Source organism: Nansenia antarctica, assembly GCF_963989245.1.
Source record: "Nansenia antarctica genome assembly, contig: SCAFFOLD_25, whole genome shotgun sequence".
NCBI lineage: Eukaryota > Metazoa > Chordata > Actinopteri > Argentiniformes > Microstomatidae > Nansenia > Nansenia antarctica.
In genome coordinates this window covers 2,956,423-3,020,778 of record NW_027662493.1, presented here as the reverse complement: position 1 = coordinate 3,020,778, position 64,356 = coordinate 2,956,423, and the positions used below count along the sequence as shown (strand labels likewise).

The 64,356-nt window shown below is 43.9% G+C and overlaps 1 protein-coding gene across 1 annotated transcript; it reads left to right on the top strand.

Annotated features, from left to right (window-relative positions):
* Window positions 1-25,117: 25,117 nt before the first annotated feature.
* Window positions 25,118-33,529, top strand: LOC308175603 (zinc finger protein 862-like; the record flags this gene model as incomplete). Its single annotated transcript, XM_080551239.1, has 12 exons — window positions 25,118-25,133; window positions 25,711-25,781; window positions 26,488-26,557; window positions 30,677-30,852; window positions 30,967-31,142; window positions 31,226-31,395; window positions 31,527-31,765; window positions 31,892-32,149; window positions 32,263-32,472; window positions 32,782-32,964; window positions 33,108-33,260; window positions 33,356-33,529. 12 exons carry the CDS (start codon window positions 25,118-25,120, stop codon window positions 33,527-33,529), a joined length of 1,896 nt encoding a protein of 631 aa, XP_080407365.1.
* Window positions 33,530-64,356: the final 30,827 nt, after the last annotated feature.

Here is a 64,356-nt window from a genome sequence, read left to right as displayed (position 1 = left end):
AACCTTGAGGGGAGACGTGTTTTCGGGGAGGAGTGGAAAGAAATGGACAACACACACTTACAGGCCTATTTTGGGATCCTCATCCTAGCAGGTGTCTATAGGTCAAGAGGGGAGTCGACTGAAAGTCTGTGGGATGTGGAGACAGGGAGAGCAATTTTTAGAGCCACAATGTCTCTGAAGAGCTTCCATATCTACTCGAGGGTCATCAGGTTTGATGACCGGGAATCAAGACCTGTTAGACGGCGTAGGGACAAGTTGGCTGCAATCCGCACGGTGTGGGACAAGTGTGTGGACCGGCTTCCACTTCTTTACAACCCTGGGCCCAATCTAACTGTGGATGAACGGCTTGTGGGGTTTAGAGGTCGTTGCCCCTTCAGGCAGTATATGCCCTCCAAACCAGCAAGGTACGGAATAAAAATCTGGGTTGCCTGTGATGCCGTTTCATCGTATGCATGGAACATGCAAATTTATACAGGGAAGCCAGAGGGAGGAGCCCCTGAGAGAAACCAGGGGACACGGGTGGTGTTGGATATGTCACAGGGCCTCAGTGGCCATAACATCACCTGTGATAATTTCTTTACATCCTACAGCCTGGGACAGGAACTTCTCAAACGAAAGGTGACAATGGTTGGAACAGTCCGAAAAAACAAGACGGAGCTCCCACCCCAGTTTCTAAATGTGAAGAACAGGCCAGTCCATTCCTCCAACTTTGTGTTTACAGCCAACACTACCCTGGTGTCTTACATACCAAAAAAGGGCAAGAATGTGATGCTCATGAGCACTCTACATAGGGATGGAAGAATCAGTGGCCGGGAGGACCGTAAGCCAGAGGTCATACTTGACTACAACGCCACCAAAGGTGGAGTAGACAACCTGGACAAGCTGCTGGCCTGCTACAGCTGCCAAAGAAGAACTCTACGGTGGCCTCTCGTGATCTTCTTCAACATCCTGGATGTTTCAGCCTACAATGCATTTTCAATCTGGATGGCAGTCAACCCAGACTGGAACCAAAGGAAGCTCCAAAGACGACGTCTTTTCCTTGAGGAGCTAGGTATGGCACTGGTGACACCGCATATCCAAAGGAGACAACATATGCCCAGGACCCCAACTTCTCTAGCCATAGTGAGGAGGATTACAGATGCTCCACCTGCACAACCCACACAACCACAATCTCCAGTGCCTGAGGTAAGTGTCCTGTTGCGGTTGTTTGTGTGTGTGTGTGTGTCTGTGTTGATTCACTTGCTTAGTCAAATGTATTGATCGCTTTGGTAAATGTAAGTCGCTTTGAAATAAGGCGTCTGCTAAATGCCAACATTTTCAATGTAAATGTAAATATGTGTGTGTGTGTGTGTGTGTGTGTGTGTGTGTGTGTGTGTGTGTGTGTGTGTCTGTGTGTGCGTGTGTGCGTGTGTGTGTGTGTGTGTGTGAGTGATTTAGAGTATTAGGAGACGTGGTGGAAAAAAAAATCCTGAACTAAGTCTTTTCATTATTCTAGACTGCAGCCGATGGCAAAAAGAGGAAGCGCTGCGAGGTGTGTGGACCCTCAAAGGACACAAAGACAGGGACCACATGCAGCAACTGCAAAAAGTACATTTGTGGTACACATACTGTCAAATGCTGTACTTCATGTGTTGTGTAGACAGACATGCCCATGCACAAACAATTGTAACCAGTGTTATTTCAGTGACTAAAACAGTGTACCTTCCACATGTTTTGTGTTTCAGCATTTGTAGCATTATTCTTGTTCATCACCTGTATTTTTTACAGCTTTGATTATAATGCTTTGAAAATCAATTGAGAATATAAGTTCAAAATAATAAACATCAATAAAAACATTGTTTCATTTACATTTTTCCTAGATAAGTATGATTTATGACAACCAAGTCTTTATTATAGTGGATTTTGTTTAGTGGAAGTTAGGAGCATCATGTGCGTAAAAACGCCTCCACTCATCATGCTGCCGTTCGGCCCCACCTATTCCCAGGGGTCTGACACTTTGAGGGTTATAATTAGGCACCCTCTGCTCCAGCCCCTCCAAAGGGCAGCCCCCTAGGTCCACCAGAACAAAATATACACTTTTGAATGTGAACACAGTACCTATTGTGCATTAATGGGTATAGTACCTGTTTGTGCCCACAGGAGGCGCTCTTTAATATTATGGGCTATTTTGGGGCTATCTTGCACCCTGAGCATACTCCCTTGTACGGGTCACCATTGGGACTAGGAGCACCGTGTCAGGAAAAGTGCTTTCAAAACCCCAATGATGTCCCGGGTCAACTTGACCCGAAGAGTACGAAAGGGTCCAAAAAGTGAACACCACACAAGGGTTAAGCAAGGCTATGGCTCCATACTTAGACGCATTTTGATTATCCTCATCCTTTTCATCTCTGGTAATGTACATCCCAATCCAGGCCCAGCTATTGTTGATCATGCCATCTCTGACCTGTCACTCAATGATTTATGTGATGGCAAGTCTATGGGCTTTCTAGACCTGCTAAAGTCCTGGGTACACACTGTTATTCCTGATGTTCTAGCTATTTCAGAATCATGGCTTAAGAACAGTGTTTCCAATCTAGACATCTCCATACCAGGTTACAACATTTTTCGTCAGGACAGAGCCACCAAAGGTGGTGGTGTAGTTTTGTTTGTTAAAGACCACCTGCAATGTTCTATCTTAATGTCCAAGTCTGTCCCAGAACAATTTGAACTGCTAGTGTTAAGGATCAAACTGTCTTCCAATTTCTCTCTCTCTGTCGCTGTCTGCTACAGACCACCCTCTGCCCCAGCTTGCACCCTAACTGCACTTGGTGTACTCCTGGCCCCACACGTGGCTGGACTCATCCCTTTCCTTCACCACCAACATAAAGCACCTGCAGACAAAAGTCAAAGCTCGCCTAAGCTTTTTATACCGGAACAAGGCCTCTTTCACCCGTGCAGCCAAACATACCCTTGTCAAGATGACCATCCTGCCCATATTCGACTATGGCGATACCATCTATAGGATGGCATCTCAGTCTGCCCTCAGGAAACTCCACACACTCCATCACTCCGCCATTAATTTTGCCACTGGTGCGCCTTTCACAACTCACCACTGTGAACTGTACACCCTTGTAGACTGGACATCTCTTCACAGCAGACGGCTCTGTCACTGGCTTCATCTTATCTACAGAACCATACTTTGCAAAACACCTCTCTACCTCTCATCCCTTCTGCACCTCTCTCACCGCCCCGTCATCATTCTAAGATCCAGTGATCTTGTCCGACTCACCATCCCCAAAGCCCGTACCGTTGTCGGTCGCAGCGATTTCCGGTTCGCTGCAGCACACGACTGGAACACCTTATAGAACACCCTCAAACTCACCGCCCTCACCTCACTCACTGCTTTCAAACAAATCCTGCATCGAACCATAGTCGATCAATGCACCTGCTGATCACCGTCTCTCACCCATCCCATAACCCATCACTGCCTCATTTTAAGTACCCCTGCTCCACTCCCCCCGCTATCCCTCACCTCCGCTCTTCCTCTCCCCTACCTCCTCCTTCTCTCTCCCCTCTCTCTGACTTAGTATTTTAATGCATCTGTATTTGCCAGTGTTTTATTGTTGTAAATTATTTAACCTTGTTTTATTCTAGCTTCCCCCCCCCCAAAGAGGCATTGCTTTTTGGTCAGGCTGCATTTGTAAATAAGAATTTGTTCTTACATGTTTGCCAGGTTAAATAAAGGTTAACAAAATAAATAAAATAAATAAATTAATAAATGGTGTCTCTCTGGTTTCTCAAATATATTGTTAAAGAAAAGGTGTAATAACATAAAATAAACATGCCTGTACGTCATATACGTGTGAGTTTGTCCCAACATAATACAAGGGTCAAAGGGTCAAATTGTATGACCAAGTGGATTGGGGGAGTAACACAATGGTTAACCCATTTAAACCAGGGGCGCTGTTGCGTTGTTCTACCTTTCAAGCCGGGAAAGCGGATACGTCATTTTGTAGTATGTGTATTTTTTCCACATTCTTCTGGTCTCTTGGCCAATGGAATGCCTCAACATATACACGTGGGAGTATCTACACACGTGCAGATTTTTTTTTCTCCACGATATCTTGGCAACAGCTGAGAAGTTTCTGAAGTTAGTTCAGAAGGGAGTGATATTGATGATGAGATGCAACGTTTGCAGGAAAAGCGCTGTTAAAGGAGCACAGTCTAATACTGTGCTACTGAGATGCTAACCCGCGGACTCTGGTTGACGCGCCGTGCGTTCTAGTTTGATGTGTTCTGTTGGTTATACACGATCCGTAGTCATTGGTTTGCTGCACAAAAAACCTTTATTGCATACGAATGTGCCACATTCCATTTGGCTTAATCACTGGTATAAAAACGATAACAACAAACTCAGCGCCATTGCGTTCAAACCTATTTGCCCTTCCGGGGTCAACACCTGACGATAACAACAATTGTACTACCTTATAAAGACCTGCCTCAGGTATTGTGACAGCGCCACCCCATGCCCACACAGTGAATTACCACACATATGACAGGACCATATTTGGCTCTTACACACCGGCCCCTAATTGTTACTGGCACCGACATAACAATTTAAACAAAATACCATGAAAGGAGCACACGTTATAACAGACCACAACCAATATAAAGTACAGACAAAACAAATTTACCCTTCATGTAACAAACAAAGTTTCGTCACTGGCCTTTCAATTGTACTTGATTTGGTCTGTAATCTCACAGAACGTACCAGCCCCTGTTTGTCTGGAAAAACCTCTATAACCTTGCCTAGTGGCCAAGAACCACGAGGAGCTGAGGAATCCATAATAACAACGATATCTCCCGCTGTCAAACTCCTTTTCTTCTGGTTCCATTTTTGCCTCTCCTGGAGCAAGGGCAAGTACTCCCGTATCCATCTCTTCCAGAAAAGATCCGAGAGGTACTGAACTTGTCGCCATCGTCTTCTCACATATTGGTCCTGAGGATCAAACACTCCAGGTGGTAAGGCGGGTTTACCCTTCAAGAGAAGAAGATGGTTGGGCGTGAGTGGTTCCAGGTCATCGGGTTCCTCCGAGAGCTTGGTAATTGGCCGATCATTCAAAATGGCCTCCACTTCACACAACACCGTATGCAGTCCATCATCATCCAACGTTTGCTGACGTAGGACAGAGCTGAGAACTCTTCTCACCAGACGGATCATTCTTTCCCACACCCCACCATGGTGTGAACCTGCTGGTGGGTTAAAACTCCAACGGATTCCAACCTGCGACAGAACTCCTTGAATTCTCTCATGACTCAATGCAGCCAGAGCCCCCTTCAGTTCTCTCTCTGCCCCAACGAAGTTGGTACCGTTGTCTGACCTTAGGTGGACCACCTGTCCTCTCCTGCTAATAAAACGCCGCAAAGCATTGATGCAAGCATCCGTTTCCAATGAAACAGCTACCTCCAGATGTATAGCCCTGCTTGCCATACAGGTAAATATAACTCCGTACCGCTTACAAATTGATCTTCCCCTCCTTACTTCGACGGGTCCAAAGTAATCCACTCCAGTGTTGGTAAACGGTGGTAGATCGGGAAGGATTCTCTCCTTAGGGAGATCTGCCATCTTTTGCTCCACTGCTCTTCCATTGTAGCGTTTACAAAATCCACAGTCAGAAATAATCTTCCTGACAGCCGAATTGGCGTTGGTGATCCAAAACCTCCTCCTCACCTTGGACAGTGTGTGAACCCGCCCTCCATGACCCAGATTTTGATGCACATGCTTGAGAATGAGCGTAGATACATATTGATCTTTGGAGAGAATGAGCGGATGTTTGGATTCCTCAGGCATTGCTCCTCTGCTCAGTCTTCCACCAACCCTCAAAAGGCCATCCTCCAAAGTAGGATCCAGCTTAAATATTGGACTCTGGCGACTCACTGTGGCTCTCTTAGATGACAAAGCAGCAATCTCCTCACTGAATCTCTGCCGCTGGCAATACTGTATGATGGCAACCTCTGCTCCTAGTAAATCCTCTAGCATCAAACCGCGACTTGCGGACATTGCCGTGACCCCTTGTCCTTGCACCTTTCTCAGGTTACTGCGTTCCAACAACATGGCTTTTAGCCTGAGAAACCAGGCAACTGATGTTTTGAGCCTCCTCCAATCAGAAAAGTAGGCAATGAGATGGTCAGTAGGACTCGACACGTCACTTATGGCATTTACTGTTGCCTCCTTTCTGATTTCCTGGTCATTAGGGTCCACCGACACTTCCCCCACCATTTTGGGCCAGTCCTTCTCATGCTTCCAAAGAAACGCGGGCCCTTCAAGCCATCTGCTATTCCTCAAAAAGTCAGAGACCTTCAACCCTCTTGACGCATCATCAGCTGGATTGTCTTTGGAACCAACATGCCTCCATTGTGATGGTTCAGATGTTTCTCTGATTGCCGAGACTCTGTTGGCCACGAATGTATGAAAGCGCCTATCCTCATTGTTCAGGTATTTCAACACTGCAGTGCTGTCAGTCCAGTACATGGAGTCCTCCAACTGGAAGTTCAACTCTGCCTTCAGTAATGAGTCCACTCTGACAGCAAGGCCAGCTGCTGTTAACTCCAGTCTGGGGATAGTCACCGCCTTCAAAGGTGTCACCCTGGCTTTACCGAGCAAAAAGGAGACCTGGATCTTGCTCTCATGATTCAACATCCGGATGTATGTTACGGTTCCGTAGCCCCTTTCACTGGCATCGGCAAAGTGATGTAGTTGAGCCTGTTTGATCTCTCCAAAGTCCACTGGCTTGATGCACCTGCCCACATTGAATGCTGCCAGCACATCTAAGTCCTCCAACCACCTTTTCCATTGCTGTAAGATGTCCTGTGGCAATGCATCATCCCAACCATATCGTCTCCGACAGAGCTCTTGCTGCATCATCTTAGCAGGCAAAGTGACTGGTGCCAGGAAACCTAAAGGGTCGTATACTGAACTGGTGATCGACAACATACCACGTCGGGTGAAAGGCTGTTGTTTTACTTCCATCTTGAATCTGAAAGAGTCGGTCTCCACACACCATTGTAGACCCAGCGCCCTCTCTACTGGGAGCTCATCTCGATCCAGATCCAATTCCTTTAGGTCCGTGGCCCTTTGCTCTTCTGTGACTGTTTGCAAGACCCTACGACTGTTACTAATCCATTTTTCCAAGATAAAGCTCCCCTTGCGACAGAGAGTGATAAGATCTTTGATCATCTGGACAGCTTCTCCTTCAGTGGCTGAGCTCTTCAAACAGTCGTCTACATAGAAATTCTGCTTGACAGACTGAAGGACCTCAGCTGAAAACCAGTTTGAGTTATCATCAGCAGTTCTTCTCAGTGCATAACTTGCACAACTGGGAGATGACACTGCACCGAACAGATGCACCGTCATACGATACTCCACAAGATCCTTGGTGACATCCCCATCTGTCCACCAGAGAAAGCGAAGAAAATCCCTGTCCTCCTCCGCAACCTTCACCTGATGGAACATGGCTTGAATATCACCCATAAACGCCACCGGTTCCTGTCTGAAACGACTAAGGACTCCAAGGAGTGAGCTGGTGAGATTAGGACCCTGCAAGAGTTCACTGTTCAATGATGCACCTTGAAATGTGGCTCCACAGTCAAAAACCACACGAAGGGATCCTTTCCTAGGATGGTGGACACCATGGTGAGGGATGTACCACACTTTCCCGTTCTCACCATGCTGTTGCTGTTGTGTCACTTGCTCCGCATAGTTCTTACTGATGAGCTTGTTCATGTACTCTGTATACTCCCGGTGCACAAGCTTGTTATTGAGAAACCTTTTCCTCAGCCCTTGAATCCTTTGCTTTGCCACTACGAAGTTATTGGGCAGATGTACATCCTTGTTCTTAAAGGGCAATTTCAAACAATACTTCCCCTCCTGAAGTACTGCTGAATTCTCCATGATTTCCAGAAACTTGAGGTCTTGTCTGGACATTTCATTTTCCTTCACAGTCTTTTCATTGAATTCATGGTTGTATTGATTGGTCAGCATTTCCTCCAGCTTGCACACTGCGATCCTGTTTACCATAGCAGAGGGAACTTCTGCCTCCCAAGCACCACTGCTTCCATTCAACGGACCATTAACGGCCCATCCCAGCACTGTCCTAATGGCGTAGGGGCCATTACCGCAGCTGTTAATGATCTCCCATGGTTCTAATACCTTGGGAGCATTGGTTCCTATCAAAAGGTCGACATTTGCCTTAATAGTCGGGATGTGTACCTTCGACAAGTATGGCCATTTAGCCAACTGTTCAGGAGTCACTATATGGTCCGGAGTGACTGGCATCCTTTTCTGTGTGAGAACTTCTGGGAGAGCATAAAAATCATTGCTGACCAAATCAGCTACCTCCAAGCCAGTCAAGGAATAGGCTAAAGCAACAGTTTCTTGCCCCATTGTGCTCAACCGGAAGGTGGTTCTTCTGCCTGTAATATTCAGTTTCTGCATTAGATCTTCTGAGCAGAATGTGGCTGAACTACCAGGATCCAGGAAGGCATATGTTTTTATTGTGCGATTTCCTTTTGTCACTTTCACCTGTACAGGGAGAATGGACAAACCACAGTGGTCCTTACCGGCCCCTGTATGTCCACACATTTTGGGAGAGGTTGGCTGGTTACTAGACGTGTTTTTTGACCGCTCCAGAGCTACTGCTTGCTTTCTGATATGCAGCACAGTGGGATGCTTTTGACCACACACTTTGCATGTTGAGCGCCTTTCGCAATCCCGGCTCATGTGACCCACACATAAGCATGCAAAGCACACTCCATTGTCTCTCAAAAAGTAAATTTTGTCTTTGTGCCGCCTTCCAGTGAACTGTTTGCACTCCTCCAATGAGTGAGTACCAGCACAGCAAAGACATCCAGCCTCGTCCTCCATCCCAGGATCTGATGTTAGCTCCTCAGCTCCCTCCTGCACGTCCATAGATGTTAATGTGGTGGCAACAATGTTTCCCTGTACTCTGTTGCCGTAATGTAGTCTAGGATTCTTTACTCCAGCAACAGCAGGCATAGGGTCCTGTATGTCACCAAAGAGAGGGTCGGACAGAATTGCAACCCGACGCTCCACAAATGCGACCAAATCAGGGAAGCGAGCCCTTTGCTGTGTGGATTCCATTGTGCCATGAGCTATGGTCCTCCATTGATCTCTCATTTTGAATGGTAATTTTGCAATGATAGCCCTCATGTGTACCGGCATATCCAGCTCCTGCATGTACTCGAGCTCTTCCATTATATTACAACAGCCACGCAAGAACAAGGAGTAGGCTTGAAGTGCTTTCACGTCCTCCGACTTTATGGTTTGCCAGGCCAGAGCCCTTTGTATGTAAGCCGTTGCAATTTTGTACTGATTTCCAAAATGTTTTTCTAGAAGGCCCTTTGCCATCACGTAGCCACGCTCAGGAGCCATGTGCTGGCAGCTACGTACCAGTTCTTGTGGCTATCCTCTAGTAAACTGTTCCAAATAGTACAAACAATCCCCTTTTCCTGCCTTTTTTTCCACTCCTTGTTCAAAGGCCTTGATAAATGAATTGTATTGGAGCGGGTCCCCTTCAAATATGGGAATATCTCGAGGTGGAAGAGACATGGACTGCTGTTGCTGCACCAGAGCAGTTGTTATTTCATTCTGCCTGTGCATGATGGTAAGGATGTCCCCAGGCAGATTCTGAGTGGTGTGATGCTCTGTTTCCTGAAGGGTTCCTGATTGGTGTCGATACTGTTGTGATATTCCCACTATACTGCTTTGCTGCTGTTGTCCTTTGCAGCTAACATGGTGTTGTCCAGTAGCTTTAACCCACTGTGCAGTATCCTTGGGTCGTGTATCCGTGAAAGGGGGTTTATGGGTTGGTAGTGCCCATTTGATCAAGTTGCTGTGTGCTGTTGGTTCCCACAAGCTGGCTTCATATTCCTTTGCCAAAGGGTTTAAAGCACTGACAGCCTCCCTTTCCCTTTTTTCCCTATCCAGATAAGAATTCATGCCATCTGAGGCAGCTTGTGAACCACTTCTCTGGCCTGTGGCCTTGAACACTGCCAGTTGAGCAGTGGATGCAGCTATTTCAGTTTCCATATCCAGCCACTCTCTTTTCCTCCTCAGTTGTTGCTCTTGCTCCTCCAAGGCATGACTCTCCTTTAGAGCTGCAGCACGAGCGATAAGTGCAGCCCTAGCTGCCTCCGCTTTTACCTGTGCAGTGGATATAGCACTTGATCTACCACTTTTACCACTCCCATGACTTGGGCGGTAGCTAACATTGGAAGCACTGTCATGTGGATGAATACCATCCCCCTCATAAACATTTTTGCCCATCTGCACAGAACCTTCTTTGCATGATAAAACCCACATTTTTGTATTTGTAATACATTCATTGTTGAACAACATTTTTGCCTTAAACCATATTTCATGTTTTTCTTTTTCATCACATGGCAACAAATCATAAACCATATTTCATGTTTTTCTTTTTCATCACATGGCAACAAATCAAGTATTTTTTCATGCATGGTTTTTGCTTCATCACACACCTTTATCAATTCAATCAGAGTATTCTGTACCTGTGTTTTATCATCAGTACACACCAACCCTTGTAAACCACCTCTAATGCTGGTAGCTTTGCTTAGTTTAGCTTTTCTGCTCAATTGCAACAAGTCCAACTTCAACGCAAACGCTTTAGCAGTAAGCTTAACCACACGTTTACCAGATAGTGTCTCATCACCATTAGTGTCCAATTCCACGTCACACATCTCCATGACGAATGATCGGTAGTCAGTCACAACAGTTTGCAGCACGCAACAGTCAACGCAACGTCTATAATTGTCCCCTACCGGTGTGCACACATTAAATGGCCATTAAACAATGTAGCGCTACTCATACCGTGCGGTGGGCGCCGTTGTAGTGGCCTCGCGGTCCGATGCTCCAAACAGCTGGCTCCAGAATCGCAGCTCCTGCGGCTGCACACGTATCCAACCCGTACGATATCCAAACGCCTCCGTTATTCCAATAATGCATTAGGTTTGACAATGTTAAAGGAGCACAGTCTAATACTGTGCTACTGAGATGCTAACCCGCGGACTCTGGTTGACGCGCCGTGCGTTCTAGTTTGATGTGTTCTGTTGGTTATACACGATCCGTAGTCATTGGTTTGCTGCACAAAAAACCTTTATTGCATACGAATGTGCCACATTCCATTTGGCTTAATCACTGGTATAAAAACGATAACAACAACAAACTCAGCGCCATTGCGTTCAAACCTATTTGCCCTTCCGGGGTCAACACCTGACGATAACAACAATTGTACTACCTTATAAAGACCTGCCTCAGGTATTGTGACAGCGCCACCCCATGCCCACACAGTGAATTACCACACATATGACAGGACCATATTTGGCTCTTACAAGCGCTATACAAATAAAAGTAATTACTATTATTATTATTATGACAATGTTATAACTGATTCGGATGATTTAGAAGGCTTTGAAACGGAATGGAAGACGGACAACTAGCACCGTAATCCTAGGAGGCGTTTCAACCGCGTCTCGTCAGCCTCGACAGCCTACAGTAAAGGGCCCTCCAAACTCATCACAGCTGGCTGAACTGCGCTCTTCAGTCGCCAGGGCAAGACAGCTTGTTAGCCAACTTGTTGAGCCACTAATGCGACGGTGCAGCCCCCCTTCTCTCCCCCCACCCTCACTCCCTGCCCCCAACTCCCCAAACCACTCAACCCCAAATAAAGGTCCTTAATGACATTCGTGTGAACACTGACTCCAGAAAAATCTGTTTTAGTACTACTAGACTGGTTTAGATCCTACCTACAGGACAGAAGCTATTGGGCCCTATTATGCACTTCATAAGTCTTAAGCAATAAGACGAGGCGGTAGATCTAAACTTAAGACGTGGAGGCGTGGTCAAGGCCACTTTGCTATTATGCGTGCGGTAGTGGGCGCCTAAAACCCGGCGCTAAGCAAAGAAATTAGTCATGGGTGTGTTTTGGGCGTCTTCTCAATCAACCTAATCAGCGTGCCAGGTGCCATTCCCTTTAAGAACCGGCTGCGTTGAGTCATTAGCGCTATGCTATTATGGAAGTCCTAAGAAGGAGGTCAGCGCGCTTCTCTGCCTCTCCCTTCTGAAATAAAGCATTTATACTGTGACCGTAATTGACGTCTTGCCGTGGAGCCACGTGCGTGTTCATGTGTGCCCACATGCATGCGCAAACCGCGGAGGCGCGCTCGTGTTTCAAAACGTGCATGAAGTCTAAACTTAAGAACTTTTCAAACCACTTCTTAGCGCTAGGAGCCAAGTCAGATCGCATAATAGCAGGGGCGCCTAGTGCACTTCATTAACATATGAACACTCCCACAATGAGTAATATATGCACGGGAGTATTACGTCTTATGTGTGGGCGCCTATCGACACCGGCATAATAGCAGTAGCGCGTATGAAGCGCATAATAAGGGTGGCGGTAGGTCTTAACCTGGCGGTGCGTCTTAATTAAGACATAAGACGGCAAGTTAAGAAGTGCATAATAGGGCCCATTATGTCTCCATTGGCAACTTTGTGTGCGACCAAATTAAAATGACATGTGGGGTTCCCCAAGGGTCAATCCCCCCTCCTATTCAATCTCTATATGCTTCCATTGGGACACATCATAAAAAAGAACAAAATTGCCCACCACAAATATGCAGATGACATACAGCCTCTCACCGAACGACTATAGCAGGGGTATTCAGCAAAAATTCAACAAGGTCCAGTTAGAGAAAATGTCCTCAAGCAAAGGTATGGAACATTATAATGTCTAGATTGCGTTATGATTCAGTGCCATATATATATATAAACTCCTCAAAAAAAGTTTGGAAACGTTATTTCAGTCGATTCTTCCTCCCCTTTAATAATACCAATGGGTATTGTATTTTATATCGTTGGAAAGCCTTATTAGTCACCTTTACAACGAGGTACAACTTGTAAGGATCATGCATTCGTGGAATGAGTAACACGTTAAACGTGTGGGTAGCAGGCCAACATTTTTTGACAAAATCCCCTGCAATATTCTTCTGTTGGTATTCACTCTCGTTTTGAGCTTCAAGTGCTGGCAGGTCACAGGTGTGTGACTGGTACACAGGTGTGTGACTGGTACCTGAATGGCACCTAATGGCACCTAATTGACAGTGGCGATTCCATATCTCCAGATTCTGGGACCTAACTCCATCCTCCAGGATGACAACGCTCGCCCCCACAGAGCCAGGATCATCACAGAGCACCTCCAGAATTTGGGAGTGGAGAGGGTGGAATGGCCTGCCGTGAGTCCAGACCTCAACCCAATTGAACACTTGTGGGATCAGCTTGGGTGTGCTGTACGTGCCAGAGTGACCAACGCAACCATGTTGGCTGACTTGCGGCAAATCCTGGTTGAGGAATGGGATGCCGTCCCACAGCAGTGTGTGACCAGGCTGGTGACCAGCATGAGGAGGAGGTGCCAAGCTGTTGTGACTGCGTATGGATCTTCCACACGCTACTGAGGTCCCTGACAGTGTAAAATGAATAAAGTGTAAAAATGGCCAACATGTGTTGTTTTTTCCTTATTACTGTGGGAGAGTGCAATCATCCAATCCACCAAGCAACTCAAAACGAGAGTGAATACCAACAGAAGAATATAGGGGATTTTGGCAAATATGTTTGGGCCGCTACCCACATGTTTAGCTGTGTTGTTCATTCCATGAATGCATGATCCCTACAAGTTGTACAGGTGACTAATCAGGCTTTCCAACGATATAAAATACAATACCAATTGGTATTATTAAAGGGGAGGATTAATCAACCAAAATTTCCGAAGTTTTTTTGAGGGGTTTATATATGTTACGGTACATGTGGGAATACGGTACATGTGGGAAAACTAGGGTTAGGGTTAGGTGCTAGGGTGCTACGGTTAGAGTTAGGATTAGGGGTAGGGTTAGGATTAGGGTTAGACATGCTAGCATGTACCAAGTCGACGTAGCACCTAACCCTAACCCTAGTTTTCCCACATGTACCGTAACATATATACATATAGTACATATACATATTAAAGTACAATTCAATAATATTTCAACAATATTGTAGATTTTCACTTTGAAGTGGAGAGATTAATAAGTACTAATAAATGTTCTTTTCTCATGTAAAATAAGGGCTGCATTTAAATGTAAAGATACATAACAGAGCTTTTGAAAAATGTGCATCTTAAAATAAAGTGCTTAATTTTTGAAAAATAAATTTAAAAACGAAATATAAAGTGTAGCTTGAGTTTCCCTCTCTCTTCTGTTTTGCTAGCATGTCCTGGGTTAATATTTCGGTTTCCCTTGTGGCTGATGATGCTGATGTAGGTATCTGTACACCTACATAGGTACATCGCTATCTGCTTGATCTTTTCACAAAACTCTTATTTTTGTTTCCCCTCAAGGAAGGGTTCAGCTACCACTCATGCACTCCTTGACCGTCAGTAAATGTGTTTTATGTTGACGCAAAACGCAAGCAACTTTAAGGGAACATTCATTAGCACGTTGTTGGGCAGTGAATGAATGTGTTTGAATTCTGGTGGATCGATCATATTGGGCTCTGTATCGTGTATTTTCTCTGTCCTCGGTTCAGATTTGAGTGTGTATGTTTCTGCTCAAAAGATGGGTTTAGTCTCGTAACGCTTTACATTGCCGCTTTTAATAATCGCCATGGTCTCCAAACATATCAGACATACAGGGTTTTAACTGAACTGCCCGTGGGAAGAATGAACATGTGAGAGTCTGTCCATTCTTCATTAAGGACAAAACAGAGATAATTGTATTCGGTAAACCTGACAAAAGATCGAAAGTCAGTGCAAAACTTGATTCTCTCTCTCTAAACTAAAAAACAGGTCAGAAATCATAGTGTAATTCTAGACTCTAAACTTCAACAGCCACATGAACTTGATAACTAATCAGCCTACTATCACCTGAAAAACATAACAAGAATGAGAGGTTTCATGTCCAAATAAGACCTTGAAAAAAAAAAACATCCATGCATTTGTTTCGAGTAGACTTGATTATTGTAATGGTCTACTAACAGGCCTATCTAAAGGGGCTGTTCGTAAGCTGCAGCTCATCCAAAACGCAACTGCTAGGGTCCTAACAAAAATGAATACGTTTGAACACATTACACCAATCCTGAGATCCCTACACTGGCTACCAGTCTCTCACAGAAAATGGTCTGGGACCAAAATACATTTCAGATCTCCTCCCTCCCTATATTCATATCAGATCTCCTCCCTCCCTATATTCATATCAGATCTCCTCCCACCCTGTATTCATATCAGATGTCCTCCCACCCTATATTCATATCAGATGTCCTCCCACCCTATATTCATATCAGATCTCCTCCCTCCCTATATTCATATCAGCTCTCCTCCCTCCCTATATTCATATCAGATCTCCTCCCACCCTATATTCATATCAGATCTCCTCCCACCCTATATTCATATCAGATCTCCTCCCACCCTATATTCCCTAAGGCCCCTAAGGTCAGCTGCTGTATGCTCCTGGAACAAACTCCCTGAAGAAATCAAACAGGCACAAACCCTAAACATATTTAAATCTAAGCTAAAAACCTTCATGTTTTGCAGCAGTTATGATTAAACACTTGTATCAATGTCTTTTATCCATGAACTATTGTCTTATTAAATGTTTTATCTATTTACCTCTTATATTTGCTTTTATTCAGTCGTTTTTATTTTCTTGCTATGCTCCTCTTGCTGTATTTTTAAATAATGGATGTAAAGCACTTTGAATTGCCCCTGTGGTATGAAATGTGCCATTCAAATAAACTTGCCTTGCCACTGGCAGCATTGATTTTACAGCAGTGCAATGACCCTCACCACTATACAACAAAGACTTACCATCCGTGTCTTCAATCTCCACTTCTACTTCGACCTCTTGTTTCACCATCACTCCCTCCTCCCTCATTTCTTCTCCTCCATTTTCTTCTTTCACCATCACACCCTTCTGCATTACAGCTGCACCTCCATCCTCTTCTTTCACCATCACTCTCTTCTCCTCCACTTCTTCTTTCACCATCACACCATTCTCCTCTACATCTTCTTCCTCCAGCTTCACTGCCACCATCTCTGGACCCCACTGTGTGCTTTTCAGGGCTGGAGAACCACAGCCAGATCCGGGGGACTCTGTGGACTCTGGTTCATACATGGTTACATGAGCTGAAGAGGACCTGCATCTAGAAGCAGTGGAGGCACAAACAGTGCAGACTCAATTACAAATGACAGTTCACTGAAAGCCCATCTAGACTGACAGGACATGTCCTGCAAATGCAATAATCTGATTACTGATTGCATTTCTTTGTAATTAAAGGGTCTGGAAAATAGACATTAAACGGTTCCAATTGTATTTTGTGTCCAAGAAAAAATGACAATAATCTTCTAGTTAGGCTCAACTTCCTGGTCAGACAGAGGGCTGTATGGGCGTGGACTTTGCACGCTTGACTGGCAGCTCCCTTTCAAGCAAGCTTGCTGCGTTATCATACATGACATTCATCTATTAGATGTGCTTATAGTTCTGCCCTTTAATTACCAACTGTTTAGCTGCTGCTGAAATGTACTGAGCTAATACAATGACTTGGCTAAGATTATAGTTATGCACCTGGCAGTATAATTCATCATATCAATTCAATGACCACCATTAGCATACTGTACACCTGGCACCCTATGGTGAATTATTGAACCAGGGTTCGACAGTAACGCTTGCCCGCTTGCCCGGAGCACGTAAAAAATTCACCAGATTTGTTTGTGCAAGCCCGACAACGCTGCTGGATCCTGGATATTTTTACCTGTGTGCAGGAAGAACAACAGACGGCGCAGGCGCCAGACCAGACTAGATGATCGTGGAGTGAAGATATTATTATTATGCCGTCTGTTGTTCTTCCTGCACACAGTTAAAAATATCCAGGATCTAGCAGCGTCATCGGGCTCGCGCAAACAAACCCGGCAAATGTTTTACTTGCTCCGGACAAGCGTTATTGTCGAACCCTGTGAACACAATAGGCTACTTGTGGACAGGATTCACAGCATGTGTATGACTTACTGATCAGTTGTACCACAATGGTGTTGTCCCCCTTTTCTAATTCGCTGCCGTATTTTCACAATATCCTCCATGTTTAGTTTCTTCCTACACTGGACGTAGCACTGGCGCATGTCGTCATGACCAGAACAAGCAGAAGCATCCATCATTGCCCAGATGGGGAGTTCACAGTGCAGGGAAACCTACGAATAAAGATGATCAAAATATTAAAACAAAAGTGAAGAAATGTAATCAAAACATACTTTTATGTTATTTATTTTTACCAGAAGTGGAAAACAGTAGCCAAGCTATATGTAGGTCCATACATATATGCATTTTGGACACTGACAGAATTGTTGTTATTTTAGCTGTTTACCAAAACATATTCAAGTTGCAGTTATAGAATGAATATGGCCTTAAAGTGCAGACTAAATACCCTCTTTAATTTGAGGGTATTCCTATCCAGATTGGAGGAAGGGTCTTATTACAGCTCTTTAATATGTGGCCCCCTCTTTTTCCTAGGAAAACCAAAAGTTTAGCTTTTTCTGTCTTGACAACACAGCAACTAGGCTGATCAAGTAAGTAAGTAAGTAAGTAAGTAAAGCTTTATTTACATAGTGCCTTTCGAACATGAAATGCAATCTTTTACTGAACAAAAAGTGCCATGGATAAGTGGTGGAAAGTGTTTGTGCTTGTTTATAAAGGGCTGGTAACATTTGCTGTCTGAAATGCGGACGAGAGGGAACTAGTAGGCCTACGTCATGTCATGAGTAATTCACTAGGGTAATGTTACAGAGTTGGCTGGTTAACTAGCCAAACAAAGCCACATCTATGAACATGATTGTATTTGATTGTAATGAATAAGTATGTAATAATGATCTTGTATCACTAACGCAGCTCCACCTATGAGCGGCTGCAGCTCTGTACTGACCATTGTATCTAGCAGCTCTCTGCTTCATTCATCAATCACTCCAACTCCTACCGTCAGGTCGGCGCCTCCGTTGTCGTTCAAGCTAGTGTCGCTTTCCCAGTCTTTGTGTAATAAGTGAACATGTTGTAATGTTTGCCCTCTAGCACAGTTATAAACTTAATAAATGACTCGTGTTGTCTTCAGTCTCAGCACTGTGTGCGTTTATTGATCCACCATTTTAGTTTCACGTCCCGCCGTTTCAAATCCCGTTTCCTGGTCTCGCGGGAATAGCTGACGTCTATCCTATGGCAATGAATGAATGAATGAATGAATGGTCTTTATTGTCATTAATACAGTACAGGTACCATACAACGAAATTTAGGAGGGGGGGCTCCCCTGGTGCTTGGAAAAAGACTAAAGACAAGAGGGCCAAGGGTAAAATAAAAAAGGGAAAAGAGCTGGTTTACATAAATAAAGGCTATGTACACTATCTACTATACTATACTACTATACTCAGTGTTTCCTCTATATGCATTTATTGGTGGCGGGCCGCCACCAATGAATTTCCTCCGCCACTAATTGATTCAGACAGTCCACTTTGATTCAGGCTGCGCAGAAAGGCAGCGAGTTATTATGACCGGAGAACAGAAAAAAAGCAGATTGAAGCTAGATTTAGGCCGCTTCCAGACCAACATTTCGTTACGATTTAGGGGTAGTTATTTACAATATGTTACAATGTTGCAATTAACCTCGTCGTTTGTGTTTGCACTGTAATCGAGACTGAATCGCTCTGAACAGGCGCGCGGCGCGAGGCGACGCGCTTTCAAAACAGTTTTGTGATTGGTCCGAATTTAGCGGGACACACGCCGGTGCCTTTAATCCTGTATCCTAATCGAAAATGCAACATCATCAGCGACGACTGTGGGTTATTGCATTTACTGCTTATTATGTTTGTGTTATGCTAATAAATGTAGATCCACACAGGTATACAAACTGAGCTCTGTTTACTGTCAAGTGCCATTCATTCTGACAACACACACACACCGTCGTAAAGCTCTAACGGAAGTACAGAACGTGACGTCGTAAAGTGCAACAAAGTGCTGCAATGACATACTGTCGTACACTGCTGTTCTCTGGTTCATGTTCTTATACCAGTGCTCAGTATAGAATATTTTAAATGAACATTCGTAATGTATGTCTCTGATGTTCATGGTCAATTAAATCAGCCTATTTTGTGAAACAAATAATGTTCCCGCTAATGGGTTAACCGAGCATTCTCGCACCTAACGTGCAAGCACCTAGCTTCGAACTATTCATAGCAATATGCGCGGGGCAAAAATAATCTATTGCCTCTAAAATCACCACGAACAGAACGGCGGAGGTACGGGTAAGCAGGGCTCATGTTGGTGTCCTCAAAGGTAAGAGTTGTTTTTCTTTAACTCAACTGATAGCATTACCTTGCTGTTGTTGTTTACCGAATGCTCCATCTGACTGTCACACTGTGATTTTACTTGTGTAAACAGTTAATGAGTAACGTTAGCCGGTTTTGTGCGTGTACTCTCATAGGCCTACTTCAGTGGTGTAGTCTAGTTTGTTCTAGTGGGTATACTGTGATTTGTCCCTCCCAGCCTCATATCGTTCATAAAAATACATCTGCGCTCCCTGTCTAACGTTATATATATAACATTACATGTTATAAGGCTGATCTGTGCATGATAGTGCTGCATTTTGTCATATTTCATGTCGCATTTCCCCCTGTTGATGGTATATGACGCTATAGTCAGTCCCAATGGTCCAAAAGTCAAGTGCTTCCTAACACAGACGGGGTGAAGTTTATGAATGAAAGTGAAAGTTCTGTCACAAAACGCCGTTACGTATCCTCGCACATTTTTAAGTGGGTATACGCAAATCCTTGGCCTTTCCTAGTGGGTATACGGCGTAGTCCTGCGTATCACCTAGACTACACCACTGGCCTACTTCGTATTGATCTTTCTGTGTGTGTGTGTGTGTGTAATGCGCGTTCCGCATGTTCCGCTGCAGGATATATTGGTATTTGATCACCTTCTATATAAAATCACCTGCTCGGCTTTAATGACTTAACCGCTATTTAAGACATTATAATTGTTGCCACCCTCTAGTTTTTGGTGAAATTACGTCTTTGTTTTGAGCACCAGTGCGCGTTTTATGCGCGTGCACGCAGAATTTTTTTGCGCTCCGCCACTAATGTGAAAAATCCTGGAGGAAACACTGATACTATACAATAAAACACTGTGCTGTACTCTATGCTATGCTATAAATATCCTAACTTTTCCTATATCTGAACCTTATGTACACAAGGGTTGTCATATTGCACATAGTATTGTTGCACATTCATTTAAAGTGTCGCAGTTTGCAGGTTTGAAATGTTCACAGTTGTATTTCAATATTGCACTTATGTTTACAATCTAGTAGCTGCCATCAAGTTTTCTAGATTGTCCAGGGCCTAGAACCTATGTCTTTGCTGTGTTCAGGGCCTGAATGGCAAGCGGTGAGGTATAATATTATGATTTATAGTATATCAGATGCGTCAGATGTTACAACTCCTTTTTTCCCCAAAAAGTGCTGCCGTACACAATAATAATTAGTCTAACAGGTGGATCAATAAACCCACACAGTGCTGAGACTGAAGTCAACACAAGCCATTTATCGTGTGTGTGTGTGTGTGTGTGTGTGTGTGTGTATAAGCATATGTTGAGTGTGTATTGTGTGTGTGAATGTGTGCATTGTTGTCATTATCATTATTAATGTGTCTTTCTCCTTTGTTGCCTGTTAGTTCGTTTATATGTGTCTTCAGTGGTATAGTCTAATTTTTTCTAGTGGGTATACTGTGATTTTGCCCTCCCAGTCAGAGCGACACCTGTCCCGTAGCGACACCCCATAAGCACCACCACACTCACTTATGCATACAGTATGCATCTACAGCAGTGTTTGCTGCCTTGGGGGGGGTGGCATAGACTGTACTTGTACATCAAGCTGCCTCACGCTACAGAAACAGGAGATAGGCTCCTGCCCCCTAAGGGCCGTTAGGCTCGAGAACCATCGGTTCTCAAGGCTACTTATGTGGTCTTGACTACATGTCCACTTTCTCACCTGGTTCTTGCTCTCTCTCTGGTGTGCCGACACCATCCTGCTCTCTCATTCTCTCCCTCTCTATCCTCCTCTCTCCCTCTTTTGCTGTCAACCAAAAGGCAAATATAACAAACAGAGTATTTATAATTTAATAAGAGGTATACATTGAATTCATATCAAATCATAACATCATTCTAATTGAATATTGGGTTGCTGTGGGCAATGCAGTCAGATACTGTCTTTACTTACTCTCTCACCTGTAAGAAAATCGTATGTCCAACTACAAAAAACAGACATTTCCAATGAGTGAGGGTTTGTTCCAATGCTTCAATCCACTGTCCATGTACTGTAAATATACCATTATGGTATTACCATTTTTTTATATTTTATTGTTTATTCAGATTTACAGAATTGGAATGCTCTGCCCTTGGATCTTAGATCAGCTGGCTCGGTCGAGGTCTTTAAAAAAACGCTAAAGACTGTCTTGTATAGACAGGCTTCTGGATAGCCCCTAGGGCCTGTCTGTCTGTGTCCTGTTGATGTTATTGTACACTTGTTTGTTACTTGTTCTTATTTTCACTTGTTTGCCTGTTTTAACCTGCTATGACTTTCGCTCTTTTATTATGCTTTATTGCGTTTCTTCTTTATTATGTAAAGCACTTTGTGACCCTTGGTCTGGGAAAGGTGCTGTATAAATACTAGGGATGCACGATATGCATTTTTTCCAACCGATACCGATACCGATATTTACCTGCTTCTCGTGGCCGATAACCGATACCGATATTATTATTATTTTATTTTTTCTTTCCTAGCACCAGGGGAGCTCCCCCTCCCAAATTTCGTTGTTTGGTACCTGTACTATATCAATGACAATAAAGACCATTCAGATATCATTTCACAGTTGATAACCTGTAGTTCATGCACACCTGAAGGTAAGAAAGGCTATGTAGTGAGCAAAGATTGATGATTTAATATTCCATAGTGATCTCACCAAATCTAACTTACATCACTATTGTTAACACAACAAAGAGAACACTTCTGAGTCTTCAAATGTTCATTTATTATTTCCTCTAACAAACAGAATCTGTTATACAGTGCACAATGCTTTTTTTAGCTAAGATCTGGCCTCCTTTTATGAAAACAAAAAAGGCTCACCTAAGAGTAATTAGATAAAAAAAAGTGTCAAAAATAAAGTGCACCTTGTGCATCAGTCAATACAAAAATAAAGACTTTTAAAGAACCAAAAGTTGTATAGAACTTGTACAGAAACTAGTGCCAAATGGCTGCTTAGTCTGCAGATAAACAGAATGATACAAGGCACATAGTAGGCTACACTAGTATGCTTAATAAAGCAACTGAAAAGGGCTGGGCTATGCTACTTTTAGTGCATGAGGATGAGGTAGGTTGTGATAAAGCCCATCAAACGTTTTGCATAGGAATTCAAAATAAATTGCACTGACATGGAAAAACAAAAAGTGCATGTTTTCCTTGTAAACAACTTGTCTTGTATAGCCTACATTCACATTCTCACCTAAATAATAGACACGTTTTCCATTGGTGTTCCCTAATATACAAACTGAATACAATTCTTACCTCATAGAACCTTTGCAATGCAGTTTTCAAATGCGTGTTCAATAGGCACCGCGGATTTTTTGTTCGCGGCTGGGCTACCGTGTTCTGCTACTACGAGTGCTTGATATTCCTTCCATACAGCGTGCTTGCAATGGTGATTCTTCAGGTGACTTATTAGATTCGTTGTGTTGTAACTCGTAGACCTTTGCCCTCCTCTCCGAACTTTTGTTGAACATGTATTGCAAATTGCAAACGCAATATCTGCCTCAGAAACTGTGAAGAATGTCCAGACCGGGGAAGGCATGTTTCGCTCGCGTCTCGTCTATACAAACTGCGTGCCTGAGCGCGGAAACCGGAAGCAGAGCGCGGAAACCGGAAACCGGAAGCAGAAATGTTTCCGGCTTCATATTATCGGTTAAATATCGGCTAAAATTTTATAAAACCGATAAATACGGATAAACATTAATTCCCCAATATCGGGCCGATAAATATCGGTGCTGATAATATCGTGCATCCCTAATAAATACATTTTACTTACTTACTTACACCAACTATAACCTCACCCTGCACCAGATCGGACATCAGCTCCAGTCTATGTAAGGGAACCGACAACCCTAATCCCTGATCCAAAACACTCCTGTGTGTGTCTGTCTGTCCCCGGCAAGAGTGCGTCCTAGTTTGATGTGTTGCTGTTGGTTATATAAGATCCGTAGTCGTTGGTTTGCTGCATAATAAACATTTATTGTGTTACTATGTGCCATCAATGGCTTAATCACTGGTACAAACAATAACAATAACAAACTTAGCGCCCTTGCGGTCAAACCTATTTGCCCTTCCGGGGTCAACACCTGACGACAACAACAACAAATGTGCTACCTGATATACCTGCCTCAGGTATTGTGACAGCGCCACCCCATGCCCACACAGTGAATTACAACACGTATCACAGGACCATATCTGGCTCCTACAATAGTCATAATAAATAGTAATTGCAATTTACCACCAAGGCCTCATCCTGACCCAGGAAAAACCCTGGTATGTACTGTATAACATGATAGCCATCTATGAGCAAAGCACTGTATATAAGATGATGACCACGGGTCTTTCTGCTGCTGACCAAGGGGCTGAGTCCTGTTGATGGGGCCCATTTTTCTTTTAGAGTCTGTAGTCTACTGTATTTGTTCATTAAGATTTCATAAATATGATATATTGTCTGAATTTTTGTCTTGTTTTATAAAATGTTAATTATTTTCATTTCTTGTGCTGGTTTATTATGAACAACATGTAAAATTGCAGGAAACTAGCACAAATAATTGGGTGGGAGAGAGGGGCCGCTGCCGCCAAAACGTGCACAGTTTTGGGTCGCTCCACCGCCAAAAAATCTCACTCCAAACTTTTGGTGAAACTTGGCAGCCCTGGACATGATCCCTGCTTACCCGTACCTCCGCCGTTCTGTTCGTGGTGATTTTAGAGGCAATAGATTATTTTTGCCCCGCGCATATTGCTATGAATAGTTTGAAGCTAGCGTTAGGTCCGAGGCTGCTTGGTTAACCCATTAGCGGGAACATTATTTGTTTCACAAAATAGTCTGATTTAGATGTCCATGAACATCAGAGACTATATTACGAATGTTCATCTAAAATACTCTATACTGAGCACTGGTATAAGAACATGAACCAGAGAACAGCAGTAAATGCAATAACCCACAGTCGTTACATGACCACCTGACATTTTGGGGGTTTGAGATGCTAAAACACAAAGTAATCCATATTATTAGTATGTACTGACAATACATTCAAACTAACCATGTTGTATAGAATAAAATCATATGTCACTTGAATTGATTAATCTATTAAATCTATTAAAATTAAATGGAAATAATATACAAGACACAAAAATATGCACATCACGTCATTGACCCATATAGCTACACAGAATACATCCGTAGCCCGTTGTATATGACAAATCAACTTTGATTTGATTGGACAGTGCTGAAATCGAGCATTTTTTTTTTTTTTTTTTTTACATATTTAAAAAACGCTTTCTAACTGCCTCGAGACGCAAACCAAACAAGAAGACACAGAACCATATACGTTGACAATGGAGGACGGAGACTTACAGTAAGTGTCTGAGCCCATAACACGGTTGAGTTACACCCAATATAACAATATTAAAGATGAGGCGTAGGGCCTAGTCATTAAATATCTTCATGATGTGTGAGGTTGATCTATGCCCTATGGTGAAACTGAAAGGCCCTTTCCTAACCTGTGTGAACTCTCTGTCGCTAGCTCGGTGGTCAAACGTTCTGGCCACAACACCATGTGTCATATACTTGGACAGAGGGGATTAAAGGCGTCTGCTAAAAGTGTCTAAAAATGTAATGTAACATAGTGGGGAAAGGGAAAACTAGAATACTCAAATGTTTTTCAATAGACTAGTTTGGCGTGAATGGCCTCGGGGCCATGTAGGAGAGAGGGAGAGGAAGGGAGAGGAAGAGGGAGAGAGAGAGAGAGAGGGAGGGAGAAAGAGAGAGAGAGTGGAGAGGGAGAGAGAGAGAGAGAGAGTGGAGAGGGAGAGAGAGAGAGAGAGAGAGTGGAGAGGAGAGAGAGAGAGAGAGAGAGAGAGAGAGAGAGAGAGAGAGAGAGAGAGAGAGAGAGAGAGAGAGAGAGAGAGAGAGAGAGAGAGAGAGAGTAGACAGAGAGAGTATTGGTACTCTGCCAAGTCTTCCCTGCAGTATAAATTCCCCTTTGGCCAAGTACTTGCCTCATGTGAAAGCCTATTGCAATGAAACTAGATTTACTGTAGTAGCAAGGGGCGCAGCCGCCACATCCTGAAGGCTGGGTACGGTAATTGCATTCCTATTGACCATATCCATATCCCGTTATCTCAACTCTCTCCATGCATTAGGGCGCCTCACAGAGACTCACGATACAGCTAATGGTCCTCCTAGATTGCTTAGTACTAATGTACTAACCAACACAGTGGTGCACCACAATAGTCCAGATGTTTACCTTCTTGTAGTATATGTGTCGGTTGTACAGCCTTGACTCTGTACTGCCTCGCCCGCCACCCCGGTGTGGGAGCCTCCACTATCTCCCGGTCGGAGAGCCAGGTGACCGTCTCGAAGTTGTCCCCGTTGGCCAGAGCGTCGACCTCCGCGTCAGACTTGTAGTCTCAATGTGTTGATTGTTCTCTGGGACTTGGAATCAAAGGATGAAAGTATGTTATTGTTTTAGTTTAACCCACTGGCCTGTTGTCTTGTGTACATGTTGGCTAATATGCTAATTTCTGGCTAGCATCTTTAAAAACAATGGCGCCCTCTGTTGTAACCGTCATAAACCAGCTAACATGAAGATATGGTTACCATGTCTTTTGTCTGTCCCCGGGGTGAGTCTTTGAGAGAAAAAACGTGGTTTGCTTTGTCAGTTAACAGACTGTCCTGATCGGTCGTGTAGTCGTCGCTGATGATGTTGCATTTTCGATTAGGAAACGGGATTAAATACGTTTTATATAGATATAGATAGATAGATAGATAGATACGTTTATGGGATTAAAGGCACCGGCGAAGAGAGAGAGAGAGATGAGGAGAGATTTCCTGAAATCCAAATGTCCCGAAATTCAACAAAATCACTAAACTGTTTTTCCTACCGTCAGGTCGGCGCCTCCGTTGTTGTTCAAGCTAGTGTCGCTTTCCCAGTCTTTGTGTAATAAGTGAACATGTTGTAATGTTTGCCCTCTAGCACAGTTATAAACTTAATAAATGACTCGTGTTGTCTTCAGTCTCAGCACTGTGTGTGTTTATGGATCCGCCATCTTAGTTCCACATCCCGTTCCACATCCCGTTCCCTGGTCTCGCGGGAATAGCTGACGTCTATCCTAAGACCAGCGGTGAGGTATAATCTTCTTCTTCTTCTTTTTATTTGATTGGCGGTTGGCAACCAGCTTAAGGTGCATTACCGCCACCTACTGGACTGTGTGGCGCATTACCACCCCCTACCGGACTGTGTGGAACGTTAGCTTGACAGGGGGAACATTGTAAATGAAATAAATAAACAAAATGGTGGGGAGGGGTAGGGGGAAAATTGTAAATGAAAGAAATAAACAAAATGGTGGGGAGGGGTAGGGTTAAATCCTACCTATCAATCCTGTTTCTTTCAGATATTTAATTACCTGGTTATTTACTTTATCTGTGTTTCCAAGTAAGTTCCCTACAGTAAACCTTAACTTAACTTTCTGAATTGCTGCTTTCAGGAGCTTTCTCTGTTCTTCATATTTTCCACATTCCAGCAGCACATGCTGAACAGATTCCGGGTTATTGCAGTGTGCACAAATGCCGTTTGGGTGTTTTCCTATTCTGTAAAGTGTGTCATTCAACCCAGTATGACCTATCCTGAGCCGGGATATCACTGTCTCTTCTTTCCGGTTCCTGCCCATCCTACTTCCTATTCCGACTTTCTTTTGAATGTTAAACAAATGCCTTCCTGTTTCATTTCTGTTCCAGTTTTCTTGCCATAGTTCCTGCATGTGTTTTTTAATGATTGATTTTACCTCAGCTTTACTAAGTGGAATATCCATTTCCATTGATTCTGATTTAAGTGACTGCTTAGCTAATATATCCGCATCTTCATTTCCTTCTACCCCTACATGAGCAGGAACCCAAACAAAGCAAACAGTGATATCCATACTATATATTACATAAATTAAATGATGGATCTTGAAAACAATATCCTGTCTGCATGATTTCAACGATCTGATACTTGACAGTGCTGCCCAACTGTCAGAGGCAATGAGTGCATTACTAACCCTATTCTCTACCAACCATTCTAATGCTGTCAATATTGCTAGGAGCTCCACTGTGTACACTGATAAATGATGAGTGGTTCTTTTTTTAATTCCTGTTTTATACTGTGGGAAGAATACTGCAGCTCCTGTACGTCCTGTCTCTGGGTCTTTTGAGCCATCTGTAAAAATTAAGAACTTGCCTGTATAGTGCTGATCAATATAGTTTTGTACCACATTCCCAGGATGTGCATGTTTGGACTTCTTTCGTAGTTCTTGTTGTATATCTAAATCTACTAATGGATTCACATATAACCAGGGTGGAATAATTGAGTGCGGGATTACTGGACTATACCGTAATTTATCTAAATCGTACCTTTTTGCTATTGTATTCCCTATCCATCCAAAACTCATATAATGAGTCTTATTATGCTCCCAACAATCTTGTACAATAGACCTAGTTGGATGTGAACTATTCTGACCTTGGAGATTAACCCAGTAAGCTAACAATAGTTTAATTCTGTGTATCCACCGTGGCTGTTCCCCAACTTCAACTTGTATTGCTGCTACTGGGGATGTTTTAAAAGCTCCACTACATATTCTAAGTCCTTGTGTTTGTTGCACATACATATTTTTAAGATGGCTTACTGCTGCTGACATGTATCCTAAACATCCATAATCTAGAGAAGCCCTCATCAAAGCCTGATACACATTAAACAATGCTGCTCTGCTTGCTCCCCAATCTCTCCCTGACAGGCATCTTAACAGGTTATTGACCTTTTTACATTTATCTTTTACTTTATCCGTGTGCTGTTTCCAGGTCAACTTTTCATCAAATAAAACACCAAGGAATCTAATTACATGAACCTGTTCTAAAGTATGCCCATATAATTTCAATGACACTTCTCTCGGTCGTTTAGAAAAAACTATTACCTGTGTTTTAGGTATAGATAATTTGAACCCCCACTCATTTGCCCATTGTTCCACCTTCTCAATTGCAATCTGCATTTTCTTCTCTATGTATCTCAGATTCCGCCCCCTTATCCACAAGGTCCCGTCATCTGCATACAAAGACTTCCCTATTCCTTTTTCTATTTGTTCAAAGATGTCATTAATCATGACATTGAATAATACTGGACTACAAACACTCCCCTGTGGAGTCCCATTCTCAACCCTGTATTCCTTTGAATGTTCTGTCCCTACCCTTATCTGTATTGTCCTGCCAAAAAGAAAATCTAACACCCAGTTATATAACCTACCATCTACCCCCAGTTTACTTAATTTGATTAGCAATCCTTCCTTCCACAACATATCATAAGCTTTCTCAAAATCGAAAAAGACAGCTAACACCATTTCTTTGTTAGTTTGAGCTTTCCTAATTTCTGACTCAAGACGTAAAATGGAATCCATAGTATTTCTTCCTCTACGGAACCCACTTTGAAAAGGAGAGAACAACTCTTTACTTTCTAAATAGTATGTTAGCCTTTCTGTGATCATTCGCTCCATAGTTTTCCCTAACTGTGATGTAAGTGCTATTGGTCTGTAGCTTGATGGATCTGATGGGTCTTTACCTGGTTTTAAAATAGGTACAATGATTGAGTGTTTCCATTTGTTTGGAATTTTACCTGATTCCCACACTTTATTAAACAACTTTAATACTAAATATAATGCATGATCCTTCATATGAGCTAACATACAGTGTTTCCTCTACATGCATTTCATCGTGGCGGTCCGCCACGATGGAATTTCCTCCGCCACCATGCAGATTTCTCAACCCCAAAAAAAAAAAAAATTTAGGCCGCTTTTCAGACCTTCACAGCGCTAGACACACCCACAAGCGCGAAGCGACGCGCTTGCAAAACTGTTTTGTGATTGGTCGAATACATCTAGGTAGGCTGCGTCTAGTCTACAAACTACTTCAGGTGTTACAATCCATTACAGATTGATTAGCAACACTGCATCAGCACGACGGTGGGTTATTGCATTCTATGGTTCGTGTTCTTATACCAGTGCTCAGTATACAAGTATTTTAAAAGAACATTCGTAATGTAGTCTGATGTTCATGGTCAACTAAATCAGGCTATTTTGTGAAACAATTATGTTTCCGCTACCTTAGAACTACTTAAAGTAATTGCCAGAAATGTTAGCTAGCAATGTTAGCTAGCTATGTGTTCATAAATTCCTGGTTCCATTTTCAGATGAGTTTGTTAAAGTATTTCAAACGAAAAGTACCAGAAGATGAGGAAGACGGTCAGGTAACCACACATAGTGAAAAATATGATGATAAATACGATGTAATAATTATGATGAGACGGTATGATATGGCACGTGTGTGGTGGTCTTGCGGCCTGTCTCGTTCCAGCGAGTCAACTCGTATACATTGTGCGCTCTGCGCTGCGGGCTAAAGGGCTCTGCACACAGCGTGCGATGCAATTTCTGTTGTATGTTCTCATAGACTTCCATTCAAACTTCAAAATGGAACGTTGACGGCGACGCGCAACAGAAATCGCACGCTGTGTGCAGAGCCCTTAACGATCTTGTAACTTCGCAAACAATAGCAGCATTTAAAATGTTTTTAAAAAAAGTTTAGTTTATGTTCAACTGGAAAAGGTAGTGAGCACAGAATTTCGTGTTTTGAATCTGCTAAAATTGCCTTTTAAAAAAGCCTGGAGCAGGAGAGAAGAGTGGAGCAGCAGAGAAAAGAGTAGCAGGAGAGAAGGGTGGAGGAGAGAAGAGTGGAGCAGCAGAGAAGAGTGGAGCAGCAGAGAAGCAGGGAGACAAAGGAAAACACAGACTCTCAGGCTGGGACCCTAAATGGGCAGAGAACAGGAAGTTCCCATGGCTGTACAACAGTGACCGTGGTGAGTATACTATTTACACCATATCATGCACTTCAGAATATTTCAGTGCAATATGACCAATAATGCCAATTTACTCTGTCCTTACAGGAATGTTTTGCCGCTTATGTCGGCTACATAAACAGACCCCAAAGGGAGGACCAGCAGGAGCCAATCGGCCATTTATAGAGACAGGCAGCCAACAATATAGGCTTGATCAATTGGACAGGCATGCGAGGACAGACCACCACAAACAAAGTGTGAAGTGTCATGCTTCAGTGGCACACGGTAAACTTTCTTCTTTAGATATAGGAAGCTATTTTAATTGATAAAGGACTATCAGGTATAACCAGCTTTTGTTGCAATAACCATTTGTACCTGCTTTGTATAGGTTCTTCAGTTGTGACTGCATTCAACCCAGTCATCAATTTAGAGCATGAGGCCATCATTGGGGGGTTTAAATGCCTCTATTACCTCACCAAGCGAGAGCAGGCACACCACACCAATTATCCTGCTCTCCTTGAACTTGCCGAGTTGCTGGGGTGTGACTACTTCAAAAAGCTGAAGGTAAACAATGATCATGCTTGCTATGTTGTTCTTGTTCTTGTTCGTTGTTCTTGTTCTTGTTCGCAAATTATCTTCAAAATGTAATATTCCAACTATAATCAAATGTATTTTTAGATAGGGAAACAGACCACCTACCGGTCCCATGTCATCATAGATGAAATGTTGGAGATTTTGGCTAAAGTGGTCATGGAGCCAATCCTCCAAAACATCCACTCGTCCTTGGCTATTGGGCTGGAGGTGGATGAGAGCACAGACGTCTCTGTGCAGAAGCAGCTGGATATACACATCAGGTACTATTCAAATCAAAGTACACTGATTGTGTCTGAGTAATACATATATTGTATTGTTGAGGATGTCTTTTTGTGCTTTTCAGATATATGGACAATGAAGGCCAGCTCCACAGCCAGTTCCTCGATCTGGTGTCAGTGCCTGACGGAAAGGCAGCTACTATAGTGGCTGCCATAAAGGATGTGCTGCACAAAAACAAGGTTCCAACCGAAAGGTTATTTGGATTGGGAACAGATGGAGCTGCTGTAATGACCGGTATGAGACACAACATGAGCAAGTGGAATTACTGTAAATGGGTTTTTATTTTTACTGCATGTTTTAGTTGCTCAGACCATGAAATGGTATCTGCATGTCTTGATTCGATTATATTTATTTTCCTGTAACAGGGCGGGTGAATGGTGTGGCCAAGCAGCTGCAGGACGACTTCCCCTGGATGCTGCCAGTGGCGTGTGCTGCCCATCGCCTCGCCCTGGCATGTAGGGATGCCTCATCTGCGGTCCCCTACATGGCTACCTTCAGGGACCACTTGCAGCAGCTCCATCTATACTTTCATAACAGCGCCAACAGAACGGCCGTTATGAAAGCTGCAGCACAGACCTTGGGCCTCACTGACTTAAAAATGAAGGTGAGATCACAGAAAAACATAATAAAATACTTTTAACTTTTAACAGTAATGTTGGCCATGATTGTGTACTTCAGATGCACTTCCTGTGTTCTGAATGTCTTCTCTCATGACGGAAATATGTTTCAGCAAGTGAAGGACACACGCTGGCTGTCCCAGCACCTGGCAGTAATGACTTTGCAGCGGAACCTCAGTGCAGTCCTGGGTGCCTTGGCTGATGAGACAGAGTACCATAAGTGCCCAATAGCCAAGGGCCTGTATGGGTTCTGCTGCACCTACCGCTTCGTTGCAGCGGTCTATCTGCAGGCGGATGTTCTGCCACATCTGGCTCGGCTGTCCAAGATGTTCCAGAAAGAAAATGTCAACTTCTTGGCCATCAAAGAGCAGGTATTTCCTAAAGGCAAATCACTTTTAACATGTTGCTCTAGAACTCAATAGAACTAATCATAGCCTTACTGGAAAAAAATTAAGCCTGGCCCTTGTGTGACTACCTTTATGAGGTCCCAGTGACGATGGCGTGTCTGAGGACCATCAGAGATGCAGGAGATGCACAGCCCCCTGGCTCATTCTTGGCCCAGCTCAATAATGAGCTTGATAACCCTGCAGGATTAGGGGCGTTTAATATCACCCATGAGGAGGAGAGGGAGAGGAGACGCAGAGGCCAGCTGGAGCAGACTAGGGAGGCGCTCTGGTCCCGGTTCAGGACGCAGGTACATTTGTTTTGGATGTTACATGTTGATCTAGTCTAGTACTATAAGTGTTAATCTAGTAAGTACTATAATAAGTCTGAGGAAATTAAACAAAATACCAGATAGGCACTAAGGTAGCCATCCCAGTTGTGTTTTGGAGGAAACAACATGACATTCAGTTTTCATTGCAAAACCACTAAAGCTATCCAAACTCCAAAGCTATCCAAACTTGCAGTCTTCCACTAGTATTGTATGTTTATCCTCTATACAGGGCATTTCTGTAAAAGACTCCCAGCACTCAAACTAGTCTGTAATTTGTGCCATGTTTAGGTAATGGAGCCCTATCTGGATGGCCTCCAGGATAGCCTGGACAGAAGGTTCCAGAACCTGGACATCATGGGGGCATTTCATGTTCTGGGACCCCAAGCAGCCAAGGAGGATGATGCCGTCAACATTGCACATCTTACCTCCCTGTCTGCAAAATTCCTGCAGCAGTCTGGAGGAAATGTACCGGTACTGCAAGAATGGCCTTCTTATAAGCAGCATGTGCTGATTGGAGCATTCAAGGTAAAATCTGAAAGTCAAAATTAATAGTTCTGCAGAAAGATAATTGAGGACCCCAGAATAATGTTGTCTCACTGTGTTATGTGTTTCAGAACATGGACCAGCTCACTATGATGGGTAAACTGTCATCCCAGCACGATGAATGGGGACAGCTCTACCCATGTCTGAGTCAGCTGGCTGCCATTGCCCTCACAGTTCCCATCTCCAGTGTGAACTGTGAGAGGGACTTTTCCACAATGAATAGGGTAATTTACTAAGTAATCTAAATCTGATATTGTTTGATTTCTCTCACCTTCCCACATACCACTTATCTTATTTTTGTCATTGTTTCTATTTGCAGGTGAAGACTGACCTGAGAAACAGACTGCAGGGGGACCATCTGGCCGCCTGCATGATACTGAGCATCAACGGGCCGCCAATAACCGAGTTCCCTTATGACAGAGCCTTAGAGCTCTTCTTCGAAAAGAAAAGAAAAATAAAGTGCTCTCAGCCAGGCTGCACACTTTGCCACTAAGGCCCCCCCCCTCCCAAAAAAGCATGACCCTCCCCTGTTTTTCCACCTAAGAAAAATCCACCTCTACCAGAAAACTGCATTACTTACTTTACTCATGTACAATTATTGTGATTATGTACCTTGCTGCAATGCTAATGTTGAAAACATTAGGACACAGGAATTGCACACTACCTGACTACTTGAGAAATACCTGAACACTTTCATTTTCATCTTGTTGAACTTTGCACAGCATGTTACACTATTGATTGCACTTTAATTCTGCTGTAGTGCGACTACCATCACTTATCACTTTATTCCTTATCATTACTTAATTTACTTATTTACTTGTGATTATTGTGATGATGGTATTGTTGTGATTATGTACCTTGCTGCAAAGCTAATGTTGAAGAACCACAGCCAAAGATTTGTATTATTGTGTACTGTAAAATAAATTCAGATTCTGATTCAAGATTTTTTTGTATCATTAAAATAATAATAGTTACAACAACCATAAAGCCTCCATAATGATAATGAAAAGAAGGGGAGACGATTTTTTTATTGACAACGGAATTACATGCTGGAAAAACATGCAGACACAGACAATAAGAGAGAAGTACAGGAAAACATTTTATTTTTTTGGGCCATCCTCGAGTTTTGGCTGAAATTACGTCGTTGTTTTGAGCGCGCGTTACAGTTAGGTGAGGTCCATATATATTTGGACACAGACAGAATGTTGGTTATTTTAGCTGTTTACCAAAACATCTTCAAATTACGGTTATGTAATGAAACTGGGCTTAAAGTGCAGACTCTCAGCTTTTGGGTAAGGGTATTCACATCCAAATTGAAGGAAGGGTTTAGGAATTACAGCTCTTTAATATGGAGCTCCCTCTTTTTCAAGGGACCAAAAGTAATTGGACTCAGCACTACCCGCCACCATGGTAAAAATTCCTGGAGGAAACACTGAACATACTATAGCAAATACCATCCTTCCCTGGTGATGATTGCCTCCTCACATTTACAGCCCTTTTTAATTCAAGCAATGTAAAAGGTAAATCTAAACTATCCCTTGTTGCACTCTTCTTTACATTAACATCTATATTCTGAGCAAGAATTGTATCCCTACGGTGTCTAGCATTTACTGTTAAATTTCCTGAACTGTGAACTTTCACTAGTGTTTCTGCCAGAAGTTCTGCCTTATCTTTATTACTGACTGCTGATTTATTGCTACCTGTCAACACTGGTATTACATAATTCCTTTTAATTCCACTCATTCTTCGGATCATTCCCCATATATCAGACAGCTTAGTCTCCCTTCCTATCGTATTACAATATTTCCTCCAGTATGTCCGTTTAGCTGTTTTTATCGTTTTCCTAACTACTGCTTGTGCCCTTTTATATTGAATTAATGATTCCAGAGAATGATGTTTTTTCAACTGTCTAAATGAACTATTCCTATGCTTAACTGCTTGCCAACACTCTTTATCCCACCAAGGTACATTCTTCCTATCTTTACACCCTTTACTCATCGGTATTGTTTCCTGTACTGACTCTATAATGGCTGACACCAACTTCTCATTAAACTCATCCACATCTAATATTTCCTCTCTAAGTAACGGTTCAACCTTGACCCAACTAATTTGCTGAAAGTTCTCCCAGTCAGCTTTAACCAACTTCCATCTCGGTATCTTAATGTCCTCTTCTTGATTTACTTCTACTCCAAGCATAATACTTATAGGGTAATGATCACTCCCCACTGTAGACTCCCTTAACACTTCCCAATTTGTGATACCTGCAATTCCCATTGAAGCCAGTGTTAAATCTATTGCACTCTCCTTATTTTGAGCACTATTATATCTAGTACCTCTCCCATCATTCATACACACCAATCCCTTATCCTCTATAAATTCCTCTATAATTAAACCATTTGCATCTGTTCTTTCACCCCCCCACAATGCACTGTGTGCATTAAAGTCCCCACACCATATCACTTTACCCTGTGCTTGTGCACCCACCATATCTAATGTGTCATGACATAATCTTTTACATGGATTATAATAGTTCACTATTACAAACTCATCTTTCCCTGTCCACATTTTCACCACTATTGACTCATGTTCTTTCCCCAAGTTAATTACTTTAAATATTGTCCCATTTTTAACAAATGTAGCCACACCACCACCATTCCCATTCTTCCTATCATTCCGAATACCTACATAACCCTGTATTACAAAATCCCATTGCGGTCTCAACCATGTTTCCTGTATACATATTACATTAGGTTTCTTTTGTAAGTCTACAACATTTTTTTTTAATTCCTGTCCATTAGCAATGAGACTTCTTGCATTCCACTGTAATATACTTAAGCACATTATGAAGGACCAGCATCACCAGGTGATGAGTGTAGTTGTGCATTTAGTTTTAGAATCTTCTCAACTCCATCACATTCCAGACCCTTTATTCCCAGATATCTCTTCGCTGCTTTCACTATTATTTTTATCTTCTCTGTCTTACTGTTCGCTTGTGAGGAACAATTAATTACATCAACCATAAAGAGTACAAAATCATGTTTCCCCACCACCAATGTATCTTCCTTTACTTTACTACATCCCTCACATGATTTAGTTATGCTGCTCTCCTCTCCTTGTTCTGCCCTGACGATCTCAGCACTAGCGGTGAATCCACCTGGCTTCATCACTCTTTTAGCTGCTTCAGCATATGTGATCCCATGAGAAACTTTTACACGCTGTACTTCCGCTGCTTTCTTACTGACCTCACAACCCCCGTAAGCAGAGCTATGTTCCCCCCCGCAGTTACAACACTTTAGTTTGGCATTCTCTTCGCATCTCCCATACTCATGGTCACCAGCACACCTTCCACATCTCTGCTTGCCTTTGCACACAGCCGCCACATGCCCAAACTTTTGGCACTTGAAGCACCTCAGTGGTGGGGGAATATATAGCCTAACATCATAGCACATATATCCGATGAATACTTTAGAAGGTAACCTTTCCTCGTCAAATATCAGAAGAACTGACAAACTATCACACTTCTCTCCATTGCGAGTGGTTCTCAGGCGCTTTACCTCACTGATTTTAGCTCCCTTCAAGTGATCCTTAATATGTTCTATGGACACATTTGAAGGAATGGCCGATATCACACCTCGAACCATCTTTTTATCACTGGTCAATGTTGCTAGCACTTTCTTACCCTCAAGCATAGTAAGCTTTGTAGCCTTGCCTCGCTGCAAACCATCTCTGCAAAACACCAGAAGTGATCCATTCCGTAGAACTCTTGCACTACTCACATCTCCTATCGCTCTCTTTATCGATGTGGTTAGACGAATCGGATTCCATTCACCAAACGAAGCACCTTCATCAAGCAGTTTCAGAATTACTTTATTCTCTTCCTTTCGATCAATTATCTCTTCAACAATTACATCATCATCGGATTCAGTACGTGAACTGTATTTCCTATTTATCGGACTCTCAAATTCCCCGCCATCTACAACCATTCCTGCCTCCTCCTCACTTCCTGGTTTGTTCCTACCACCTGTCATCTCACGTCCATTCACAGTCCGGTCCCACCCTCTTCCTCTGCCATGATCCGCCATCCTTTTTTGGGGATTGGCGGTTGGCAACTAACTTAAGGTGCATTACCGCCACCTACCGGACTGTGTGGAACGTCAGATTGACAGGGGAAAGAATTATAGAAAATGGAAATAATAAGCAAAACTGGGGAGGGGCGGTGTTACATTTTATCTATTAATCCAGTTTCTTTCAAATACTTTATTATCTGGTTGTATACTTTAAATGTGTTTCCAAGTAAACTCCCTACAGTAAAACTTTCTGAATTGCTGATTTCAGTAGCTTTCTCTGTTCCTCATATTTCTCACATTCCAACAACACATGCTGAGCAGATTCCTGGTTATTACAGTGGCACAAATGCCAGTTGGGTGTTTTCCTTTTCTATGAAGTGTGTCATTCAATCCAGTGTGACCTATCCTGAGACTGTCTCTTCTTTCCGGTTCCTGCCCATCCTACTTCCTATTCCAACTTTCTTCTGAATGCTATGCAAATGTCTTCCTGTTTCATTTCTGTTCCAGTCTTCTTGCCATAATTCCTGCATGTGTGTTTTAATGATTGATTTTACCTCAGCTTTGCACAGTGGAATATCCATTTCTATTGTTGTGATTTAAGTGACTGCTTAGCTAATATATCTGCATCTTCATTTCCTTCTACCCCGACATGAGCAGGAACCCAAACAAAGCCAAGTCATATCTATACTATATATTTCATGAATTAAATGATGAATCTTGAAAACAATATCCTGTCGGCGTGATTTCAAAGATCTAATACTATCAGAAGCAATTAATGCATTACTTACCCTATTCTCCAACCTTAGATATTACAGGAGAGGACTCCTTGCTATTCAATAATAATAATAATATTATAATAACTCAAATTACGGTTATGTAATGAAACTGGGCTTAAAGTGCAGACTCTCAGCTTTTGGGTAAGGGTATTCACATCCAAATTGAAGGAAGGGTTTAGGAATTACAGCTCTTTAATATGGAGCTCCCTCTTTTTCAAGGGACCAAAAGTAATTGGACAAAAGCTGTTTCATGGGCCAGTGTGGGCTATTCCTTCATTATTTCTTTATCAATTAAGCAGGTAAAAAGTCTGAGTTGATTCCAAGTGTGGCATTTGCATTTGGAAGCTGTTGCTGTATACGCACAACATGCAGTCAACGGAGCTCTCAATGCAAGTGAAACAGGCCATCCCTAAAAAATCCATCAGCGAGTTAGCGGGAACATTAGTAGTGGCCAAATTAACTGTTTGGTAGATTCTGGGGCAAAAAGAACGCACTGGTGAGCTCTGCACCAGAGAAAATCCCCATCACAACATCCAGCCAGGTGAAGAACAGTCTCCAGGAGGTAGGCGTATCATTATCCAGGTATACCATAAAGAGAAGACTTAAACACAAACAAATACAGAGGGTTCACCACAAGGTGCAAGCCATTAATAAGCCTCAAGAATAGAAAGGCCAGATTAGACTTTGACAAAAAACATCTAAAAAAGCTAGCCCTGTTCTGGAACAGCATTCTTTGGGCAGATTAAACTAAGATAAACCTGTACCAGAATGATGGGAAGAAAAAAGTACGGAGAAGGCTTGGAATGGCTCATGATCCGATGCATACGATATCATCTGTAAAAAAAACGTGGAGGCAGTGTGATGACATGGACATACATGGCTTCCAATGGCACTGGGTCACTAGTGTTTATTGATGATGTTACAGAAGACAGAAGCAGACGGATTTATTCTGAAGTGTTTAGGGATATTCTGTCTGCTCAGATTCAGACAAATTCTGCAAAGTTGATTGGATGGCGCTTCACAATACAGATGGACAATGACCCAAAACATACTGCGTAAGCAACCCAGGATTTTTTAAGGCAAAGAAGTGGAATATTCTGCAATGGCCGAGTCAATCACCTGATCTCAACCCGATCGAACATGCATTTCACTTGCTGAAGACAAAACTAAAGGCAGAAAGACCCACGAACAAACAACAACTGAAGACAGCTGCAGTAAAGACCTGGCAAAGCATCACAAAGGAGGAAACCCAGCATGATGATGTCCATGGGTTCCAGACTTCAGGCAGTCATTGCCAGCAAAAGATTATTGACAAAGTATTAAAAATGAAAATTGTATTCATGATTATGTTAATTTGTCCAATTACTTTTGAGCTCCTGAAAATAGGGGACTGTGTATAAAAATGGTTGCAATTCCTAAACGTTTCATATGTTTGTTCAACCCCTTGAATTAAAGCTAAAAGTCTGCACTTCAATTACATCTCGATTGTTTAATTTCAAATCCATTGTGGTGGCATACAGAGCCAAAATTATAGAAATTGTGTCACCGTTCAAATATTTAGGGACTTAACTGTATATGAGCTCTTCTGCTTGTTTTGGTTAAAACTCTCGCTGCTGCATTTTGGACTAATTGCAGCTGCCAATAGCTTTCTTCGGAAGACCAGAAAGGAGACTGTTACAATAGTCCAAACGGGTAATAACAAAAGAATGCATTAACACTTCTGCATCAGTTTGCCGGAGAAAATGTATTTTTTTTTTGCAATATTCCGTAGATTATAAAAAGCATTTCTAGTGATAGATTTGATGTGAGGCAGGTTGTACAAAGTACTAAATGCAGGGGTCCCAATAACTGCGGCACACATGTTTTTTTAAAGTATTTTTTTTCTGAGTTGGGCAGTCCCACTCGTATTTTGCTTTTTATTGTGATAGAGACAGTAGAGATTGATAGGAAGGATGTGTGTGAGAGAGAGAAGGGACAACATGCAGGATATGTCCGTGGCCGGAATTGAACCAGGAACCCTGCGGTTACATGGTCAACATTTGTGTGCTACGCCACCAAACGCCACGCAATTTTACTTAAATTAAAGGTTGGATGTTTTTAATTGTTTTCAGTATCTGCCATCAGGGAACAAGTATTCTTTCAAAACAAAAACTCAACAAAAACAAAAAATAGAAATGATGTGTACATTGCAGATGCAGACTGCTTATTTGAATAAGAAGTGTATTTGAACTTTATGTTAAGTTTGATACAGGACATACTGAGATATACAGTGTGTCATCACACTTTTTCCACATTTTGTTGTGTCAAAATAAAATTGACTAAATAAAAAAAAATCTAATAACTCATAATGCCAAAGTGAATTTCTGCAAATGTGTTATCATTTAAACAGAAATATCTCATGTGCATAAGTATTCATACCTTTTGCAAATAATGAGCTAAAATGCTAAAATGTGACACAGCCCAATGAAAAGGGCTACCTGTAGGCGAAATCATTTTTCTGTTTTTTACATGTGCTTAAACTACAGATTGTAAGCTTTCAAATGATGCATCATACATTGAAATCGGAAACAAATTGAAGACGACATGAGTATTTGAAAGTTGCTACACCGGAAATCACTAAGCACATAAAATCCCCATCAAAGATAATGAATCCCCATCAAACAACAAGAAACGAAGTCATTGTGTTATAGATTACACTTATTTAATGAACGTAAAACGGTTCGGAAAAATAACGAGTGGGTACTTCACATCTTCGAGTTGAATGTTAGCTAAAAAAACGAAAATCTGAAAGAAAAAAAAAAAAATTCAAGACGAATTTGACGTCTTTCTCATTTCCGAGAGGTGTCCAGAAACACCAGGAGCAGTCACAAATGTCATCAACAAATCACTCAATAAGTTGAATTGAGTCCATCTAAAGGATAATAGTTAATATGTTCTTTGAAACTAAAGTAAAGTAAAGAAGTAAAGACGCGAATTCATGCTTTGTCACATTGAGAGAAAAAGGTCTGAGGTCTGATGTTACCATAGGACCTTATATTACCTCATTTTTCACAGAACTGTCTTTCTGGGGTTTGTTTCCACCTGTTGGACATTTTTGACTGTTTTTTTTTAACCTGTTTGACGCTTCTAACTTAATCTTGACTGTTAACCTGGTATAGGTTAGTTCAGAGGCATAAGAGGCCACGGTAACTCAGTAACGAGTTCTTTAAGCCACATTCAGGGACCGAAACTCTCACTGAAATTAGCAAGATTTATCAAAATAAGACTGGATTGTCCCTTAGCGACGTTCATGGAATGTCCCCCTGATGTCCATTATGAAAAAGATCCTGGGTCTAAACTTGCTAATATATATATATATATAATGCTTATGTAACGGAGTAGAAAGGTCAAGTTCAATTATAGCTAAAATAGGTATAAACTGCGCCCTCTAGGGGTTTAATGACGTGGTATATCCGGGGTGTGTCCGTGACCCGGATGCTGTGTAAATATAGCTGGACAGTGCAATTGCACGGGACGTAACGTGATCTCCCTCAGTTCATTCTTAACCACTGATGCGGTAAGGTCATGTTTTCTGCAGGGTCTGAGATCGCATATAATTTAAGAGATTATTAATGTACCTATGTTTTATTTGAATGTTTAATGATCAAGATAGCTGTTTTGAGTTTCTCTGGTTATAGTATTTTAGTTTGGAACATGCCACAAGTTTAGTAATGTGAGTTTTAAGTTGTTAACATTGATGGCGCTAACGTGAATGTTCGTGTAACACCATTTTAGAATGTAGCTCGATGACCCTGCAAGTCCCGTGTCCAGAATTTGATGCACTGTTTTCTACAGGTAATATTATTATTGTTGTGTTATTATATGTCTGTTGTTCTGTTAGTAGACCGTATTGTATGAGGTTGGGTCTTCCACCTCGCTAGTTTGCAACACGCTCGCGGCTTACCTAGCAGTCAGGTTGCAGCCATTGTTGCACGTGGTGCGCATGTGTATTCCAAGTGCGTGGTTTTTCCATGCATTTGGATGTTATGATTTCTTGTTGTTGTTGTTAAATGAATACCACTATATGATCACACAAGTGAAGATTTATGTAGTCTACACATTTTGTATTTTTGTTTCATATTATTGTTATAATTTGTGTAGTATGAGTGACTACTGTATGCTCAGTTCATTCTTAACCACTGATGCGAATGTAGCTCGATGACCCTGCAAGTCCTGTGTCCAGAATTTGATGCACTGTTTTCTACAGAATAAATGAACGTGAGCCATCCAGCTGAGAGTGATTCATGAAAAGATACACCCCGTCACATTGGTGCCGTGACCTGTGGACCTGAAGTCAACTCTTCACCTTGACCCGGGACCACTCTGCTGGATCACTCTGCTGGACCGCTCCTGCGTGCTGTCTGGTGGGCGGCGTATGGTTTCACTCAGTTCATTCGGTGATGTTATGCACAAATGGATTGTTGAATTAATGAATGTGATCACACATGTGATCTGTGATTTATTTTAGTTTTATTGCTGTTTTGGTGACATTTTTCTTTACTGGTCTTTTATCTGATTAGTCTGTATAGTACTGTTTTATTGAATTGTAATTCAACATGAGCTACAGACCAGGAAGTTTCAGTACGCCACTAAGCAGTAGCATTGGGAGGGGTAGAGCGATGCTCCTCAGTGGAGGTAGGGGGATTCCAGTGTTGAGTTATGATAGTCCTGTTCAGGGGGGTGATGTTCATGTTGTGGGTAGTCAGGATGCTGCTGGGGCCCTTTCAGTTAGTGGGGACACAGTTCCTTCTCAGAGCCACGACATTGATCATGCACCGAGCACACAGGTCAGTGATACCCCATCCCCAATCTCTGCTTTCCAGTTACCTGATGTAGTGAGCCAGATGAGTGACATAATTAGAGATGTTGGTCTACAGCTGGCAGATAGCATACTTGCACGCCTTGACTCAACGCTACCCCCTCTTAGCACTGCGCATGCACAGACCACGCCCACTGATACATCCACCCAAAGTCTAGACCTGTCCCAAGTCCAGTTGGTACCTCACAGGAGGGTGAAGGAGCCTCCAACGTTCAGAGGGGATGATAAGGACGCAGTGAATGTGCGTGAGTGGGAAGACATAATGAGGAGTTATGTGAAAAAGGCGAACATCAGAGCAGATCAGCAGGCGGAAGAAATATTCACCCATCTCAGGGGCAGGGCTAAGGATGTAGTGAAGTATGGGACGAGGAGCAGTGGCATTAATGTCGCTGAAAACCCAGAGGCCATCTATGGTCTTCTACGTAAGCATTTTGCTGCTGTTCCCTGTTCACCTATCCCCCTAGCCGATTTCTACACCACGCTGCCGAAGAGTGGTGAGGATGCGTATGACTACTGGCTACGCCTCAATCAAGCTGCAGATGTTGCCACTGATTGCCTCAAAGAACAAGGTAAAACACTTGAGTGCCCTCTCCTGGAGGTGACACGTATGTTCATCAGGAACTGTCCATCCAAAGAGCTTGCCATGACTTTCAGATCAAAGACGATCGATAAGTGGACTGCTGTAGAGGTCCAAGATGTACTTGACGAGTTCCACACTCAGGTGTGCTCGAACGGTGCAGCCGCAGCCGTGAGTAAAAGGCCCAGTGAGGGTGTGCTAGTGAACAGAGTTGAGATGTCAGGCACTGATATGTGTTCACCTGAAAAGCAGGATACTCGCCCAGACAAGGGGGCAGAGGCCTTTGAACCTATCATCTCAATGCTAGAGAAAGTCCTAGTGGAGAAGTCTGCTCCTGCTAAGGACATGTCAAACAAGCAGTATAGACCCAGCCCCCCCAGGATTGAGGGTCTGAATAACCTGCCGTGTGCTGTGTGTGGCGACGCTAGACACTCTGCTTGGACTCACTGCCGTGACCAGAGGCTCTGCTTCCAGTGCCATTCGCCTGGACACCCCAGATCCAAGTGTCCGATGCAGGGGCGTGCCCAGTCGGCGCAGCAGGGAAACTTATAGATCTGCATTCAAGGGAGGACTGTGCAGATCCTGTTGATATCTCTCCCAATGATGAAATGGCTGATTGTGAGTCAACATACAAGTCATTCATCTCCAGAGCGCCTTCGAACAAGACAGTAGTATTTCAAGGTCTACACAGAGTCCAAAGGTCTGATAGTTTATTCTACACCACTGTCTCCGCTGCAGATGTCTCTCTTAGAGCGATGATAGACAGTGGTTCTATGGCATGCACGCTTAGCGAGGCTGCGGAGGCGCGTCTCTTGCAGCGTAACCCTGATCTGAGAGGATGCCCCGCTGATGATGTCATCATCATAGGATGTGGTGGTCACCGAGTTGTACCTAAGGCAATATACAATGTCGATGTGGTGGTGTATGACTGCAAGATGGTCATCCCAATGCTTGTGGTGCCTGGACAGACCGATGACATGATACTAGGCAGTAATGCCATCAAGAAAATCCTAGAGTTGATGAGGAAGACTGACAGCTATTGGCGGCTGATATCTGAACATGGTGGTGGCAGTGATGGGGACTGTCATCACTTCTTCTCTCTCCTTTCCAATACAGAGATGGAGGGGTGAGACAGTGCCTGAGAAGGTTGGCACACTGAAGCTACAACAGTGTGTGGTGCTACAGCCAAATAGTGAGCATCTTGTATGGGGCAGACTCCCTGTGTCGGCACCTATATCAGAGGGCAGTACGGTGGTTGTGGAACCAACTCAGTCCAGATGCAGACCGAATAAAGTTCTGGTTGGCAGAGTTGTTACGCCGATGTCGGGCGACCGATGGCTGCCTATGAAGGTTGTGAATCCCACCGGTGAGCCGGTAGTGCTGAAGCGAAACACCAAATTGGCGGACGTGTTTCCCTGTATTGCCGCTGAAGATCTGTCCCCGCCCGACCACATTCAGTCTTCCCCACAATCCGTGACTGGTGAGTCTATAGCAAGGCCCAAAGAAGACATCAGAAAGGCACTGGAGGAACTTGGTCTACGCGACCTAGACTTGGACGCGTGTGAAGTCTCTGACCTGTGGAGAGAGAAGCTTTGTCAGCTTGTTGTGAAATACGAGTCAATCTTTTCACGCCACAAGTTGGACTGTGGTGAGGCGTCTGACTTCGTGCACAAGATACATCTGGTGGACGAGAGGCCATTTCGCCTGCCCTACCGCAGAGTGCCACCGAACCACTACGAGAAGCTGAGGTCTGCCATCAACGACATGGAGGAGAAGGGCATAATTCGTAAGTCCAACAGCGAATATGCCTCGCCCTTGGTTCTTGTGTGGAAGAAGGATGGAGGGTTGCGCATCTGTACGGACTTCAGATGGCTTAATGCGAGGACAACGAAAGACGCACATCCGCTGCCTCATCAGGCTGACGCGCTGGCTGCACTAGGTGGTAATGCCTACTTCTCCACAATGGACCTTACCTCTGGTTTCTACAACGTGCCTTTACATGAGGACCACAAGAAATACACTGCGTTCTCCTCTCCCTTTGGCCTGCATGAATATAACCGGATGCCTCAAGGGTTTTCCAACAGCCCGGCTACATTCATGCGGATGATGCTCTCGATCTTTGGGGATCAGAATTTCACCAGTCTATTGTGCTACCTAGACGATGTTATGGTCTTCGCTCCTACAGAACAGCTGGCACTCGAGCGTCTAGAGATGGTTTTCTCTCGTTTGAAGTACAACAATCTCAAATTGGCTCCAAAGAAGTGCTATCTTCTGCGGAAATCAGTACGGTTTCTCGGCCATATCATCAATGAGTCAGGAGTGCAGACGGACCCTGGAAAGGTTGAAGCCATTAGCCAAGTACAGGTATCCGATCTGATGGACAGTGATGGGGTGTCTCCTTCACAGAAGAAGATTAGGTCCTTCTTGGGCATGATGCTTTACTATCAGCACTTCATTGAAGATTGTTCCTCTAAGGCCAGACCCCTATTCAAGCTTCTCTCTGGACAGAACGCTGGAGAAAAGGCACGCAGAGGGAGAAAACCAGTGAAGAAATGTCACAATCTTGTAAAGCTCAAACCAGCTGACTGGACGCCCGAGTGTAGGGATGCTTTCGAGACATTGAAGCGCGATCTCCTGTAACCCTGGCCCATCCTGATTTCGCAAAGCCATTTATCCTAGCAGTGGATGCTTCATTCGATGGGATTGGCGCCGTCATCTCTCAGCTCCAGCCTGGTGATAAAGTTGCAAGACCAGTTGCCTTCGCTAGTAGGACGCTGTCACATGCTCAGTTGAACTATCCAGCTCACCGACTTGAGTTCCTGGCATTGAAGTGGGCTGTATGCGAGAAGTTTTCCCACTGGCTGAAGGGAGTGCATTTCACAGCGTGGTCGGATAACAACCCCTTGACCTACATCCTAACGAAGCCCAAGTTAGATGCATGCGAACAGAGGTGGGTGGCCAAACTTGCTGCATATGATTTCGATCTGAATTATATCCCAGGGCCTAGGAACATAGTCGCTGATGCGCTGAGCCGTGAGCCATTTGTTAAGTCCTGTGTGATGCATCGCCTGGTGAGGGAGCCTTACCTGTCCTTGCTGGATCAGGTGAATGGAGTAGTGGCTGGTACGGTGCAGGACGCTTTCCGGCTGACTACCAACTGTCAAGGTGTTCAGCACACTAATGTCGACACAGATGAGGTCCTGAGTCCTGAGTCTTCTGGAGGTGCCATTAGTGCTGAGGAGGTGTCTGCTGTCATGGACGTCCATCGCACTGGGGGTGTTACTCAGCTGCCCTACATTAATCCGGAGTATTTGCAATTGCCCGAGGAAGACCCTTCCATCGCCATCCCACAGAGTCAATTACACAATCTCCAGCAACAAGATGCTGTAGTGAGCAGGGTTCTCTTTTAGCAGCGACATAGGAAACCAAATGCACACGAGAGAGCAGCTGAGTCTAGCTGTGTGCTCAGGCTGTTGAAACACTGGAAGAAGCTGAGAGTGCGTAGTGGACTCCTCTACCGTGTGAAGAGAGACCGCATCAGGGACAAGAGGATCTTTCAGTTCGTCACTCCAGAAGCTCTGAAGCGACAAGTCCTGCATGGAGTCCACAATGCTGCTGGCCACCAGGGTCGCTCAAGATCATCCTCTCTGGCCAGTGAACGATTCTTCTGGACAGGCATGCAGAGGGATGTTGAGAATCACGTGAAGCACTGTCAGAGATGTATTTTGGGGAAGACTCCTGAACCACACGCCCGAGCACCTCTTGAGAGCATCCGCACTTCAGCTCCTATGGACTTAGTGTGCATCGATTTTTGGACCGCAGAGCAGAGCGACAAGAAGACCATTGATGTTCTTGTTGTTACGGACCATTTTTCTAAAGTAGCTCTTGCCTTCCCCTGTCGGAACCAGACCGCGAAACAAGTTGCCCGCTGTCTATGGGACAAGATTTTTTGCATATATGGGTTCCCCAAAAGAATCCATTCGGATCAGGGAGCTAACTTTGAGAGTCGGCTTCTAAAAGATCTACTAGAGATGGCAGGTGTGCATAAGTCCCATACGACTCCATACCACCCCATGGGCAACGGCGTCACAGAGAGGTTCAACAGGACCCTCGGGGGCATGATAAGGGCTCTCCCTCCACTGAGCAAGTCCAGGTGGCCACAGATGCTCCAGACACTGACCTTCTGCTACAACTCCACTGTGCATGAGACCACGGGCTTCGCGCCATTCTACCTGATGTTCGGATGGGTCCCACGGCTGCCCGTGGATGTCATGTTTCATCATGTGCTGGAGGATGATGCCTTTGTCAGTCGTCATGAGTTTGTGCAACATCTGAGGAGAGATCTTTCTAAAGCAGCACAGATCGCTCAAAGGAATGCCATCAGGGAACAAGATCGCCACGCCAAACTGTACAACCGGAAGGTCAGAGGACTGCCGTTGGGTGTTGGTGACAAAGTGCTGCTTGCCAATCGAGGTGAGAGAGGGAAGAGGAAGATCGCAGACCGGTGGGAATCAACTCCTTTCGATGTGGTGTCTGTGAGATCGGACATCAACGTGTACAGGAACAGAGATGTTGTCACGAATAGAGAGAAGGTTGTACACAGGAACATGCTGCTTCCGGTTGACTTCTTGACAGTTCCGGAACAAGATGGGAACCCGGCATCCCTAGAGGAGTCGCAGTCTATAGCTTCCTGTGCCAGTGTTCAGGGCTCTGTCACCTCTGATGTTGAAGAGGCCTCTCGGTTGCGCACCAGGGACTGGGTCTTGGAGTCGCCTGAGCACGTGGGGGCAGAGAGCATCCATGAGGAAGAAGTCAACGGAGGGACTATGCACGTGCCGAATGCCTCAAAGGAAGACCGACCAGATGAGTTGCTGGATAGTGTTCCTGATGACTCTGTACCTGACTGCCACACTGATTATCCCCCTGACACAGTATGTGACACAGTACACTCACCTGAAGCTAGATGTGATGCCCATGGTGACCTCCCAGTTCTAGTTGAGGTTGAGCCGGAGCAGGTAGTTTGCACACGTTCACAGTGTGCTCAAGTTCCATCAGTTGTCACGCGATGTGGGAGGAGTGTTAGGAACCCAAATAGGCTTATTTGTGAGATGTCAGGGCAGATGCTTAAAGGGAGTACTGAGCCTTTCATAGGTTCTGCATTTAGTTTCATTGCGGCGTCTATGTAGGGGCGTAGTGCATCCAGTTTTTTTTTCTTTATTTATTTTGCTTCCGGTCTGAGTCGTGACCTAGAGTCATGAGATCCTCTTGTAAGGGCAAAGTTATGTACAACTGTGGGATGTAGATGGCATCTCTTTCTCCTCTGTGATAAGTACGGGTTTTGGTACCAATCTGTCCTTACACACTTCTTATGGAAGAATTTATAACGTTGAGTTTTGGTACATCAGTGCTCGAGATCCACGTTGTTTTTTTGTTTTGTCATTTGTTTGTTTTTTCGCTCCTGTTTTATTTTACTGTCCTCCGGTTTTCATGCTGTTGCCCCATTTTAGTACAATTTAAGGGGGGTGTATGTAACGGAGTAGAAAGTTCAATGTTCAATTATAGCTAAAATAGAGCTAAACTGCGCCCTCTAGGGGTTTAATGACGTGGTATATCCGGGGTGTATCCGTGACCCGGATGCTGTGTAAATGCAGCTGGACAGTGCAGTTGCACGGGACGTAACGTGATCTCCCTCAGTTCATTCTTAACCACTGATGCGGTAAGGTCATGTTTTCTGCAGGGTCTGAGATCGCATATAATTTAAGAGATTATTAATGTACCTATGTTTTATTTGAATGTTTAATGATCAAGATAGCTGTTTTGAGTTTCCCTGGTTATAGTATCTTAGTTTGGAACATGCCACAAGTTTAGTAATGTGAGTTTTAAGTTGTTAACATTGATGGCGCTAACGTGAATGTTTGTGTAACACCATTTTAGAATGTAGCTCGATGACCCTGCAAGTCCTGTGTCCAGTTGGCAATTCAGGCTGTTGGCAATTCAGAATAGAAGACAGGTTAGACATTTCTTATATTGTTCAAGAGTAATGACCATTCTAGTGATTAGTGACATGGAGGAAAAAGAAAATCGGAATTGGGTTTTATAGGTTTTTAGTCAAGAATAAAAGTATTTTGTAATGTTTTGGCTGTAAAAATGTCAGATAATGTCCTGTGAGTAAATGCCTTTGCTCCTTTTGTCAGGATTACTTCAGCTTTCAATATCTGACATTACTGAAATGTTTTGAGGGAAGAAAAACACAAAAACGGAATTGATTTTAGAGGGTTTTTAGTGAAATATTAAATTGATTACCCGTATTTTCCGGGCTATAAGTCGCTCCGGAGTATAAGTCGCATCAGGCAAAAAATGTGGCACTAAGAGGAAAAACCCACATATAAGTCGCACTGGACTATAAGTCGCATTTATTTAGATTTCACAAAATCCAAGACCAAGAACAGACATTTAATCTGGAAAGGCAAGTTTATTCAACTACACAATAGCACACAGACCAACAGGCTGAATAGAAGTCCGGTATGTTAACATAACACATTAACAGTTATTCAGCAACACAATAGCATAAAGAACATACCTGGGAGCATGGGCGTCAGCAGCTTTTTGAATGTGGGGGGGACACTTATTTTTCGGGGGGTCTGGGGGTCCTCCCCCCGAAATTTTTTAAATAGTAGATTCAATTTCCTGCATTCTGGTGCGTTTTACACCCAAAATAATCTCCCTCTTTCTTTGTTTTTCCTTGGAGCTGGCATGGTCTGCAATTACTGACTACTATTATGTTTTGGTTTAACTCACAGAGGCCTGACACTGACACGTGGCACTTTTTAGGTACTTTATTAAATATGAAGATTCAAAAAGAATCAAAGAGTGAATTAGAAAAGAATGAGGTAACTCAATACAACCTGTTAAAGACTTGCTTTTACTCCATTCTTTCCCCAAAATTTCAAAGATTCCCCTTTTTTGTCCTTTCATTAAATGTTCCATATCTCCTCCTATAATCATATTTCTCCTCTATTATCTGTACTATGCATACAGCAGGATTTCTACAATTAGAACATAAGACATCATACAAAGGCTCCAAAAGTGTGACCTCTTTTGTCATTTGCAGACACAAATGACTGGCAAATCTCCTTTAAGTCAAGTTTGTCAAGATGCTCTTGGTGGATGTGGCAAACAGCCACATGTTCAAGCGCCTTTGAGCATTGAGCACTTGTTCATATTGTTTTTCTCTAATAGAACATTTGACATAGAAATACAATCATCAATACAAAAAATACAATCACAAGCATTTTAGAAATAGAAAAATAAATGTTTTCTTCTTCTTTTTTAACCCTAGCTCAAGCAATCAGATGCAAAATTGATTCTTTGGGTGGGTGCAATGGCCAAATTAAATAGTGCAAATGCTCAGGGCAATGAACACGGGCAGGAGATGCAATAATGACAGGACAGGTAAGCACTGTGAGGTGTTTGTCGCCATTCTGTGCTTTTGATGACATTTCGCCTGTGTCTGTTCTGCATTTAAACATGTCTAACCGCACTAGTAATGCCTAACAAAACTGCTAGTGCCATATAGCTGATCTAGCTCGTATTTGGTTGCTAGTAGGCTATGCTAATTCTATTGCTAATACAGAGAATGTCTCATAAGGTGCTAACATTCTTATCAGAAAAGCTGGCTGTGTTTGACCTTGGGAGAACGCAATGTTGCTGTTTGGCCACTCACGGGAAAACTTGGATGACTTTGACTTACTTTTCTCTTCTTAGAAAAAAAAAATCCTTATATCCATCTTGGTGGATGATCTAAATATCGTCTTGCCTCAGTCTGAATGTTTTGAATCTGCGTGCGTGTCCGATGCTGCTGCTGCTGCCGTGTTAAAAACAGAAGTAAAACGCGGAGTGGATTTCTGGATATGGGCAATCCCCTACTCATAAAGTGGAACGGATTTGATTGTGAAGCAATGAAAATAACGCTGACCAGTCATGCAACATATTTTTGATGGCAAATGTGGGGGGGTCCAAACGACCTTGTTTCAAAGGTGGGGGGGACACGTCCCCCCCCAAATATATGGTGGTGACGCCCATGCCTGGGAGGCTGAATAGGCTAAATTAACATAACAAGCCAGCGAGTCCAACAAGCAAGTTACCAGTAAGCAAGTTCACCAAGCTACCGTTTGCTTAGCTTCAACAAGCTAATGTTTTAGATAATTTCTTCAGGGGTATAGGAGCAGCATATAGTTGTCACAAGCCCAGAGCGGCCCAGAGCGCCCTCTGTCGGCTGTAGACGGTAATGTTTACTCCTTGGTTCATGTCAGTCAGTATGAAATGATATATATATTGATATATAAGTCGCACCTGACTATAAGTCGCAGGACCAGCCAAACTATGGAAAAAAACGCGACTTATAGTCCGGAAAATACGGTATATACAAATAATTCAAATCAAATCAAATCAAATTTTATTTGTATAGCGCATTTCTTACAAGATGCAACTCAATGCACTTCACATAATGAACATTCTCAGTCAATCAATCAATCAATACTGACAGAGCCGCAAGCAGGCAAAAGTAAAAACCTGTACACTATGTAGCCAGGAAAATTCCCTTGCAGCCCTCTACACATAGAGCGACTACTAGCCAGTTTGCCTACCAGCACCCAGCGGTGGTTCGTTCTGCATCCAGCATGGGCACAGGTCCTGCCAAAAGAGAATATCAAGCACAGTTATGATGCAACAACACAATACAGATGTCAGCAATACAACCTGATGGTGGTCCAGGTACATCCTTGTACCGGTTCCAGTACTGCTGTAGGTGCTACTGGGAGCTGACAGTGCCTCATCAGCACCTAGGTCCTTTTTCCTGTCAACACAAATCTGAAAACACGAGTATGGTGTAATGGCCTAGTGATCCTAGTTCTATAATGTCCAATGTCTCCCTTAGTAGCAAAAGGCGACATTGAATAAGTAGGTTTTGAGGTCTCGCTTAAAAATTTCCTGTGAATTAAGAACAGACTATATACAAATAATTTAGAATAGACTATATACAAATAATTAAGAACAGACTATATACAAATGATTTAGAACAGACTATATACAAATAATTAAGAACAGACTATATACAAATAATTAAGAACAGACTATATACAAATGATTTAGAACAGACTATATACAAATAATTAAGAACAGACTATATACACAAGCTATGCCTCACAAGCAAGATCCAGGTGCTAGTCAACAAATGCCTGCGGTACATCCTCAAGCTGTGGTGGCCCATCAGAATCACAAATGAAGAGCTGTGGAGAATAACAAACCAGGACAGCATAGCTACCACCATCAAAAGGAGAAAGTGGAGCTGGATAGGGCACACCCTTAGGAAGGACTCCAACAACATCCCTAGACAGGCCTTGGACTACAACCCGCAGGGGAAGAGGAAAGCTGGAAGGCCGAAAAACACCTGGAGACGTTCCACACTCCAAGACCTGAAGAACATGGGGGTGAGCTGGCAAGAAACAAAGGCCCAGGCCCAAAAGAGAGTGAGATGGAGAGCTCTGGTGGACGCCCTATGCCCCTCAATGGGGTGAAGAGGACTAACTAACTAACTAACTATATACAGACAGGCCTACTGTACTCAGTCATGGTACAGAGTGAAACAGTTCCTGTCGGGTTGAAGGCAGAGGCCCACACCACACTCTCTACATCTCCAAGGAGTGTTTCTTTTGCACAGAGTGCACCTCTTTCTCCCCTGGGTGGCTCTCACGGTCTTGCCCTTCCCCTGACCGTCGCTCACAGGGACAGGGAAATGGCCCTGGCTGGGGGTCCTCTCCGGCCTGCCATGCAGTGGCACTCCCAGGAGCTGGGCAGTCAGCTGCTCCTGGAATTCCTGGCGTATCATGTGTCACTGAAACAAAATCAGAATCAGATTTACTCTTGCCGGGGGTTTTCACACATACATGTAATTTGCTTTGGAATGTTGGTGCATAACAATAAGTAGACAAGCATACAAAAGGTGCAAGGACAAGACAGGACAGTGCAAAATACAGTACAGTACAATTACATACCTCCTGCTTGCTTTTACATAGCTCCTTGTGGACTAGATAGATAGATAGACTTTATTTGTCATTGCTACAGTACAGGTACCAAACAACGAAATTTAGGAGGGGAGGCTCCCCTGGTGTTTAGGAAAGGAAAAAGAAACACATTTTAGAAAAAGCATAGATGCATAAAATCACAAGAAGGTAAGGAGCTGGTTTACATCAATAAAGGCTATGTACACAATCCACTGTACTATACTGCACAGATAGTCAACTAGGGTTGTCATATTGCACAAGAAAGTATTTTTTCACATTATTTTAAAGTGTCACAGTTTGCAGGCTTGAAAATGTACATGTTTGTGCCTCAGCACTAGCTGCCATACAATCCGTCCGGACTGTCCTGGGCCCAGAACTTAGGCCTTTTCTGTGTTCAGGGCCTTGACGGCCCTGTGGTAGAAGCTGTTCTTCAGTCTGTTTGTCTTAGCGGCCGGGGTCCTGTACCTCCTGTTCGAGGGCAGCTTGACAAAGTGTTCGTGCCCAGGGTGGGTCGGGTCCTTGGAGATCTTGGAGGCCCTCCTGAGACAGCGTGTTTTGTACAGCTCCTCCAGAGAGGGGAGGGGGGCGCCGGTGATCTTCTGTGCTGTTCTCACGACTCTCTGTAGCTCGTTTCTCTTCGCTGTTGTGCAGCTGTGGAACCAGTTGGAGATGCCGAAGGTGAGGATGCTCTCCACTGCGCCGTGGTAGAAGGCCACCAGTATCTCCTTCTTGTTGTGTTGTTTCCTGAGGCATCTCAGGGGGTATAGCCGCTGTTGTGCCCTCTTGATGGTGCCTTTAGTGTTGTCCTTCCAGGCCAGGTCATCCCGCATGTTGTGTCCCAGGAATCGGAGGGTTGAGACTATCTCCACGCTCTCTCCGTCGATGAGCAGGGGCAGGATCTCGGACTTTTTCCTCCTGAAGTCTACGATGAATTCCTGGGTCTTTGACTTGTTTAGCAGCAGGTTGTTAACCTTGCACAGCTTGCTCAATTGCTCTACCTCATCCCTGTACGCCGCCTCGTCCCCCCCCGAGATACATCCCACCACGGTGGTGTCATCTGCAAACTTTACGATGTAGTTGCTGGGGTGGATGGGGGTGAAGTCGTGGGTGTAGAGGTTGTAGCTGTTTGTCAAACTAATGTCCACAAAGTGCTGGAACACAGTAATAGGCCACCGCCTGGTTTTGCGGTGGACAGAGTTTGTCCCCAGCATCTGGTCAGATGTATCAACACCACCCATGTACTCAGGGGTGAAAGTGGTTTGAGTTTCTTACAGGAACTATAGGCTACTACCCCAACCTTCATCGTTTCATATTGTTCTCCTCCTGCCCCCAGCTTCATGCATCCCTGAACACACACATCGTGGTGTTGGTGTCGAAATTAGAAACACTTTAGGGCTGCCATGTTTTACCAAAAGTTTGGAGTGAGAGTTTTTGGTGGTGGAGCGACCCAAAACTGTGCACGTTTTGGTAGCGGCGGCCCCTCTCTCCCACACAATTATTTGTGCTAGTTTCCTGCCATTTTAAACCAGCACAAGAAATGAAAATAATTGGCACATTTGATAAAACAAGAGAAATTCAGATAATATATCTTAAGTCTTAATAAACAAATACAGTAGCCTACAGAGTCTAAAACAAAATTGGGCCTCATCAAGTGAACTCAACCCCTTGGTCAGCAGCAGAAAGAGCCTTGGTCATCATCTTATATACAGTGCATTGCTCATAGATGGCTATCATGTTATACAGTACATACCAGGGTTTTTCCTGGGTCAGAATCAAGCCTTGGAGGTTGATGTTGTGCGCGCGCAGTGCGCCCAAATTTTCTTTGAGGGACCCCCACTTGTTGTATTTGTATTGTAAATTGTAATTATTATTATTAATAATAATAATAATACGATGCGATTTGAAAGTACCAGTAGGCTACCAGATACGTATGCACATATTTCGCTACCAGGGTTGCCAGATGGAATTGACCATTTCCAGCCCAACCAGTCTAAAAGCTGTCGAATCCACCCGTCCAGTGTGACCAAAAATAGCCCAATCTGGCAACACGGCTTGCTTATGGAAGCATATAGTGGACTAAATTCAAATGTTAATGCAATTTGAGATTGCATTTGCATGTTCCACTTTTGCATGCATTCTTTCAGACAATATTCAAATTCAAATGCAATTCTAATGAGCGTATGTGTTTCCTAGAACATATAAATGCAATTGCTAATCACATTATTGCATTACAATTTGAATATTGACTCAAATAACGCAGGCAAAAGTGGCAAATGAATATGCTATTTTGGGATTGCATAGTCATTTTCACATTAGAATGAAAATTTGAATTTTGTCAGCTACAAAGCGGATGTGTTTACTAGAACATGTAAATGTAATTGCGTATCACATTATTGCATTACAATTTGAATATTGACTCAAATAATGCAGGCAAAAGTGGCAAATGAATATGCTATTTTGGGATTGCATAGTCATTTTCACATTAGAATGAACTTTTGAATTTTGTCAGCTACAAAGCAGTGCATGACTTTGAAAATTAAACGTCAAATGGCTTTGCATTATCATTTTAATATTGACAGCGAATGTGCACATCAGGTACATGAAAATGAAAATGCAAATCATTAGAATTGCATTTGAATTTGAATATTGTCTGAAAGAATGCATGCAAAAGTGGAACATGCAAATGCAATCTCAAATTGCATTAACATTTGAATATAGTCCACTATATGCTTCCATACGGCGCGACTGTAATCCCGGTCGGACTGTCTCAGTGCCCAGTGCTGCCCACCCAACCACGTCGCGTCGGGTGCTCGGGTCTACTGTAAAGCAGGTTAACATGTCCTTTTCAAAGGTATTAAAATAGACGCAAGGAAACATAACGTCAGCCATGTGTTTCCTTGTTGGAAATTATGGATCGTGAATCGTGATTGCTTCTGCACTCTGCAGCAATCGGATTTTGATTGACAGGCAGCTGCATCTCTTCCCCCAACGGCGTTCCGGCACAGAAAGTCTTGCCGGAACGCAGCACCGGACCGTTCCGGCCCACTTTCACCTATGCATGTACTTATTATACTCCCCGACAGCTGTGGGCCTGGGGATGGGGACCCTCTCATTTTGCCCATCAGCTAGATAGATAGGAGAGAAAAGGAGGGTGCACATTGTCACAATGGTAATTCAATGTGTTTTGCTCCTGTCATTTATTCATCAACTGATAAAAGGTTACATTACAGCATTATGTCAATACCTGTCTTCTGCCAGCGCAGTACCGTCTCGCCAGTGGAGACTGGATGGACATTGGTGCACATGGACACCTCTCTCGTGTCCATCCACTTTACAAAGAGCAGGTTACCATCCCTGATCCACCGGATGGTTCCTCGTGGTGACCTTTGAGGTGTTTCAAACAAAAAGTGCATTACAAATAAAATCAAATGTATTATTACTATTATTATTCTGTCTAGATAGTATTATTACTGTTATTACCTTTTACACACAGCATTCTCCTGAGAGGATGGAGTGCCAACTCTACCCTGCAGGTAGGTTCCACATGCCCCAAATCCCTGCTGGCCGAGGTGTCTGAAGAGGGCTGGGCTGGTGTAGTAGTTCTCACTACTACTATCATCACCGCCTCCAAAACAACCACCTGCTCCCTCGACCCCCTCCCTACCACCCTGACCAAGGCCTGCCTCCCTGCCCTCATCCCCCACCTCACTGCCCTCTTCAATCAGTCCCTATCCCAAGGCCACGTTCCCTCAAGCTACAAACTTGCCGCTGTCACCCCTATTCTCAAAAAGCCCACTCTTGACCCAGCCAACCTCTCCAACTACCGCCCCATCTCCAACCTACCATTCTTTTCCAAAACCCTAGAGCGCGCTGTCGCTGCCCAACTTCACTCCCACCTCCAATCCAACAAACTATACAAACCCCTTCAATCTGGCTTCCGCCCACATCACAGCACTGAAACAGCCCTGGTCAAAGTCATCAACGATCTCCTCACCTCCGCAGACTCAGGTGCCCTCAACATCCTAGTTCTACTAGACCTGAGCGCAGCCTTCGACACAGTGTCCCACTCCATCCTCCTTCAAAGGCTGCGCCAACTGGGTGTTGAGGGCACCGCCCTGGACTGGCTCACCTCCTACCTCACCAACAGACACCAGTTCATCTCCCTCTCCGGTCACACCTCCTCCTCCTCCTCTGTCACACAGGGGGTCCCACAAGGCTCAGTCCTCGGCCCCCTGCTCTTCCTCTGCTACACACTCCCCCTCGGTCACATCATCCGCCAATTCAATCTGGACTTCCACTGCTACGCCGATGACACCCAGATTTACATCACCACAAATTCCACCCAGAACCCACCCCTCACTCACATCGAAAACTGCATTTCAGCAATAAAAACCTGGCTCACACACAACTTCCTCAAACTCAACAGTAAAAAGACCGAAGTCATCCTCATCGGCACCAAATCCACCCTCAATAAAACCGGACCCATCACACTCACCATTGATGACACTACCATCACCCCCTCCCCCCTGGCTCGCAACCTCGGCTTCATCCTGGACCCCACCCTCTCATTTGATCCCCACGTCAGCTCCATCGTCAAGACCTCCTACTTCCACCTCCGCAACATAGCAAAAATCAGACACTGCCTCTCCCCGCCCGCTGCTGAATCCCTCATTCACGCCTTCATCTCCTCCCGCCTTGACTACTGCAACTCCCTACTCACCGGCATCACCTCCCGCTCCCTCCATAGACTCCAGATGGTCCAAAACTCTGCTGCACGCCTCCTTTCAAACACCCGCTCCCGTGACCACATCACTCCTGTCCTCCACTCTCTCCACTGGCTCCCCATCAAAGAACGCATCCATTTCAAAATCCTCATCCTCACATACAAAGCCCTCCATAGCCTGGCCCCCCCTTACCTGACTGACCTCCTTCTCCCCCACCGCCCTACCCGTACCCTCCGATCCTCATCCATTGTTCCCCTCACTGTCCCACCCTCAAAACTCAAAGGCTTCGGTCACCGTGCCTTTTCACGAGCTGCACCCCGCCTCTGGAACTCTCTCCCCCAACCACTCAGAGACTCACCCTCACTCCTCACTTTTAAATCCCACCTCAAAACCTACCTGTTCTCCAATGCCTACAGCCTCCCCTACCCCTAGCCATCTCCCCCATCCCGGCGCCCCCGCCCCTCCCCCCTTGACACGCATACAACCTCCCCTACCCCTACCCACCTCCCCTAACCCTGCCACCCGCCTGATATGCATACAGCCTCCCCTACCCCTAACCACCTCCCCTGTCCCTACCACCTACCCCCCCCTCCCCGTTCGCTGACTCTGTGTTCCATGTTGCTTGTTGTTTTTGTGTTTTCCGTATCCCCTATATTGTCAGCGTCTTTGAGCCTCGGAAAAGCGCTATATAAATTCAATGAATTATTTATTATTATCACAATATATGTGATAACCAGAGCGCAGGAAGTTCTTGTTCACCAGGTCAGCCACAACATCAAACGACAGACCCTTCCCAGTGGCAAACTTGGACTTGCCGGTGTAGAGCCTGTAGTCGATGGTATAGACATTTACATCGGCAAGAACAAAAAACTTCAGCCCCCACTTGGTGGGCTTTGCCCTCATGTACTGTTTTATGGACAACCGGGCCTTGGTGGCGACCATCCTCTCATCGACAGAGATGTGTTGCCTGGGATGGTAAATGGCCATGCAGCGGTTCCTGATCATGCCATACAGTGGCCTGACCCGGTGGAGGAGGTCATATTCTTCAGTGCCCCTTTTTCTGTCATTCTCCACATCTTCAGTTGGATCGCTCATGTGGAGATTGGCAGAAATTGCCATGAAGCGGTCTCTGGGCATCAGGGTGGCTGGGAAGGGCACATGAAAGATGGTGTCTTTCCTCCAAAAATCTCTCACCTTGGGCAGGTGCAGCACCGCCATGTAAAGCATGATGCCCAGGTACTGCTTCATGTCTGCAGGGGTCAATTCTCTCCACACAAATGTTTTACCATTTTCTTTATTCTTTGCTGCTTTGCTGTTTGTGTGGTTACACAGCACTCTCATTATTTCCTCATCAAAAAACTGTAAAAAGATTTCGCCTGGGGATGGATTCCCAGTGTTGAGGGGGGGCTGAACTCCGGGGCTCCTTTTGGGAGCAAACCGTAGTGGTTTGGGGGCAATGTCAGGGTCTGCCTCCGTTTTCCAACCGGTTGCTCTAATCGGTGACCGGCTTCTGAAGCTGTCACCGCCGGCACCGTGCCCGATGTTACGGCTGCGGTGTGCACTCTCTCCCCTCTCAGTACTTCCATTCCTCCCCTCAGAAGGCATGCTAAAAGTAATGTAGATAATATAACATAAGATTATAGCTTGAGTCTCAGTCATCCCGAAGGAAAATATTATGCGAGTTACCCAAAAAGTTAGGCTACAAATGTTAGGCTACAACATACAAAGTTACTCACGCTGATGAAGACGAAATCACGTCCCCATGTTCACTGTCGTCCTCTGACTCCTCGATAAATCGAGATGGAGGTTTTGACACCCTCAATGATCCAAAAAGCCCGAGCTAGCAAAGAATTTGTAAACCAAACTCCACGTAACTCATCCACAGAACGCTCCGCCAATCACTGTGAGTAAACTGACTCTGAGAATGTCGTCACGTCACATTTTACCGTAATACCCTATATGTTGGTTGAATTGCAACATCTCAGCTTTCAGGGACAGTTGGATTTTTTTCGATTGCACAAACCGTTTAGAAATTACGGTAATTACAATGTCGGGTGCGGATTTGTGCCGGTGGCGGTACATTCGGCGCAGAAGGAAAGTAGATATACAATCTTTCTTATTCTGCTAGAATTGGGATTTATGGTAATACCACAGTGGATTGAAGCATTGGAACAAACCCTCACTCATTGGAAATGTCTGTTTTTTGTAGTTGGACATACGATTTTCTTACAGGTGAGAGAGTAAGTAAAGACAGTATCTGACTGCATTGCCCACAGCAACCCAATATTCAATTAGAATGATGTTATGATTTGATATGAATTCAATGTATACCTCTTATTAAATTATAAATACTCTGGTTGTTATATTTGCCTTTTGGTTGACAGCAAAAGAGGTAGAGAGGAGGATAGAGAGGGAGAGAATGAGAGAGAGCAGGATGGTGTCGGCACACCAGAGAGACAGCAAGAACCAGGTGAGAAAGTGGACATGTAGGCCCAATCCCGATTCTTTTTTTTACCACTTCGGCTCGTTTTGGAGACACTCGTTTTGGAGTCACTCGCTTTGGAGTCACTCGTTTTGGAGCCATAGCCGTAGTGGTTCCCCGGGGGAAATGGGACAACCCTTCATGGGACAACCCTAAAACGTCATCCGTAGTTTAATTAATGGGTTAATTCATAGTCAGGACAGCGCATGCGCCTTAGAGAGAGTTCATGATATACCACTAGGTGACTGACAGGTGTCGAGAGAACCGAAGTAAACTGCTTATACCTTTGTTGAACCCAGACTAAAGTGTCTTATTATTCTATGTCCAAGTGACATTACACGTAGTATCGTAGAAAAGCATTGACGCTCGCGATTCATTCACAACTTGAATGAACTTGAACGCTATCAATCGATCAAACAAGTCATAAAATAAAAAAGAACAATGCTTCATTATCAGGCCATGACAGAATAAGCTCTAACCTGTATGAAACCTGTGCTCCAGTGGTGTAGTCACTAGGAAAGGCCAAGGATTTCCGTATACCCACTTAAAAATGTGTGAGGATACGTAACGGCGTTTTGTGACAGAACATTCACTTTCATTCATAAAATTCACCCCGTCTGTGTTACGAAGCGCTTGACTTTTGGACCATTGGGACTGACTATAGCGTCATACCATCAACGGGCGGAAACATGAAATATGTCAAAATGCAGCACTATCATGCGCAGATCAGCCTGTGGATAGATAACTTTAGATAGATAACTTTACATTAAATATGTCTACCATCATCCGCTGTCAAACACCACAATTTATTTTAAAAAAAACATGATTGTACATCTCTGAAATCGCACACCGATGTATTTATATGGGGAAGGCTTTGCTTGACGATTCCATTGGACTGACGCCGGGCAGAGGAACAGGGACTGTCGCCTTGTGACAAACGCGCAGATATGAGTGCTCCTGCTTTGAATGAATGAATGAATGAATGAATGGTCTTTATTGTCATTGCTATAGTACAGGTACCAAACAACGAAATTTGGGAGGGGTGGCTCCCCTGGTGCTAGGAAAGAAAAAAAAACTAAAAAAATAAGAAGGGAAAGGAGCTGGTTTACATAAATAAAGGCTATGTACACTATCCACTATACTATACTGTACAGATAAGACGACTAGGGTTGTCATATTGCACATAAGGCCGGTTTCACAGACAAGGCTTAAACCTAGTCCTAGACTAAAAAACATCTTCAATGGAGATTTTACATTGAAAGTGTGATTTAGTCCAGGACTAGGCTTAAGCCTTGTCTCTGAAACCGGCCCATAATGTTATTGCACATTCATTTAAAGTGTCGCAGTTTGCAGGCTTGGAATGTACACATTTGTGCCTCAGCACTACACCTGATTTTTTCAATCCAGCAGCTGCCATAAATCCGTCCAGACTGTCCAGGGACCAGAACCTAGGTCTTTGCTGTGTTCAGGGCCTGGATGGCCCTGGGGTAGAAGCTGAGCTTCAGTCTGTTTGTCCTTGCGGCCATGGTCCTGTACCGCCTTTTCGAGGGCAGCCGGGCAAAGTGTTCGTACCCAGGGTGGGTTGGGTCTCTGGAGATCTTGGAGGCCTTCCTGAGACAGCGTGTGTTGTACAGCTCTTCCAGAGAGGGGAGGGGGGCGCCGGTGATCTTCTGGGCTGTTCTCACGACTCTCTGTAGCGCATTTCTCTCCGCGGTTGTGCAGCTGGAGAACCAGTTGCAGATGCCGTAGGTGAGGATGCTCTCCACTGCGCCGCGGTAGAAGGCCACCAGTATCTCCTGCTTGTTGTGTTCCTTCCTGAGGACTCTCAGGAAGTAGAGCCGCTGTTGTGCCTTCTTGATGGTGGCTGCTGTGTTGTTCTTCCAGGACAGGTCATCCTGTATGTGCACCCCCAGGAATCGGAGGGTTGAGACTCTCTCCACGCTCTCTCCGTCGATGAGCAGGGGCTGGATCTCAGATTTTTTCCTCCTGAAGTCCACGATGATTTCCTGGGTCTTTGATAGTCTAATGCAGCGGTTCCCAACCTTTTTGGACTCACGGACCACTTTACAAATCTCTACAGTATTCGCGGCCCACCTAGTGCGCGAAGCGTGTAAAGAAAAGGTCTATAATGCATTGAAATGACATTAGTACATCAGACATTAGACATCAGACATGGAAATATGTCAATGCGCGGCTGTCATGCACAAATCAGCTTGTAACGTTAGACACACAGCACATCGGCATAATAACGTTTTGTTGTTGTTGTGCTTCTTATAAAGAAAAGGTCTATAATGCATTTAAATGAATGATACAACCCATTAATAATATTACCTAATAACAACTGCTCGGATTAGATTGCGGGTTCCGCTACATGGAAATAGGTCAAAATGCGCATCATGTACAAGTCAGATGAACGTTTGATAGATAACTTTACATATGTGTACCAACATCCGCTGTCAAACGCCACAGGTAATAATTGATTTATGATTGTACATCTCTGAAATGCTCGACTGTCATGCAGCGTTGCGTTACTGTAACGTTAGACACAGCACCGACATAAAAGCGATTTTTTTGGGTTACGCTTGTTATAAATAAAAGGTCTATAATGCATTGTAATGACATTAAACTAAGATAATACGATGGTTATCATATTTTTTCAAGTCTTTAATTACAAGTAATTCCAGAAAAAGTAAATGACATTTCAGGCTTGCTTCCGTATTACGAGAGCGAAAAGAACATTTCTGTAGATGTTTCGCAATGCATGCCGGAAGGGAGTCTCATGGCTCCGAATCGAACGAGGGTCAAGATTTTCTCCAAACGGAGCCATGGATAACCCTAACCCTAAACCTAACCCTAAATGAGTAATGAATTGGGACGCCACTACGGCTACACGTGAACGCGCAAAACGGAGATTAGGGGTGAAAACGGAGCCAGAGGGGTGAATTGGGATTCCCCCGTAGTCAAGACCACATAAGTAGCCTAACGGCCCTTAGGGGGCAGGAGCCTATCTCCTGTTTCTGTAGTGTGAGGCAGCTTGATGTACAAGTACAGTCCATGCCACCCCCCCCAAGGCAGCAAACACTGGTGTAGATGCATACTGTATGCATAAGTGAGTGTGGTGGTGCTTATGGGGTGTCGCTACGGGACAGGTGTCGCTCTGACTGGGAGGGCAAAATCACAGTATACCCACTAGAAAAAACTAGACTATACCACTGAAGACATATACTGTATAAACGAACTAACAGGCAACAAAGGAGAAAGACACATTAATAATGATAATAACAACAATGCACACATTCACACACACAATACACACTCAACATGCTTATACACACACGCACGCACGCACACACGCACACACACACACACACACACACACACACACACACACACACACACACACACACACACACAATAAATGGCTTGTGTTGTCTTCAGTCTCAGCACTGTGTGGGTTTATTGATCCACCTGTTAGACTCATTATTATTGTGTACGGCAGCACTTTTTGGGGAAAAAATAAGTTGTAACATCTGACGCATCTGATATACTATAAATCATAATATTATACCTCACCGCTGGCCTTAGGATTCATCAGAGCAACGCATCCGGGTACTTTCCCCTCCCGTCATGTCCACGCCCCTTTTTGGGTGATAGAAGAGTAGAAGTTTGACTGACGGTCAATGGGAATTTCTGGTCTTTGCTAATTTAATCCGATAAAATAAGAAAACCGTAGTGCTTTTTAGATATTAGATGCACAAATCCGATGGCCAGTTAG